Source organism: Ochlerotatus camptorhynchus, unplaced genomic scaffold (genome assembly GCF_037179485.1).
Source record: "Ochlerotatus camptorhynchus isolate MF236.1 unplaced genomic scaffold, CSIRO-AGI_Acam_v1.1 ptg000142l, whole genome shotgun sequence".
Lineage (NCBI taxonomy): Eukaryota > Metazoa > Arthropoda > Insecta > Diptera > Culicidae > Ochlerotatus > Ochlerotatus camptorhynchus.
In genome coordinates this window covers 385,934-447,702 of record NW_027040632.1, presented here as the reverse complement: position 1 = coordinate 447,702, position 61,769 = coordinate 385,934, and the positions used below count along the sequence as shown (strand labels likewise).

Genomic DNA, 61,769 nt, shown 5'->3' with positions numbered 1-61,769 from the left:
AGGCCTTATGATGTTATTATGTTAACGAACACTCGAACGAACACTGACTTTAATCTGGACAGCGAGGATGTTTTTAGCAACCCATTTTGACAATTCTAGATGAATTTACTTGCAACCACAAGTTCTAAGTACTCCAAATTGTCCAGGAGTTCAGCCTATCTCCGGAGAACTTTGAGATTTGGGCGTCATTGCTTTTGTAAACAAACATGCAATCGCTGATTTCTCGCGAATAAAAGAACAATCTCGTGAACAGACTATACCAAATGATAGAGGAACCATTCTTCTACCTGTTTGTGTTTCTAGTTTATGAGATTGAACTTTAATTTGCGATAAATCGTCGAATGAAGTGTTTGTTTCCAAAAGCAAATACGCCCTATGTTACGTATACGTTTGTTGGAAGCGAATCATTTCGAGTTCGGATTAAGTCGAACCAACTGTAATCGAAATATTTCACGCGTAAACACAAGTGAGAGAAGAACAGGGCTGTCATGACACACACCCGCTGGAAAACGTCGCACATACTAGGAATTTGCTTGGTGGATGAAATCCCTCACGCACATCAACAGCAGGAAGATTTCCGGTCAGCAGAAGGTAATTGTTCGTCGGTGAGTGAGTCGCTCGCACCGAGCGCAGTTAACCAAATACCAAATTGGCTGGTTGAAAGAAGCGCGTGGCGTTAAATTGTTCGGTGGAGAAGTGCGGTCTCTCGATTCTCTACGACGGGAGTGCCATTGCCAATCCGCATTTGATTCGTCGACATTTTGCACGTTTGCCCAGTGACATTTTGCACGGTGAGAAGAATTCCACCTGAACGGCGTCAGTGTGGTTGTCCAGCAACGTTCGTCCGGCACGGCGAAAACGCATCCCGGGAGGAAAGTTGCAGCAAATCGGAAAAGCAAACAATCCGGCGATCTGTGATCTGCTAATTACCGTTCAGACGTAGCACTAATACAGCAACTGCTCAGTGGCTGCTGTCTTCAAATTATAAGAGCCAATTGCTGACGCAGAGAAGCGAGGACCAGACCGGATTCAGAGCGAAAGAGGCCCTCCACGGAGGGTTCTTTTTTCTACCTTGGCTTGAACAAAGCACCAATACCAGGCGAGTGCTTTCAGGGTCTTAGTCCCGCGACGGTGGCGTGTCGTGCGAAACCCACTTTGGAGCTGTGTTTTGCGGATCGCGTGGGAAAAGCGTCTACAGGGTGTTAGTCCCGCGACAGTGTGAAACTAATGTTCTGCCCGACAACAACTCAGCAGCAAGAGACTCCTTGAACTGTGTCTCAGAGTCGGCGCACTACCGATAGTGTGGATTGTGTGGTGTTGTGTTCGATTTTCTTGGCACATACCCTTGATGACGATGGTGACTACGACGCCTGCAGACCAGCGAGCGCTCGCTGTGGTTCCGGAAAGATCGTTAAAGGCCGATCTTGTCGGCAAGATGGCGGTACCACCGCTTGGGGAAATTCCGGTACAATTCCGACAATGGCGGACGAAGCGAGGCTGACCGAACGTCGACTGTAGTGCGATGGCGGGTTGGTTTTACCGGGGCTGGTATAGCGGTTTGTGGAGATGGCTCCGATGCACAGGCGCTTCCTTCTGACGAAGCCGGTCGACGACGGCAAGGCCGCCCTCTGTCGAACCGGGAAGGGTGTTTAGGGCCTTCAGCCCGAGAACGATGTCCTTTACGGTTAGGTCAAGGTAACTAAATGTCACCTAGACCGTAGCGTGCAATGGCGGTCTCGCCAACCAGAAAACCATTTGATTGGTTGAAAAGAAAGGTCCTGAATCAGCTGAATTGGTGATTTACAGTTCACCTTGATTCACTACTCGCACTGTATTCTGTTAAAATGTATTCCACAGACACTTCTGGTCTACACGCTCGCCTGAGATAAAGTGAAAGATGGCCGTTCTCTAAGCATCGCAGAACCCTTCAGCTCATCACCCGTGACTCCGTGTCACCATTTTGCCGCGGCCATGCGTGCCTTATTCAGCAGTCGGCCGTTAAGCATGGCCGTATCGTCTGCCCAGTGGGTTTCACCGCAAGTGTTACACAAATTTATTTGAATGCTCGATCACATGGTGCATATTTAAAATATTGTATTGAACCTTTGTAACAGAAGGGTTACAAGTGGCGTGTCGTGCGAGACCCAATTGGAGCTGATTTGTGGATTGTGCCACTGGGTCTTAGTCCCGCGACATTGGCGTGTCGTGTGAGATCCACTTCGGAGCTGTTTCGGCGATAGGCCATCATCGGAGTCGTCGAGAATAGATCAAGGCAAGAGAACGGTGCGGTGCTGTGTGTCATGTGTACGGCAACGAAGATGGTGCCCCGCACCGAGAAGCAGAAGATATGTATGTGAGTAATATCGATAAGCTAGGAAATTAGTAGAGAAAAAGGAAGAGGGATAGGGAGCGGAAGGTGGCAGCAAGCGTGAATTAGGAGAAGGAATGTGGGAGATTGGGTGCGAATAAAACAATGCTAAACTAACATTCGGCCCGATTTTGTTTTGTTGGTGCACTTGCCCATTAGTGTTCTGTTTTGTGTGTCCTATGGTAGCTCAGCTCTGCCGACTGAGGAAATCTGCAACACTGGCGCCCAACCTGCAACACCTAATCTCGAAGTTCACCGGATTTGATCTAATTGGATCAACCAAGGCCTGTGCGATGTCCTCACCTACCCAAACATGTCCATAGAGTGTATGTGCATTTCCTGAAGTTCTGGTAAAATGAACTACCAGATCAACAAAGACATTGCCCTTACTTACGAAACAACTTCAAACAGGTTCATTGAGATTAGGCACATCATTTACGTTTCAATTCCATGTACATAAGGTGTTCTAGTTTCTCCAAATTGACCTCCTATTGGATTTACTGTATCACTCAAAGTCTGCACGTAGCCCCCACTGACGACACATGTCTAATCAATATATTTTGATGTACATGAGAAGCTCAAGGTTCTCCAAGTTATCCTAGAGTTGGGGACGACCCCGGCATAGTGGTTAACCTCTCACGCCAGAATCACTAGTTCAAATCTCATCCCGGACAAGTCACGAATTACCCTAGCGTGGTAAAGCAACTTTAATAAATGTGGTGTCGTTTCGTTTCCTGAACTCCTGGACAATTTGAAGAACCTAGTACATCTTATACACATGGAATTTGAAGTATAAATGAAGTGCATTATCTATATGAAACAACGCCAAACAATGATGGTTCGTTACTAAGGGTATAAGTCATGGTTGATCTGGTAGATCATTGTATCTGAACTCCAGGATAATTTGGACGTTGTAGAACATAAAAAAAATCTCCTCGTTTATTTTTAGGTATTTGTACTTAAATAGCCGTATTGTATTAAAACGCGTTGGTATTTCCAAAAAAATAGGTTAAAATTATACAAAGAACTTGTTGAAGTATAATAAGAATGATTTCCGAGAAATCGGCGATGGACGTGTTTGTTTACAAAAGCAATTACGCCGAAATCTCGAAAATGTCAATAATTGCCCATAACAAATAATTTTGGAAGGTTTAATGCACAAGAAATCGGAGAGTTAAAAATTCAAATATTTTTTTTTTGCTGTTTGGCCTGGAACTGTTCCCAGCAAAAGCTTAACTACTATCCATGAATGTTTTGCACTATGAAATGCTGCATTTAAACTAAAAATATGCTTTACTGCCGTTATAAACCACAATAAATCAGATTGAATTGAATTTTTTATCGATTTTCCAGGAAAAACTGATTGAATACTAGGAAAATTAACGAACATTTTACTCAGTCTAGGTCAGAGTGAAATATATCTCGACTTTCGTCATATTGAAGAAGTTTTTCCTGGAAAATCGAGAGTTTTTGCACTGTTGAGTCGAATTCGGCTCAGCAACTGAGCTACTCTCATTGGCCGTGTAGAACATTCTAGAGTTTTCCCAAATAACGATGGAGATGCCCTTATTTCCACACTAATCCATCATCATTCATGAGAGTATGACTCCCGACCCGACTTCTTCTTGAGACCAATACCATCGTAAAAGCTCTAAAATGCATCGTTTATGTGTTGGTGTGTATGTTGCCAATCGTCTCCCCGGGTGATGATGGTGATATGATGTTGGGCGAGGGGTGGAAAGAGAAGGGAGGAAGGCAGGAAGGAAAGTGCCACCCCATACCGGCCGCAAGCAAAACCTGGAAATATCCGGATGGTTCGGTTTCGGCTTGGTTTGTTTTGCTTTTTCGCTCATGTAGCACTTTCAAGGTCAACGCGCAGTTTTTCCGGTACCGCCTATCGTCACTTTCGCTTGCGTATTGTGTAATATTGTTGATTATTTTATACGGCCATTAGATTGATGGGAGGGGACCTGATTAGGGTTGATAAGGTCGACTGAACAAACTACACTAGGGGTTTTTTTTTTGCGCTGTCGATTGGATTTTGAAGCGTCTTGAACGTAAACAATCAAATATTGCGTCATTTTCTGCGGTAGATTATTGAATTTCGTCTCAATAGTCTCTGCCGGCTCCATGTTGCTTGAGCACGTAGAGATCCGGTCGCAATTTTCTTTGTTTGTGTTGAGAATGGAATAATCAAAACACAAGCTCATAATATCATAATACCGAAGAGGGGAAGGAACAAAAAGAGCGATCACACGACACACACATCCGTCCGTTCCAGCACGCTATTGATAGTGTGCGTTTTACAAACCAAACAACAATGTTAAAAAACTGCATACAATGTACGGAAGCTTCGCACACTGGCACAGGTTAGTTGCAAGTGTGTTGGTATCTAGGTGCTTCCCATGTTGGTGGTGTGCGTGTGGACGTCTCTTCCGGCGACGCAGCAGCAGCAGCATAATATCCTTTGCAGAGCCAGCCAGCTTCGATTTCGATTCAATCCATCGGCCACAGTCGAGCGAGTTGGACGTGTTTTTCGAATCAAGTCTTGTTGGGATTATATTCTTCTCTGCTGCGTGTTTTGAGTCGCGAGTAGTGTAGTGTTTGAGAGGAAAAGGGAGGCAGAAGTGCAGCTCTTCTTTTTTGCGTATCACTGTGTATATCTTCTTTCTTTATTGCTCTTGTGTATCGAAGTTGGTTACTTGGTGAGCGGGGAGTGTTTTGTTGCTTTTTTTTCGGTGATTGCTCGCACCAGGCAGCAGTGAAGGCGTGAAAGGAAGGGAACGAAGAAACGTGTGTGGTGGTATTACGCAGTATTTTTCCCTTGATCGGATTTCGAGAATCAGACGGTGGAACTTCTTTTTTTTTCGGTCAATTACTAGTTAACCGGTGGTCAGCGTGAAGTGGAATATTGAATTTTAATTAAAGACTAGCAAAGATAAGGAAAGTTTTCTGGAAAGACTACCGAGGGAGGATCAGCTGAGGAGTAGCGAAGCGTTTAGTGTTGCAGGAAAAGCTGTTCGGAACAATCGGCAGCCGGCCTTTGCTCTTCAAGGCCGGAGGACATTTTGTTTTTTCACCGGTGAATAGCTGAGGAATTTTCCGTTTTCGATAGCAAATGCGTGTAGTTTGATACGGCGTGAGGAAAACGGTGGATTATTCAACCGACCAGCCGTGCGCGACTCGGGGCCAGTATCCGAAAATAGATCAAGACTGTTGACGGTGAGAGAGCGAAAGTAGGAATCATCCGAAGTGTGTGCGTGAGACTTACGTGCCCAGCAAACGGACGAATCGAGGCGAGATGGAAATCGAAAAGCCACTGAACGGAGACCACTCGGTTCTGAATGGTATCCCGGAGAAGATCAATGGACACCATCATGAGGACTCGTTGAGTCCGGTCGGAAGTCCGCAGACCGTCCCTGTCGGATCGCCTGGCAGTGATGGCCTGATGAAGAAGCCGCTTCCCATACTGGACGAGCGGCTGAAGAAACGGGTCCGCAAGTTGTCCCGATCGAATAGTAAGGACGGTGTGCTGGGAGTCGCCGGAACTCCCAACTTTGTTGCCCCACACAGAAAATGGAAGAACAGTCGACGATCGCACAACGGCTATGGTCGTGGACTTCCAAAGAAGGGCGGAGCCGGTGGTAAGGGCGTCTGGGGCAAGCCTGGATCGGAAATTTATCAGGAAGCCGACGAGGAGGATCAGAACGATCCCAACTTCGATCTGGACGCGTACAACTGTCGCCACAATATCGAACTGAAGGAAGTCGTCCCGGAGATGACGGACGAAGAGTTCCAGAAGAAGGTCGAACCCATCTTCCTGGAGTATTACGAGCACGGGGACACGCACGAGGTGGCACAAAGTTTGGACGAGTTTATCACGCCCGAGCGGAGGCCAATGATTTCGAAGATAGCCGTCGAGATGGCCTTCGAGCACAAGCAGTCCCAGCGGGAGATGACCTCGGTGCTGCTGTCCGACCTGTACGGTCGCACCGTCACCAACAAGGATATTTGCAGCGGTAAGATGTAGCTTGGACTTGGAGAATTTAGGATTTCAACTGTCTTTTTGTTTCTTTAATTAATTGGGTCACTTCAGTGCATGTGTAGACGACACAATCTTACCTGTTGGCTATCTCATGCTCGTTCGTGGTTGATTAATTAGCCTCGCGAGAAAACCTTATCAGTCCATTGCAAGACGATCGGGTAACGCTTAGTTGACGATAAGGGTAGGGTTGTTTTGAAATTGTGCGACCAAAATAGCCGCACATGTGGAGGCTACCTTCCTGGCTGACTGCTGTCGTTTGACGATTTCGAGTGAAAAAAAAATGCACGGCACGAAACTTTGACAACGGTGGGTTTGTTTTGGTTCCCATTCGGGGCTCTCTCTTCAACGCTTGTGGAGAAGCGGGAATAAACGAGAGCTTTTGAGTTGAAATTAAGATATCTGAAGATTGGAAAACATCAACTGAAATTTGTAAAATTTCAATTGAAAGTTTCAAAGTTCAAGTGAAATTTAAAATTTTTGCGCTGAAACTTTTCTAATTTCAAATGAAAGTATAAGCATAGTTCCACGCCATGTTATGACGAATCGATTAGACACGACCTTCTTGAATCTTGCCAACATTTTCAAAATGGCTTATTCCTGAGTGGTGCGGAATCACTCGAAATGGTTGTCGAAAACAGATCCAACGATCAGGACCAACACCAAGGCTTACTAAATTGTAAAGTTGTAAAACAAGTGTATCTTAAAGGCTGGCAACATTTATTCATTCCAATACCATACCAATGAAAGATCAAAATAAACGGGTCTGAGGGAAAACAGCGAAAGCATATTCGATCGTTTGACTTGATATTGATCAGTTTCTTACTTGATAACCATTTTACAGCTTATTCCGACCCTTACAAAATATTGGCTCAATCAAACAATTGTAAACAAATACTGAGAAAGTCACGAACGAGTTCTCATTTTTGTTGTGGAAAAATGGTGCCAATTTGTGAGCGGTGTTGAGAGGATGTAAACAAAGGCAAGAAAATCAATAATTTTCAAGCAAAGTAACTTGAAAATTGAAAGTGATCGACTCCGCACCACTCAGGTAAATTCTAATTATTATTATTTAGCTTTATTAAGGAGGCTTTCAGCCTTGGGCTGGTTCGCCTCCAATACGGTAAGGTAAATTCTAATCGAAATTACGTCCGAGACAAAGTTGTAAGACAAAAATTGGTCCTTCTAAGATTTGTTTAAAAATATAAAATAGTGAAAAAAAGATAACAAAAGGTGACCCTTTCCAAAATGTTTTGAATGTTTTTCATTAAGAAGCTTATTAAAAATGCTTACTGATCTGATATTTTCTAAGAAAATTTAGTTTAAGGTTTAAAAAGTTACTTCAACTGAAAAATTAAAAATCGTAGAACAAGCACTTTTGATCAAATTTTTGAACTTTTTGTTAGTACGCTTTTTTGTGTTTTCACAGAAAATGATTTAAAATTTCTCAAACATTGTTTTCCGAGTGTAAATTACACAAAAAACGGTTTAACAAAAAGGTAAAAAATTTGACGAGAAGTTCTTGTTCTATGATTTTTGTCAATATTTAAGTGTCCATAACTTTAAACATTTCAAATGAATGCATTTTTCATGAGATTTAAAAAAATCAAAAATCTTATAATGACATTTTGAGATATGTAGGATTATAACATTTTTTTAATTTTTTCTTGAAATTACCAAAAAACTTTTTTTGTATATTTTTCCCAAAAAAGAAACATTATTTTTCTCTACAACATAGTCTCAGACGTCATGCTGATCAAAAGTATCGTTTCCGTGCTATTTTTTTTTTTAATTTTAAAGACGCCATCTTGGAAAAAAAATACAAGATCCAAAATGGCCAAATTTTAACATAAATGTGAATCATTGCCCATAGCAAACAATTATGCTAAGCTTCTTGCAAATCGGAGAAGGTCGAGTTTTTCCGATTCGTCATTTGGCGTGGAACTGCTCGAATGTTGAAATATTGCTTTCTGGGAATCTCGAAAGATTGCGAAAATCGCAACTGAGATTCTCAGTGAAACTCGCCAGAGATTCTCCCTGAATCTCGACTGAGTTTCTATCTGAATCTCAACAGAGATTTGCTGAATTTCTTGACGGATTCTCTAGTAGCGTTTCCTTAACCTCAATCTACCTGTGCACCAACTTTCAAAACACAAACAATTATCAAAATATTGCTTGCAGAACTTCGAGATTAGGGCGTAATTGCTTTTGTAAACAAACACGTCATTTGCCAATTTCTCGCGAATTAAAGCTCAATCTCAAAAACTAACAACACAAACAGGTAGAGGAATGATTCCTCTATCATTTGGTATAGTTTGTTTGCGAGATTGTTCTTTTATTCACGAGAAATCGGCGATTGACGTGTTTGTTTACAAAATCAATTACGTCCAAATCTCAAAGTTCTCCAGAGATATCGAGTAAATTAGAAGATTAAGTGAATTTTTCAACCGACTCGAGTATGAATATGGCATTAAATCTGGTTTTGAAAGTTGGTGCACAGGTTAAAAGTGAGGTTACGGGACGCCACTGAGATTCTCTAAATCTGAGACTGTGATTCTCTGTGAATTTCAAGTGAGATTATCTCTCAATATCTACTGAGGCTGTGATTATCTCTGAATTTCGAGTGAGATTATCTCTCAATATCGACTGAGCTTCTCTCTCACTCTCGACTGAAATTCTTGCTCATACTTTTTGACGGTGTGAGGCTGAGATTCTGTCTAAATCTCGACTGAGATTGTTTCCCAATATCGACTGAGATTCTCTCCCAATGACTAAGATTTTGTCTCTTGAAATCTGGCCTTCATAAGACCCCCTTCTACCAAAATCAAAATATCGACTGATATTTTGTCTCATAGCGAATTCGTTTTTTTTTATCGGGGTTGAAAGCAGTTCCAACCCAGTGAGTCGAACAATTCAGTGTGAACCTGAAACTCGGCTGAGGCTAAGATTCTCTTGAATTAGATCTATAAATCTCGAATTAGATCTCTAAATCTCGAATTAGATCTCTAAATCTCGAATGAGATTCTTTTTGAATCTAGACAGAGATTCTTTCTTAATCTCGCCATTGAGTCTCTTTTAAGAGATTCTCTCCCAACATCCACTGAGATTCTTTCTTTATCTCGACTGAGATTCTCTCCCAACATCGGCTGAGATTCTCTCTCACTTTTCTTTTCTTCTTCACAGATTCTTTCTCATAGCTAATTCGTTTTTTATCGGGGTTGAAACCAGTTCCAACACAGTGCGAAACGGAACTTTTTTGTCAGTTCGAACAAAAACAAACGAACAAACTGACGTTTTTCAAAAAACAGGCAGACCCAATCTTGATTCCCGATCCAGGTTGGAACTTAATAATAAACGAATTGGCTATCAATCTCGACTGAGATTCTCTCTGTACCTTGACCGAAATTCGCTGATTGACTGAGATTCTCTATGAATCTTGACTGAGATTCTCTCTCAATCTAGAATGAGATTCTTTCTCAATCTCGACTGAGATTCTCTTTCAATCTCGACTGAGTTCTCTCTTAATGTCGACTCAGATTGAGATTCACTATCAGAGATTCGCTAAACCTCAACAGAGATTCTCTCAACCTCGACTGAAATTGTTTTCCATCCCGATTGTGAGCCTCTCCCAATCTCAACAGAGATTCCCTCAATCTTAACCTAAATTCTCTAAATCTCTTATCGCTCAATCTCAACCGAGAGACTGAACTGTTCGCAATGTCTAATGACATTTCCTCAATCTGTGGAACCGCTTTGCCAATCTAACTCACGCTCTTCCTACCAGGTTTCGACGTGCTGCTGTACAACATGCCGGACCTCATCCTGGACACGCCGGAGGCCCCGCACATCCTCGGCAACTTCATCGCCCGTGCCGTCGCGGACGATTGTGTCCCACCAAAGTACGCTTACGACATAGATCGGGAAGAGTTGTCCCCGCAGGCGCGGGAAGCCCTAATCCGGGCCTGTTCGCTGCTGTCGCTGCACCAGGGCTGGGGCCATCTGGACGACGTCTGGGGCGTCGGCGGTGCACTGCGGCCGGTGCAGACCCTCACCCGGCAGATGGCCATACTGCTGAAGGAGTATCTCCTGTCGCGTGATCTCGAGGAAGCGCAACGCTCGATCAAGGAACTCGAGGTGGTGCACTTCCACCATGAGTTGGTTTACGAGGTACGATTGTCCGCAAGCGCCGTTTAAAATTCAGTCAAAACTAATCCAAGTTCTATCGTCCCTTGCCAGGCCATCGTTATGACACTCGAAGCGCTCAACGAGCAAACCGAGGAAGCGATCTGCGCTCTCTTGAAGTCGCTGGACGACACTTGTATCATCACTCCGGAGCAGATGGAGCAGGGCTTCCGCCGGGTGTACGAGGACATGACCGACATCGTGTTGGACATTCCGTTGGCCTACTCCATACTGGATAGGTTCGTGCAGCGCTGCCAGCGTGCCGGCTTCCTCAGCGATGTCGTCATCAAAGATTTGCCCTCGAGGTAAGTGCCATCTCTCTGTTGTTTTCGAATCTCCCCTTCCCAAATTGGAACATGCCCCGTAATATAGGTTAGGGTGATTTTGGGATGATGCAATCGAGTCCGACACCTGTTTATGCTTTGAAAAGTTAGACTTCCGCGAACGTCTCATATACTTTGGGAATGATCTTTCTACAACAACAACAACAAAAGGTCGCTACAAGCTATAAAATCAGCGCTGGGATGTTGTTTTGCTTTCAATGCGCTGCGCAAAACATTTAATAATGCTGCTTTTTTTATGAAACCGGTTATGGCACGCTGCGAGGGTTGTTTATAATAGACACGTTGGATGTAGGTACCGACATATTACAAAATTCTAATCGATAGAATGTGAATGCATTGCGTTGTTGTATAGTAGATTTAAAAATAGAACCGGGGAATTTGTGAGTATGATAGGTTAGCCGCCTGTAGTCAACGAACCGGTACTAAGCGGTGTGATTGCTACCAAGTTTCAACTAGAGTCAGTTGACGCATCTAATAAGCAACGAAATGGAAAGGAGCGTCGGTCGTCGTGGACAGACAATGCCGGTTCGATAAAAATGACGCTGATGCATCCGTCATAAAGTGCAGTTTGCTAGATGACATTGAACTTTTGTCGCTCCTAGTGTCGACGACTGCATGAAGTCAGGAAACGGTATGGAACAAAGAGACTGTTCGTGTGTGTTGGTCTGGGGGTGTGTACCTAATCTACCGGCTCCACACAACAAAGGCATTCTGACGGAATCTGCCTATGCAAATATTTCTATTGTAAACGCACGTGAGATGGATGCAGATGATAACGATTAGCATCGACTCGACTAGAGAGAGCCGGTTGCAGCAGCGTTCACGGTGTTGGTTTAGAAGCGATTCGGAATACTGAAGGCTGACAACATTTCAAGTCGTTTGTTTTCCTAAACTTTGAATATTTTCATTCTATTATATTTGTTATTAGATCACATAATTTTTCCGGAGATTGATTTAACCAAAGAACCCATTCAACATTTCTTCAGCAAGCAAATCTGATGATTTTCTTGAAGCCCGTAATGATTTGATCGCTAGAAGCCCTTGGAACTTTCGATGGAGACCCAAATTACCTTACTAGATCTCTCAAACTTCCACTAGAGGTCCTCCAAACTTCCTTTGTACTATTTCTGGGATTCTTCAATTCTACCTAAACATCATCTTAACCGAAGCTTAAAGGGGTAAGAGGGGCATAGTGAGTATCCTATGCCCCAGCTTGGTCTTCCAGCCGTTCGGAACAAATTGGTTGGTGGTAGGTTCAATATCATAATGATATTGAACCTACCACCAGTTGATTTGTTTCATGCAGCTGGAGATCCAGAGCCAAAGTGCGGAATGCTCACTATGCCCCTCCTGCCCCTACCTATTTTTTTAATCTTAAATCGCCTTTAAAATTCTTATACGGCCTTGACAAACTATCCAGATTTCACCCTCTTGGAAACTTCTTCCGGAGCACACTTCTAGACTGTTTCGGGATTAGGGCGTACGGATACACTTCCAGTCATACGTTTGGGTCACCAAAAAAAAAAGTTACAAATCAAGAACAACATGTGAAAAGGGCATATGCCCTTTTCTCGCTACCCATATGGCACCCACGCAAACCATCAACATCACCCGGTAGGAAAAACTTTCCCCTTCCCGATGATCATTTTTACATGTGGTTCTTGAAATGTGTTTTGCTCATATCTCTGTCATTTTACGTCAAATTTTCGTTCTCCTTATGTCATATGAAAAGTATTGAATGAAACATGCTTCGTACATACATGGTTTAATTTATTTTTGAGAGTTCACCTACACACTTAAATGTTTTCGCCGAGATTCCAAGAGCCGAGTAGTTCTGCAATTTATTTGGCTGAGATTCGGTAAAACAATTGCCGAGACTAAGCTAACACATAAAATTTTGCTGAGATCTCAGCTAACAGATAGACATTTTGCAGAGATATCAGCAGAAGTAAATGTCGAGGTAATCGGCTGTTGGAGATTTTACCGAGCTAGATTGAGTGTATAAAGTTTTTCGAATTGTACACTGAGTAATCATTACTGAAATGAAATTGGTGGAAGAACTCTTATTCTAGTTGAGAAACTGTGGTGGACAAATTTATAAAATATTTGAATCATGAAAATACGTATTCAAGTCATCGATTCAATAATTTGGGCTCACCCTCGAAACAAAACCTGAAAATGTTTTGGGTGACTCCAAACTTATGATCGCGGGAGTGTATAAGCTCAATCGCAAACAAACTATGTATATCAAATGGAAGAGGAATGATTTCTCTTCCAAACACAACATGGCGTCTAACTGACATTGACGCTGTTATACGAGCTTGTGCCTGCTCTCAACTTTGTGTTATTTGAAGCACTTCCAGAGCTCTTAAAGGGTGAAACGGTCAAAAATTGGTCAATCATGATTAAGTGCACACTGATTATGTTATTGTATACATTATTAAACTTTATTTCTTTTTGAAGTTCAAAGACTACAAAATACAGGAAAATTATTTGATTAGGCTTCCAATTTTCCAAATGCGAACTGTCGGGCTTCACGTTTCACACCTTCCATCAGATTTTGTACCGCTGTTGTATCAACCTTATTTGATGCTGAACGTCGATTTGCTTTGAACTGTTTCTCATTTCCAACTGTGCTCTGAGTTTCTTGAGGTTCCGCTTACCGATTGCCCAATATTTTTCAATTGGGTGCAGCTCCGGTGAGGGTTTTTGTCCTTGGGTACGACTTGCAAGTCGTTGGCGATATACGTTCCTGAGCCATTTTCCCGTAGTGACAGGAAGCGAGGTATGGCCAAAACAGCACGGAACAACTGTGTTTTAATCTTGGTTGACAATGCCAGTTGTCACGAAATACAAATCGCAAGTATTTTTTCGGGAACTTTGACGATTTTTTCTGCTTAAACGTATCTTGAACCTTTCCTTTTCCGGTAGCCGTGTAAACTCTGGACCTGAGAGCTGCTTGAAATCCGCCTTGACGTATATTTTATCGTTCATTATAACGCAATCAATCTGCGTGGGAATAGTTTGGATTTGGATACGCTGTTCCTCTTGCTTCGACGCCATTTTGACAACTGAATGGAAAATGGCAAAATCAAAATCGAGGCAACATTCCGTAAGCAACAGACCTACAAAATGAGGGGTGTTCAAGTTTTTTAAATGCACGATAAAAAAAATCGCCAAGTCGCCGAGTCGACCAATTTTTGACCGTTCCACCCTTTAATTGAGAGCTTTCTACACGCAAAGATCAGTTTACCTAGACGGTACAAAGAGATTACCGAAATTGGCCGTAAATATGGGTAAAATTTATTAACCCAAATATGGGTTCTTGTGAACCATAAATGATTTATTTTTATGCAAATTTGATTTAAATTTACCCATATTTGGGTTAAAAAATTTACCTATATCTAAGTTCATGCAGTTTTCGCCTGATTTGGGTAAAGTAAACCTATATTTGGGTTATCTGATCTTAGCGTGTATGTCAACCAATGCATGAATGCTATAAAATTAAATAAATAATTCTCGTATTATAGTACGCCAAGGAACCTTCTCAAGAATTACAAAAACATTTTAAAATCAACCAACGTTATCTTTCTTTTTATTCGCTTTTACTATTTGAACCGATGGGGGCGACTCTATCTAAAATGCAGGAAATTTTTTGCTTGGCTGTTGTGAGATACACTCGCGCTTAATAGATAGAAACACGATTGATTATGATTTTGAAGATTTCCTGTAAAAAGGTGGAGAGCGATGCGAGTAGATGGGTTTAGATGCAAGAGATGAAAAAAGATTTTTCGTAGATTGATTAGCTAGTGTGAGATTTTTCGACCATTTAAAATCGAGATTTAGATGTGTCGCATCCCTCGATTTGAACACAATAGTTCATTTATCAAAACAACATAAATCCTGAGACGTGAATTGTTTTCAGGGTTCTGAATCATGAATAACTTCTACATATTTTAAACATAGACCAACATGCACCAATTTTTTTTTATCAGTGTGCTGCAGCTGTGCCGACAGTGCCGAGAGTGTCATCAGACTGATTTCTCGCGTAACATTTGAATAGGGCCTATGCTCAAAATGTAAACAAACCGATTTTTGATACCATTCTGTAGCACTGGTAATTAGCTACCAGTCGTATAGGAATGTTCCGCATTATCGATAAAAATCATTAAAAATAACTTGATTTTTAAAACGGCCGATCCACGAAATTTTTCCTATCATTCATGCTAAAACGGCCTAACCTCGGGCCTAACATATATTTTTTTTCGTTCGATGAGTTTCCATTCATAAGCCTAGCGACGTAGAAGGGCCGATGATTGAAAAATTTCAAATCAAAGCTAGGCCCTACTGATTGAGGCAGGGCCGATGATTTATTTGACGTTAAGAAAAGGCTTAGCAAAGGGCCTACAATTTATGATGACAAGCACAACGGCTTAACAAAAAGGGCCTAACCATTTAAAGATTCACAAAAAGGCTTATTACTGTGATATTAAATTTTTATCGATTTTCATGTATTTTTGAAACGTTTCGCATGTTTTGGATGTTGTGTACTGAGATATAGTTACTATTGTAATTGTGAACAATATAAATGCCTAAAATACTTCAATTTATTTATATAGGAATTAAATACTGGCGGAAAAATTTACAATTCATTTTCTGGATTGTTTACATTTTGGTTTGTTTTGAAGAAACAAAACAACAAGCAGTGGAATCATATCCCAGATCCTAACTTTCGTGACTCTCGGTTTGTTGCTCCCAAATTCTATCGGAATCAATCGGAGCTTCGAACGAGAACGTTCTCCGGGGGAGGCACTTCCAATTTCCGCCAGGACAATAACTTCTACTGGATTGGAGTATGATTAGGACTCGGATGAACCAAGCGAACGTGCATCATCAGACGAAACTGGTTCAGGTGCTCTTCAGATTCTGATGAACGCTTCCGGGAGGAGTCTCTCCCGAAAGTCATCGACTCAGTCAAAGATGCGTCGCCAGCGTTCTAGTGGGAGTTTCAACCGGAATCAGACTTGGGTGGGGTTTAATATTTCCACACTGTGTGATAGTCCAACGATCGGACACATGGAGAGAAGTATGTCTCTGGCGAAAAGCAGTGCCGGCCAGAGAACACTCGTAAAAGCTGATTCGCTGTCGATGGTAGGCAAGCAAGCACCGGTGAAGATTCTATCTCCGAACATGGTCCGAGTGATCATCGAAAGCAAATTCATCGATGTCAGTTACGATGAGGAACGAATCAAGGAAGTGAATGTCGGTTGGCTGATCAACGAAGTGGTGAAGCGTTACGGAATCAAACATGGTAAACGACCACTGATAAAACTACTGGTGGCCTTTGTATGGACACCGATCCCTTTACGACCTTCTATGCGACTCGGATTCCATAATCATTTCGTACCTCATAGAGTTCGAAAAGTTGCGTTCGGATCAGTTCTACGAGGATTATTGCAAACATCGCGATGTTGAATGCTTATCGAACTGCTTCAATCGCTGGGCATCATGGAAAACACCGGTCATTTTATACATCGCCGGGACTTCTTCTCCTATCCTATCCACCTTCAAGCCCAACTACTGACCAATCAACATCTTACAATTCCACTTAACCTCCTTCGGTTGTGATTTTAGCTCCGAATCTCCCGCCCAAAATCGATCTACCAACGTCTTCAACGTTCCCTTCACTTCCTCCTTCAGGGTCTCGTTCTCCCCACTAACAAACTCACTAATCACATTCCGAATCGACATTATGACCAGTAGCAGTCCCTTCATAGTCATCTTTTCAATCAGCTTCCGGAACGATGCCACCCCCTGCCCAACTTCGATCAAACTGTTCTGAAACACCAGATCCTTGAACAGGTCGATCGTCTTGAGTGGAGGTTCTCCGATCTCGAAGTCTTCCGGTAGCGACTCCAGCATCATCCGGAAGAATTCCAGTATGACACCAGTTGTACTTGGCAACGGTCATTGCCTTGATGACCTCGCTCATCCTAAAATTTTGTAAATATGTGCGCTGTGAGGAATCCATGGCAGAACTTCGCCGGAAATTCACGGTTGAAGTTATGAAATTAAAAATTGGATTGTGTCAACAGCAATGACTAACATTTTGACACATGCACAGAGCAGGGGCAGATATAGTACAGTGTTGTCAGTAACTTTAAATATCATGAAAATGTCTAACCATGGGTGCCAATGAAAGTGGCCAGGTGTGTCCATCTGTATTTTTGGCACACTATTCTGACCAATCGCTTAACATATACACATTTTTTAAACCCTGGGCTCCTCAGCTTATGCTTATGGACTTGATGAATTTTGATGAGAATGACGATGATGAATTTGATGAGAAATTTCAAGGAACTCTAGGGATGATTTCAAGGGAATTCAGAGGAGAATTCTAAGGGAAGTTAGTTCTGTTGAACTCCAGATGAAACGTAAGAAGAGTTCCAATGAAGTTCTGAGTATAATCTCAAGGGACTCCTGAGTAGGATTCAAAGTAAATACGGGTATACCTCGATATAACGTAACTGTCACTTTTGACTTCCTTAGTTGATTTCTAGCTAACAATCATTAAAACAAGCAAAGTAATAACACCATCAGAGTTATGAGACAATCCTTCATCTATTGGTCATGCCAATTTGAATAATTGAATTGTTATTTGTGAGATATCGACGATGGAAGTTAAAAGTGACAGTTACGTTATATCGAGGTATACCTGTATTGAACAGAATTCTGAGGAGGATTCGAAGAGAATTCCAAGAGGGTTCTGTCACAAACGAAGTGACAGACGGAGCGGCTCGAAAACTTTGGTGACTAACCTGCTATTGCAATTTTTCAGTGTACCACATGGCAACACCACTACTACTGGATTGTACCACATGGCAACACTACTACTAGATTGAACTAGCATTTTCACCGAATGTACTAGAATGTTTTGGTTCTATCTCTTTCACTCTACTCAAAACTGAAATGCATAAAAAAATGACAAAATGATACACTCACACATTAAAAAATTCAGACATGTAACGGAAAATCCCAAACACGGACGCAACGATAGAGCGCAAATCGAACACACGACACATTGCGCATGCTCAGGCTCGGTTGACCGCTCACCATTTAACCAATGAAAGGAAGGGAGGAGAAAAGCAGCTTCGTCATTTGCTTTCGAGCAACGGACGGATAAGCGTCGGACACGACGTATGAGTGAAACAGCACGCATCGCATCAATACGAAGACGACGACGACGACGAAACACCCAACAAGGCTTCCCGTAATAGGCAACACCGGTCGGCATCGACTTGCAACTGGTGTGGCCACCATTTGAAAAACGGAAAGAGTTAAGAATTAATGGATCAACATATTGGTTCCGTCCACTAGCGGTCCAACGTCAAGTCTCTGTTCGTGCCCCTAGGCACAGATTCTTCTACTTTTTACTATATTTAATAAGATTAACATCATTGAGGCTTCATCCTCTCCAGATTTAAAACAAGAATAAAACAAAGAGGGAATTCCGAAGATGATTTCAGGAGATAGGGGAAATGGATGTAATGTCGGCCTAAATGCCCCTAATTTGGACCCATACATAAATTCAGCAATGGACTAAATTTTCAATAGTGACCAAAAATATCCTTTAGTACCGTCCCAATGACACGTTCATCTAGATAAAATTGATAAATAGAAGATTTTTTGCGATGGGCCCAATCTTAGATCCATAGGCCAACAGTAGAGCCATTTCCCCTACTTAGTGAATACTGCGTAGAGTTTATTTCAGGAGAATTCTTTGGGAATTCCTAGATAATACAGTGAACCCAATTAAGAATTTTAAGGGAGCACTACAAAGTGAATCAAAGAGCCTTCTGGAGATAATTTATAGAGTATTAAGGAGCAAATTGTAATGGGATACCAGAGAGAGAGAGAGAGTTCTAAGACGAACTCTGGGAAAATTTTGAGATGATTCTATTTGAATTATTGAGAAAATCCTAAAGAAATCCTGTGAAGAACACAAATAGTATCAAGATGATTCAAACATATCATTGTTTCGAGATCACAGAAGAAAAATCAAGGTATAAAAAATTTAAAAACTTGAGGCTTTTAAATTTTGTGTTTATTGTATCTCATGCTTAGAAGTTTTCTTGATTCTGGATTTAAAAAAAAATTAAATCTTAAAAATTAAGGCACCTAGTATTTTTTTGAAATTCTAGGCTAAGCTTTCAAGATTCAAAACGAACAGAAATACATATTCGAATAGCATATTTTTTTAGCGTATTTTAACGTATCAGGCTTCATTGACAACCTGGAAATGTTTCCGTTGAAGTCCTGGAAAAACCTGAAAAACTCGGGGAATTTTATTTAGCATGATGAGTAGACACCCTGTTTACGCCAAGGGGTAAGTCACTCCGCAGACCAATCTTGGGTCATCTTTTTTGGCAGTGTGCCACAAGTGTGCCGATTGTTTGTAAAATACACATCCCGGCAACCCGGTATTTCTGACACCTTGAATGTTTTGGTTTGAAATTGCAAGGATAAATCGGATTGAGGATGACGTGGGAAGTAGCGGATGTGCTAAATTTTGGTGTTTTGTGTTCCATAGGGCAATAAAAGTAATGTGTTTTAGTGTTTTATAATGCCCTCAAAGGCAGACCAGAAACCTAGCCTTTCGGCTGGAAAGAGTTGGAACCGGTGGGGAGCATTGTTGGAGACCGACTATAGAGGACGATGAATAGACTTCTTTAGTTTGTTTTGTGTGAGTTTGCAGCATTATTTGAATTAAGCGTACTTATGGGATCTGATTAACTGCCTCTTTCTCTTGAGCCCATTAGAACATACATTTAGATCGTATTTAGATCTATAAGTGAACTGCTGGTCTAAGTTCCTCTGGTATGGATTTTCCTGAATATACAGTCAAACAGCACGTAATGATGTGAACAACTTCAAATGACAGTTGTCCAGCAGTGCTCCCATTTTATTTACAACAATTAATTGTCTACGAGATTGTGCCAAAGGTATGCCAAAGGTGTGCCGATGGATGTGCCCAAGCTCTGCCGAATCTAATTTCGGCACAATGTGGTTTACGATCAATTGTTTTCTGAGGACGCCGTTCAGAAACTCATCATAACTTTTTTTCAACAGGTCTATTTCGCCGCGGGAGAACCGGGAGTTAAGAACAACCGAGAAATAACCGGAAATTTGATCGCGTTGTTAAAATAATGTGTTTACCCATTAACAAAGCTTGAGTAATTTAGCATCTGGACGCACTGTTTATTTTACTGCAGTGCTCCTAGCGGTCAGATCTGAAATGTTTTGACAGCAGTTGGTTTTGAAATGTTTCCTCTTTCAGTGCTGAAAAGTTTGTCACGATTCATTTTGTTTAAAAGAAGTCATACTTGATGGAAGCCGCGAACCGAAAATTAATTTTGGACACCCACTTAGAAAATCCGACGTACGTGGTCAATTTAAGGGGGATCTCCGGTTCAATTGACCTAAACTTTGGATTTTTTCCAGGGAACTGGTAAGAGTTAGAGACCTGAGTTTTTTGTCAAATCTTTATTCATTCTTGCTCTACAACTGGGAATTTTTTCAAGTTTAAAAATCCAAAATGGCGTCCAATATGGCGGCTTCCCGGCGGGTACTTCCCAAAACTGCGAGCAGCCTAGAGGTCGAAAAATCGTCACCTAGAAAGAAAATCGGCTCAGTTTCTTGAAGAGTATAGTTCAGAGAATGGAATGAACTAGAATCTTTGAAAAATCTCAAAATGGCGGTAACTAGGTAAATGACTTTTTTTCAAATGCCCGCCATTTTGTCAAGTTTTGAGATTTTCCAAACATTCTAGTTCTTTCAATTCTCTGAACTATACTCTTCAAGAAGCTGAGCCGATTTTCTTTCTAGGTGACGATTTGCGACCTCTAGGCTGCTCGCAGTTTTGGGAAGTACCCGCCGGGCAGCCGCCATATTGGACGCCATTTTGGATTTTTGGACTTGAAAAAATTCCCAGTTGTAGAGCAAGAATGAATAAAGATTTGACAAAAAACTCAGGTCTCTAGCTCTTACCAGTTCCCTGGAAAAAAATCCAAAGTTTAGGTCAATTGAACCGGAAATCCCCCTTAAAAAATCGCGAAGTCGTTGAAATTGGCTAGACCGAACCAAGGATTGAAAGCTGCATTTGAAGGTGTTGAGAACGGTTGGGGCAACCAAAGCAACCAAACAGAACACTGAAGCAGAATCTAGTGGCCAAAAGACGTGCCCGGAAGTTGTACAATGAGGTTCTTACAAAGTACGAAGGAGGCATCCTCATGGACGACGAAACGTATGTGAAGATGGATTATGGGCGGGTGATGTCCCTGGCAAGCTCAAATTCGTTTTTGCCGATACGCAAGAAAGCTTATTATCTCGGTTTTCGTGACAAACAAGACTATGGATTCCAAAAGGTATTCTTCCGTACATTAAGGCTCATAATGGACCTGTAAAGTTTTGGCTTGATTAGGCAAGCTGCCACATACAGTGGAGCAGTTCTACAGTGGTTCAATAGTTCAAATTCTTGATTATTTTTTCAAGTGACTGAATTTTGAAATGTTTTGATCTTTTCAGGATTGTAATCATTTGTCCAAATCAGAGATCTCCATTTTTTTTTCGGATTTCCAGGACATGAAAATTGGAATTCTTTAGATAGAATCTTAATAAATAAATTCTACACAGCATGTATGATGTATGAAATAATGATGTAATAGCAAAAAGCAGATACAATATTACATCAATGGATGTAATTTTGTTCGAATAATGAAAATCGGATCTGACGTTAAGGCCGAATTCAAGCTGAACAGAGTCGGCACCAAGGTGGTGCTCCGTACGAAAGCGGAGTATGACTTGGTCTTCGGCCACCTGAGGGCTTTCAAGGCGGAATTCTACACCCATTCCCGGTGAGAAACCATTCAAGGTCGTCATCAGGGGCCTACCGAACTTCGACCCGCAGTTTATCGAGGCTGAAATCAGGAACCGGTGCAAGCTGGCCCCAAGTGCCAGTCTATCGGATGATGAGGAGGGACGATAATGTTAAGGCGTACCCGGATTGCCTTTTCCTGGTACACTTCCAGAAGGGAACGGTGACGCTCAATGCGCTGAAAGCCATCTGCTCCATCAATTCCATCATCGTCCGCTGGGAGCCATATCGAGGCGGCCATCGCCATGTGACTCAGTGCCATCGGTGTCTGAACTTGGACACGGTACCCGAAACTGCATCATTAAGCCACGCTCCGGCAATTATTGCGCTCAAGACCATACCACCTCCGAATGTGCTGCGGATGAAGCTGTGGTGTCCAAATGTGCCAAGTGTAATGGTGCTCACCAAGGATCCGACAAGCAGTGCCCTAAACGCGAGGATTTGAAGCGCATCTGTAAATAGGTGTCCACCAACAATCAACCAGGACGAAGGAAGGATAAGGCACCGGCTTTCAGGATGAAGGACTTTCCCCTCTTCATGGACAAGCGAATTCACGAATGCAATCTGCTCCCCCTCAAGAAACATCTGGATCTTCTGCTGGACAAAGCTCTCCATCCCCCCTGGATTCTGGAGATAACCAACAGCTCAAACAAATCGACAGTGAGCATGCATAAGGACGTAAACGCGATGATCGATTCTCTTCATCGATTTTCTCGCTTGGATTAACATTTCTCGTGTCACTTTTCAAATAGACCAATCTACATTGATCGATTCTCTTCATCGAGTTGGAGGCGAACCAGCCCAAGGCTGAAAGCCTCCTTAATAAAGCTAAATAATAATAATAATAATCTCTTCATCGACAAAATCTCTTTCGTTAATAACTTTGCTGAATTCATATTGCGTGCTAGTTTTCCTATATAGCCTGTTAAAAGAAAGTATTACTAAGCGCATTGGACAATAAGAACAGCTGACCATGTTATTGGAGCTGAGTTATTAACTAAAGAGAAAGTCGATGAAGAGAATCGACCAATGTAGATTGGTCTATTTGAAAGGTGACGCGAGATTTCACACGCAACACGAGAAAAGGGCCTATCATTGTTGATCGATTCTCGGCATCGATTTTCTCTTTCGCGAATAACCCGACTGCAAATGAATTTTCCATTGACTGTAAGCTAACCTAATCTTCTGTCGAACTGTGCTGGGAGCTTAGCGAGAAATTCGTTTATGTAGCCATGTTAAACCAAACAATTCGATGCAGATAATCGATCAACGAGGATAGGCCCTTTACAAATGTTACGCGAGAATTTCTCGGTGCGTTTGTTGTTGCTTTTGGTGACCAATACAACCTGTTACAGCACTGTATTGGACAAATTTAAGAAAATTGCGTCCCTTAGCTGTAGCAATTTAAAGGCGAAGGTAATCGATAATCTCATTTACGCCCTTATGTATGCTCACTGTCGAAATAATCCCGATCTGTTTTTGGCGGATGAATTGATGGAAATCTTCGTCAACATGATCGGTGCTCTTCGTAAGTGTCGTAATAAGCCCGAACAGATCCTTGTAAAAATCGTATGACACGATTCATTCGGGTATTCCATTTTACCATATTAAGCTGTTTGTATGAAACCGGGAAAACCATGATGGGCATCCGGAAAAAGAACCCTGGAAAAACACAGGAATTTAATTTCTAAAATCCACTGACGAAGGCGAATTAACTTATCAGATTTATTGCAAATGGTCAAAGGACGTAAACAAGTTTCAATTTTGTCGACCAGTATAATCGGTTTGATTAGTCAGTGAGTTTGGATTGGTTACTCGATCGATTCAGTCACCTGAGTGAATCTTTCTGTAATCCATATCAAAATTATAAGTCGAACAGAATATCAACCAACCAATCAATCAACGTTTTAGCAGCTGAAAGCAATCGTTCGGAAATGTGTCTTTTTGAAAGTTGAAGGGACATCAAATTGCTAACTAGGTATACAAAATACTGTAGTTTTGCTCGATTTAAAAAGAAGATAATTTTCAAAATTAACTTTCAATCTAGATGGCCATACGTGCAATCAAAGTAGCCTAAATATAGCACACTTAACACAAGTTGCATATTTTTTCTTCAAATTCTTACTACGAAAAAACTACATTTTCCGCCTAATCAAATTTGATTCTACGCAGTCTAGAATGTTCGCTCCCTTCCAGACCGTTGCAATTTGCTACACAGAGTAAATTTCTCTGCCGGTTACGTTGTGGTGTGTTGTTGTTTTCTCTCTTCTTAATATATTCCAACCCACCGAAGCACAGCGAAACGGATCGACCAACCGGTTGATGGTAATGGTACCAACCAACACAATATCGCCGAAGCAAAGCTGCTGATGTGCCGAGTTTCTGTATATTTATTGCGTGGTGGATGTTGTTATCTTCAATATATTTTTTTTTATTTTCTTCACATTCTGCATCATCAAGGCACAGAATAATAATGATGTTGAAGAAAAGAAAAAAACAACCTCCTCCTCGCACAACTACACCGGATTGCGTCGAAATCTGAAGCTGACTTGACGGGGGAATCAAAATAAAAGTCGAACCAAAATAGACTAATCTCGAAAAATGGCGAGGCAAACAACACAGCCATCATGCTGTTTGTAAATATCATAAAACGTTAATTGAAGCGAGAAGAGTCTTACGTGAGGCTCATAAACTGATAAACAAGAAGTCCTCTTGTGATAACCAGTTATCAGCTGCCCACATGTGTCACCTATATAACTTTTTTTTTATCAGTGCAACAAAACAAAAACCAGTCCCAGCCAGTTTCGAATCGATGACCTGAAAGTAGACCAAAGTAGGCGCGGTGAAACACGATGCGATCGAACTGCCGTCGCAAGGTCTACTTGATCCGCCCTTATTTAAGCTTCCTGTAACTACTGGAAGGAACCGAAAATGGGTTACATTTCAACTCAAAAGACAAACCACGTGTTTCGTGGTTGAACCGTAAATTTTCAATTCAAAAAGTTATTTCAGAATTCGAAACGAGCAAAATATTTTCATCATACGTGGGAACATGTTTGCGCAGGCCCTTGCTTGTCCTGCTCGTATATATTGTTGTTTTTTTTTTCAGTATCAGCAGACACGCAAAACGGGATGTTCGATAATAATATTTTGATTCTGCAAACGGCCTGCCTTCAGTGGTGTGAAGGCATTTTTTCAACAACACTTGAAACTGTGTTGGTCTTTTCTGGTTTTCGAACCCGCGACATAAACACCTGCGCAAATATGCCACGCACATTGCTGCGATCGTAGTTGTCTGTATTTGTGTGTGTGTGCGTGCGTGCGTGTTGGTGTGATGGATAATTTTCACGACTGCCACCACGATGGCGAATGTAGGCGAAAAGCCGGCAAAATACTAATAACTGTGTAACTACACGGAAAATAATATAAACATAGTAGGCATGCGAATGCGAAGAAAATGCGTTTTATTTGTGGAACCATATAAGAAGCTAGTGTTGCAAAGGAGTCAGAAAAACAAAAACAAGTCCCGGACGGACGGGCCCCCCTTTGCCTTTCCCAGTGCCGAACAAAAACCAACACCACTTCTGTTCTCTATCTAGTCGTGAAGACGAAGATGAAGATGGAGCGACGGGGGCGACCTCCTCTCTCTGTCTCTGCGCAATAGCACCACCGACCGACCGGTCTGTTCCTTTCCCCATCTGGCAATGGAGAAACCCTCACGTAGGCCATCTTTTATTTTGATACGAAAATATGAACACCGAAAAAAAAAAATCATAATACCAAAACACGTGGTGGTTGGCCCTGGGTGTTCATCTATGCTTTGTTTGATTTGGTGTAAAATTTTCCACTACGTCACACTGCTCCGCGCCAACCGCTGCGTTTACCGTATATGCTCCGTCAGCCATAGTACACGAACGATCGGACCGACTCAAATTTGAGTCGAGTCGACACACTTTCCCGGAAAAACTTCTCGAATATGAAGAAAATCTATGACAATTGCATTCAATCTAGGAGTATGCTAATAAACTGAGTGGAATCTCTATCGCTTTTACTCACATTCGAGAAGTTTCTCCTGACGAAAATGAGTCGATCTGATCGTCCGTGTAGAGTAGAAGGCCCTGCGTGAGGAACCCCGAAATCGACTCAGCGACTACTATGATCATAGTAGAGATCTATTTTTACGTTACATTATTTAGGGGTTGTGCGTTGGATGTATTTTCTGCTTACGTGACGATTGGTGCGTAGGCCGTGGATCGACCAACCCCTTCCCTCCATCAACATAAAATAATAGGGTAAGGTGGGGCAATGAGGGTCAGCTAGTACGTTTATGATTTTATTTGTTTGTCAATATCAACAGGTTCAATGTGATATTTTGATTCTTCCAACCAGAATTGGGGCTACATTGAGCTTGATTGATGTTGATAAACAACAGTATAAATTAATCAAGTAGTTGACCAATTTTGCCCCATCTTACCCTTTACATTTGCTGCGCATCATATCTTTGTGCGTACGGTGCTGCAAGCCCCTCTCCTCCGTTTTGTGATGTTTACATTGTTGTTGTTACTCACAACGACGACGAGAGAGCGGTGCGTTTCAAGGTCAAAACCGCACCCCAAAATAAGAGGAAAAGCCGTTCAATAATGGATCTGAGGCTTGGTTTTTTTTAGGGCGGAGGGTGGAGGGGTGTTTACTAGCAATGTGTAGATTTTTTTTTGTTTCGGCAATAATTGGAATGACAAGGACCGGGGACGAGGGGAAAGCGACGAGCGACGTCGGACGTTTATGAGTCAACGGCAAATTAGGTTTGTTTTCGAACTGCGAGAGAGCAAAACTGGCTGAAACTGGTTTGGGAATGGTTCGATGTTTCCGGTTCAGGTTGCTTTTTGGCATTAGATGTTTTTTTTTGTCGCTGGTTACATCAGCTTGACCATCACCGCCACAGCCAGTCACAGAGTGTTTAGTTGGTAACTGACAACCTATTGTCGATTGCTAGCGATGGTACTGTTATGATGAGGCTGAAGCTGTCTAGAGAAGTGTATTATTTGTTCGACGTTCGTGACCTTCACAATTAAACGTTCTTTTCATGATGTAGATCTGCTTACGATTTATTGAGTCGTTAATTTAGCGTTATTTACACAATTGAGACCTTGTAAATTACCAGTCTTATCCCTTAAGAATGTTAAAAAAAATAATCGAACATTGCCTTTTGTATTCGATTGATTTTATAGGAAGAAGAGACCTTTAACATCTTCTTCTCTTTTCAGAAAGTCAGTAATGACGGTTTTTAGACTAGCTGCTCCCAACGACCAATCATTTATAAATAACAGTATTGCCTTTTTCACGACTGCTTGGATTTCTGTGTTAATCGTGCACTGCCCTTTTTCCAATTTCGCACTGTCAAAGTGACAGATTTGTGACGTTTCGTTCGACTGAGGAATTTGTTTGTGTTCAAACAATTTTTGGTAAACCTGTGTAGTATAAATGCATGTGCTCTCGTAAAATTTATTTGATATTTATTCCCAAACAGGATTTTTTGTAGTGGAGTCCGGCATGGCCAATATCATAGCAGAAGTGAAGAACCGGCGAGCTTCGACTAACACAGTCTATCATGCGTTGAACTCAACTCGCCAAAATTTACAAGAAATATAAAACTACGATTTATAACTGGATATAGTGATACGAGGATGATGGATATTTTAACCGAACAGCACAAAAATTTGGTGCCGAAAAACGTCGTTGGATAGTTCAGATCATGATAAACCGACTACTTTCCTGGATGAAGCAGCTAAACATTTTCTGAAACACTTCCATACAACCATCTCCGTGTTATAGATTTGCAGAATCCTTCATCACAAGGGAATGACGTGGAAAGCTATTGAACGCAGAGCTATACAGATAAAAGAGGATGATGTTCTCAGATATTATCATGAATTGTCAGCATTCGAGTGGGACTGCCACAATCTTCTCTACCTACATGAAGTTAGCTTTGATAATAAAGCCATGCTGCGAACGAAAAGTTTTGGTGCTCGAGGGAAACGACTCCTTTTCAAAGGTGAGTTCGTCAGAAAACCTCGGGAATCCCTACTGTGCTTCGCTGGACAGGAAGGTATGGCGGAAGTTGGCCACACAGAAGGAACGTTCACGAGATCGAAATTTTTTGATTGCTGTAAGCGATTTGCACTCACCAGTGGACACGTACAACATCATCCAGGATTCCATACCGTGTGGATCCTAGACGGAGCTCGGATCCACTGCGATCCCAACTTTGAGTACTATTTCAGGACACTGGGTATTCATCTGCTTTTTTCTACCTGCTTACTGTCCTCACATGAACCCGATCGAAGTGCTGTTTGGATTGTGCAAAAAGCGTCTCCAGCGAGAGTACGATGAAAACGGCAAAACAAATCTGAAGTTCACGGTAGCAAAAATTATGAAACATTTTTCAAACTACAATATGAACAATTTGTTAAAAAAATGTGGCTAACTCAAAGGTGGAAAATTTGATCCCACGTCAAACGACTGTTAATTAAAAGTGAACTACAAGAAGTGGAGCGCATACCAGCGAAAGCATAAATCGGATTGTACGGAATAAGAATAGTCAAAGCCTCGCTTCATGTGGTCTTATTTATGTTATTTTCGGATATTGCACAACAAATTCAAATTCTTGGACACATTTTCCTACCATTTAACTTTAGATGTGGTCAACCTCCTCGGCTTCCTTAACGCTAGATGCAATGCATCTAAGGCTGATTCAGCAGAACTGATGAACGATTCTCCAATTTGACTTCTCAAAACCAAGTTTTCGATGTGTCTTTCCAACACAGAAAGTTTCAAAGCTTGTTGTTCATGTGCTTCCTTTAGCTCTGTAAACGCATCCATTACTTTCCTAACCTCCGACTGATAGCCATCGTTTACGTTATGAGCTACACGATATTCTCGTCTGATTCGTCGCATTTGTTCATTTTCCCCACACCCATTTAAAATGTCGCAATTCAACGGAACGTACGGTACGAGTTTTGCACGTCTCATCCATTTATTGGATTCCGAAGCATCGTGTTTAAACCTTTGATTTAAGGATTTACGAAGTATCGCACGCTTCCTCTGAAACTACATTATGTGAGGCTGAATCACATGTACCAGCGAGTCAGTCGTGAATGCTTTTCAAGTTTACAACGAGGCATCCAACGCAAACTTAAGCTACACCCGAAATCCTTTTGGAACTACGTGTTTTGTGAACGAGCAACGCAGGGAATCCGGCCTCCCATCGTCTATGTCTGCCACCGTTCAGGATATATGCCACCCTTTTCCGACAAAGTTTGCCAGTGTATTCACTAATGAGATACTAACTGACGACCATATTAACCTGGCTGCCAGGAACGTTCCAGTAAATGATCAAACGCTGGCTGCAATTGATGTTAATGCTGAGATGATTTCTCTGCTCAAGTCATCCTTCAATCCTGGACCTGATGGAGTTCCATCTGTATTTTTGAAGAGACATATTGCTAGCTTGTTAATTCCGCTTCATCGCCTGTTCCGCATGTCTCTCCCCAGTGGCATATTTCCATCCTGCTGGAAATTCGTGCACATGTTTCCCGTCCACAAAAAACGAAGGAAACGAGCTGTGGATAACTATAGAAGAATTTGGAGGCGAACCAGCCCCAGGCTGAAAGCCTCCCTAATAAAGATAAATCAATCAATCTATAGAAGAATTACATCGTTAAGTGCCGTTTCGAAGCTAATCGAGCTAGTGATCAACATGGGTTTACTGCTGCTCTACAACCACCAATCTGCTGTGTCTCACATCGTATATAACCGAAAGCATGTCGGATCGGGTTCAAACGGACGTTATTTATTCAGACCTATCCATAAGCATTCGATAAGTAGATCCATGCTAGTGCATTGCGATTGCTAAACTCGGCAGGCTCGGTGTATGCGGTAATCTTCTGAGTTGGTTTCGATCATATCTTACCGGTCGCCAACTAAAGGTTGCCATAGGAGATTGCAGATCATCTAGCTTCTTCGCCACATCAGGTATACCTCAGGAAAGCCACATGGGACAGTTGATTTTTAATCATATGCAGATGACCTCAAAATCTTCCTACAAATCCGTTCCATTGCTGACTGTCACTTTCTTCACCGTCAGCTGAATGTATTTGCTAGTTGGTGTAGTTTAAACAGAATGGTAGTGAACCCAGCTAAATGCTTCGCTATGACGTTCTCACGAAAACAACAACCGATAATATTTAGCTATGACCTGCTTGGCTCGACAATCGAACGTGTGAATCAGGTGAAAGACTTGAGTGTGATCTTGGATTCGCAGCTATCCTTCAAGCAACACATTGCGATGAGGCGTCAAGAACTTTAGGGTTCATTTTTAGGATAGCTAAAATCTCTCTATTGTTCACTTGTTCGAGCGACGCTTGAGTATTGTTCAGCGGTTTGGAACCCAAACTACAACAACGGTGCCGAGAGAATAGATTCTGTTCAACGCCGCTTTCTTCGGTTTGCGTTGCGTAGATTGCATTGGAATCGATTACCCAGTACGAAAGCCGATGTCAACTTATCGACCTGGAACTTCTCCGGACTAGAAGAGAGACAAGCAGAGCCATAACCGTGGTCGATATTCTGCAAGGCAGGACAGATTGCAGGGCTATCCTGAGGCATATTGACCTGAATGTTCAACCCTGTGCCTCTACGTCGCACAAATTATGGAGCTTACGGTGCGATTTGTGGACTGCAGAGAATATTCATCGATGACATTCTCCACGTTAAGGACGGCCATCTCCCTTCGCACTTAAAACATCCCTATCATCACTTCTGATGTTTGGAGTTCTTTCTTTTTTTTTTGTTTTTTTTTTACAACGACATTAGTAAGCTCCTTTTTGAATGTTATATTAACACAGTATTTCTCGGCTTACATATTAACACATTATTTCTTAGCTTGACACCACTTTACGACATGTACTTCAGTAAGTACACTTAACTCACTGATTACTAAAACTGAACTCCCCTTTAGCAAAAATGAATTGAACTATTTATATTCTTAAACTCTACACATAATTATTAACTCTACAAGATATCTAGATCAGTGTGGTATATAAGGTCAACCAATCAGTGCGAAGCACATAGGTTGAGCCATCTGCTAAATCTGCATAATGTCTAGGGCAAAGTCCCATCATAACAAGGTCAGTGGAAAGGGAAAAGAATTGCATGTCCCACTTATAGTTTAATACTCTGTGAAAAGGATTGGGTCAAGCAGTTGCGAAGTGACATTGCGCAATGCTTGTAATCTGATATCTGTGTTTTGATGATGTTGCGTTAAGCGCCTGGGTAAAAGTGTCGAATTGCAATGTTGTGCCACTTGAAGAGTGCAACGCACTTGAAGTGTAAATAATTATTTGGGGTTAAACGACCTCTTCTGATAATTTGTAATTCCTATTACACACTGCCTCGAACCTTGGAAGTCGAAGACCACATGCTCAGGCGTTTCATCGACGCTGCGTGTCCGAACCGATGCTGGTACTTCCTGAAGCAGCCGTGGCCAGTCAGGAACTGCGTTAGGTGGAAGTTGACTTCTCTGTGTATTCGTCTATTATGTATTATGTATTATGTATTAGTCTATGTGTCCATCTAACGATCTCCACCGTGTTCCACTCCTGTTGTCACTTTGCCAAAGTCCACTTTCACCACGTTCCGCTCTCTTCTGCCGGTTTCACTCCGACTATAGCACTCGCTGTCCTCCGGCAGGATAATGCCGATAGGTATCATTCCGGCGATAGCGCATACTGCTTCCGACGAGATGGTTCTGTATGCACTCACGACTCGCATGGCCATGAGCTGGAACGTACTACAAACTCAGTTTCTTTTGGTTCAGCTTCGTTCCCAGTGATGAAAACCAGGCTGGACCTCCATACCTCAGTATCGACGACGACACAGAAGACGCCTCTTGTTATTGCTGGGTTCGGCATGATTCTAGCTATCTCGAAATCTTCTCAAAGGCATATTCGACGTGGTTGTTGAAGCCGGCCATCGATCATCACCTCCAGGTATTTAAACATGCGCTTCGCGGAAATGGCGTGCTCCCGGACGCTTTGCAATTACTGACCAATAGCACTTCCGTTTTGTGGTGGGCTATCTGCAGCTTCAATCCTTGCATCCAGTTACCAATCATGACAATCGCCTCGGTCGCCAACACTTCCATCTCTTCCCGCGTCTCGCCTGTAACCGTCAAGACGACATCGTCCGTAAAGCCAACGATCTCAACTCCTTTGGGCAGCGTCAAGTTTAAGCAAGCAATCATGTACTTCGCGCTGTTTCCGCTGCATCGCCGATCTGAGAAAGAATCAAAATGAACAAAAAATTTCAAATCCATCCTATTTATACGCAGAAATTATTGCAATATGATCCTCCCATTTCCTATTGCATGCATATGCTGAATCAATGTTAATGTTAGTGTTTTGGCATCTGAAATTGAAGTCCGTGTTAGAGATTCGCTAGAGATGCAGCTCGACGCAGCAGTCTTCAGAAGAACAATTGACACTTCTCAACAAGGAATTAGGATATGCGATCTCATCAAAACCTGACGTGGAAGAGGCCATCGTTGTCGTGGAGACTGCAATCACTCACACACTTCCTATTCAATTACACGAGACTTCCAGGAATATTATTTCAGAGACAATACAAAACGGAAAGGGACATTCACTTAGTAAAACCGAAAAAGAGGAAATTCGAATTCTCAAAGAACTAAAAACAAAGCCGGTATTCTATACAAAAGCGGACAAAGGTAATGCAGTAGTGATGTTGGACAAAGAGGACTATGACAACCGGATGACGCAAAAAATTACTAATGGTCCATACAGACAGTTGAGGATTGACCCCCTCCCATCTATGGTTAAACATGTGGATAAAACTTTGAAAGAGTGCAAGGCGTTTATTGGCAACACTACGAATCAATTGAAAGTTTCAAACCCTATTCTACCTAGGATTAAAGGTTTACCAAAGATTCACAAACCAGGAAACGAAATTAGGGAGATTATCTCGGCTGAAGGATCCCCCACTCATAAGCTTGCCAAATGGCTAGTAAAGGAATTTCAAAATAGGCCTAAACCCTTTTCCACTCGCTCAGTTAACAGCACACAGGAATTCGCAAGTTAACTTCAGGCATCAGGAGAGATTCGGGAAGATTTTGATGTCAAAGCACTTTTTCCGAGTGTACCAGTAAAGGAAGCCATCAGCCTTTTAGAGGACTGGCTTCTGAAGCAACGTGAGGATTCTACTTGGAAAAGCAAAGTTCGGTCATATCTCAAGGCTTACTCGTCTTTGTATGGAGGAAAATTATTTCTTTTTGAGAGGAAATTTTTATAAACAAACTAAAGGCGCTCCTATGGGCAATTGGGTTCTTTATTTTGAAAAATATATCGGTTTTTATATATCATCTGAAAGAGCTTCGTTTTCTGAGCACAGCGATATTTTTTTCGAACCTACACACTTTCATCTCGATTTTTAAATCAAGATTTAAAGCAAAATAATAACTTCACTGTTTGACACTGAATTAACAAACTGAAAACTCGCTCCCATACAAAGTGACACCGAGGAGCGCTAATAAGGTGATTTTTGCAAATGTAATCGTTCTTATTTAAAATAGTTCCAGTGTACCAAAATTGATAAAATTTTGGGTTTGGGTTCCATTTTTAATGCAAATTACGAATAATGCATTTACCTCAATACCCTTAAAGAACCCAATTGAATTGAAAATACTCTGGAGGATAGGAATTTGTTGCCCAAGTGTTGGTATAGGTACGTGGATAAGACTGGCAGTAACTGAGGGTTTAAACCGGGTAGCGGTAAATTTCGACAAAAACATTACCAAACCATTGATTTCGAAGTTTTGGCCTAGATTTAGTAGTCAGCAGCAGGACAAATCAGCTGAAGTCACTGTTAGGATCAAAAAAAGATTCAAGGGAGAAAAGCCCGAGTCTACAAAATCTCTTGTCCAGATTGCAATAAAATCTACATTGGTCAGACGAAAAAGACTTTGGAAACAAGGTTTAAGGAACACATCGCAGAGGTAAAAAAGGCTAACAAAGAGATGGATAAAGGACTTCATTATGAATTTAAATCCAAGGTTGCAGAACATATCGTTACAAAGGGGCACAATTTGACAAAGGATAACATTAATATTCTGCTAGACTAGACGTAGCAGAAAGTTTAGAAATATTTAAACATAATCCATCAACATTGCTTAATAGAGATCAAGGAAACGGATACTCGAGAGTCTTTAGCATGCTACCTAAAACCACACATCGTAGCATGCATCTACCTGTTGGAGACTAAATTCAGGTACTTGGTTAGGTAAATTGTTACATGGCAGTGGAACCTATTGATTAGTATATAACTCGTAGATAAAAGATGGATTCTTCAGTGGTGTTCAGTACTTGGCACTGATGAAGTCTGCAAGTAGTAGACGAAATACGAAATACTTTTAAGATGCTCATAGAACTCCAGAGATGTTCATAGAACCTTCGAGCAGTTCATAGAACTTTTAAGAATTTTATAGAACTTCCGAGAAGTCCATAAATCGTCCAAGCAGTTCATAGTACTTCCAAAATGTTCATAGACCTTCAAAAATATCATAGAACGTACGAAATGTTCATATAGCTTTCGAGGAGTTCATAGAACTTCCGAGAATTTGATAAAGCTTCCGAGCAGCTCATAGAATCTCCGAGCAGTTCATAGAACTTTTGAGGATGTTCATAGAACTCCAGAGATGTTCACTGAATTTCCGAGATGTGCATGGAACTTCTGAGATGTTCATAGAACTTCCGAGCAAGGCCGGAGACGAACCAGCCCAGGGCTGAAAATCTCCTTAATAAAGATACATAAAAAAAACTTCCGAGCAGTTCATGGATCTTCCAAGCAGTTCGTAGGACTTCCGAGATCTTCATAGACTTCCAAAACTCTCATATTAATTTCCGAGATGGTCAAAGAGCTTCCGAGAAGTTTATAGAACTTTCAAGCAGATCATAGGGCTTCCGAGCAGTTTATAGAACCTCAGAGCAGTTCATAGAACTTTTAAGATGTTCATAGAACTCCAGAGATATTACTGAACTTCCGAGATGTGCATGGATCTTCTGAGAGTTCAGAGAACTTTCGAGATGTTCATGATTTCATAATTTTCAAGCAGTATAGAACTTCCCAGATGTTCGTAAAGCTTCCGAGTTGTTCATAAAACTTCCGAGCAGTTCATAGAACTTCCGAGATGTTCGTAGAACTTTCGAGATGTATTATTATTATCTTTGTTAAAGACACATCTCTCATTGAACTTCCGAGCGCTTCATAATAGAACTTCCGAGCAGTTAATAGAAATTTCGAGATGTCCCTAGAACTTCCGACCAGTTCATAGAATTTCCGTGTAGTTCACAGGACTTTAGAGAAATTCAAAGAATTTTAGAGATGTTTGTAGAACTCCCGAGATAATCATAGAACCTCCGAACAGTTCACAGAGCTTCCGAGATGTTCATAGAACTTCCGAGATGTTCATTGAACTTCAGAGATTCTCATAGAACTTCCGAGCAGTCCATAGATCTTCCAAGCAGTTCATAAGACTCCGAGATGTTCAAACACATCCAAAGCTCTCATATAACTTCCGAGATGTTCATTGAGATTCCGAGAATTTTATAGAACTTTCGAGCAGCTTCTGAACAGTTCATAAAATTTCCGATATGTTCATAGAACTTCCGAGACCTTCATAGAACTTCCGAGATGCTCATAGAACTTTCGAGATGTTCGTAGAACTTTCGAGATGTTCGTAGAACTTCCGAGATGCTCATAGAACTTCCGAGATGTTCGTAAAACTTCCGAGTAGTTCATAGAACTTCCGAGCAGTTCATAGAACTTCCGAGATGTTCGAAGAACTTTTGAGAAGTATTATTAGTATTGTTGTCGTGCAGACTTTCGAGAAATTCATAGAATCTTAGAGATGTTTGTAGAACTTCCGAGATAATCATAGAACTTCCGAGATGTTCATAGAACTTCCGAGATGTTCAAAGAACGTCAAAGGATTCTCATAGAACTTCCGAGAAGTTTATTGAACATCCCAGATTTAATAGAACTTCCGAGCAGTATATAGAGCTTCCGAACGGTTCATAGAACTTCCGAAGTTTTCATAAATTTTTTAAAATGTTCATAGATTTCCAGAGATGTTTCAAGATGTGCATGGAACTTCAGAGATTCTCATAGAACTTCCGAGCAGTCCATAGATCTTCCAAGCAGTTCATAGGACGTCCGAGATGTTCATAGACATCCAAAACTCTCATATAACTTCCGCGATACTCATTGAGATTCCGAGAATTTTACAGAACTTTCGAGCAGTTCTGAAGCAGATTCTGAACAGTTCATAGAACTTCAGAGGAGTTCATAGAACTTTTAACATGTTCATATTCATATGTCAAAAGATAAGCAATTATAACGGAATTTAAAGGAAATAAACCAACACACTCAAAGCTCTTCATTAAGGGATTCCGTTAAGAGGTTCGACAAATTTAAAAGATAAATATTCCATTTTTTGTTCAAACCCGTTCTGAAAAGAGAGGTAAAGCGCGCGTTGTGCTTAGTTTAGTAGGGCGGAAATTAGATCAAACACCCTATCAGAAGCAAAGGCTGCCGATGTACATAGAAAATCCGTCGACTACGGTGACTGCTGACAGCACTGGTAACGATTATTTATGGGTAATTTGTTTACCCATTAAATGGGTTAACCTATTTTACTTAAAAATGGGTGAAATTGTACCCATTAATGGGTACTGTTCAGTTCAGGGGCCTGACTGGCGGTCATGATTTTGATGCCATCATCTGCTCTTGTCTTTCTGCTTACAACACGATATTCCGTCTCTTTCCACCATGTATACGTCAGGCGGGCCGTATTTAAATAAGGCCCGTGATGTTGCCTACTGTCAAACGTATAGGATTCATATAGGGTTGCCAGCCCCTTGGTTCAGTTACAGAGTGAGCCAATGCTGATAATAATTTAGTTTTGTTTACCGAATTTCGGAAATTTTCCGAGATATGCACAGCTTGGCAATCTGGTTGCTAAGTCTCGGAAAATCCTTCACTGTTATACGTTTGCTGAGATCTCAGTAAAATTGCCGAGCACTCGGCTGTTCAAATTTCAGCAAAATACCGCCGAGATGGGGAAAACGAAAATGTGTCGATAAATTGCATTACTGCTACCATACTCACTCTCCTGTTGCAGCTTATAGCAGAAATTCTTCCACGTTGCCATATTTTTATTTTATTTATTTAGTTCTCAGCCACCGGCATGTCGAACGACCGGCGAACAACCGGCATTTCTACACGATCGATGGCGTAATATGTGTCGTTTTTAGGTTGATTTGCGAAGGAGAGAATACCAAAGTGTGCCAGTACGACACATAGACACGTAAATATTGTTTATTTATCTGTTTAGCAAAAGCCGGCTTATTATCAACTTTTCCATGTCTATTGTTGTTCTGATAATCCAACGCAACTACCAACACGTTGACAATGTGATAATGGCAGAGGTCAAGGAGGGTAATTACAGGTGGGCTGGAACTCACGGTCCGCTAGTGTTGGTAAGTTATTTGCCGTTAATGCTCATGAAAAGTTCACTATTTTGCTTACGCAAGTGATCAATATTTTAAGTGAATTTCACGAATAAACACGAGGAGCATTTCTTGATAGGAAAACATGGCCATAGTTCATTTTAGTAAACAAACAAACACTTCTTCTTTGTGTGTCACCTTTGTATTAACCACCTAGGGCAGAGGTCCTCTCTCAGCGGACAAGAATACGATGAAACCGGTTCCGGAGATTCGCTAATACTATTTGACCGGATTTTTATACTTGTTGATGTTTTGATACTTCGAAATCGAGAATGCAAGGAAGAAGCAAAGAAAAATTAGCAGCAGCATTTTAGTTTGTGACGCACAACCGACGAAAGGCACGGCTTAAAATAAATTGCATAATACCAACCATACAAATCCGCATGAATAAATCAAAGTTTGCCATGACGACGATGATGTGGTTGCTGCGATCTACGATGCGCGAAGTCTGCATTTGTTGTTGTTTACTGTTTTTTTTTCTTTTCGTTATTGACGATTCCTCTTTGAAGCCGGTTTGTTTTTCTCCATTTTTTTGGCCGTTTTCGCGTTTCTTATTTTTGGCTGCTGTTTACTTGGACAGAGTTTATGGCAGTCGACTCTGTTTGAATCAAGATCAAACAAGCTGTTATTGTTGTTTGCGCGGAACAACTTTTTTGCTTTTCACGTTTTCTAGTCATGTTGAGAATAATTTGTCATTGGAATCATTATAGTCACTTGAGTTTTTTTTGGGTCGTACCTATCGTGCTTTGATATCAAATAGCTTTTTTGTCTTATATGTAGAGCCTTTTTACAACTGCGTCCATCACTAAGGAATATTGTTGTCAAACTTCAAAGGGTTCTAATATCCCTTATCCAAATATTGACATTCTTTGATTGAACAGTGCTCCACAGCTACAGAGTATATGTTCAGCAGTTTCGTTTTCAAATTGACAAAACCGACATTCGCTAGACGTAATTTTTCCTATTTTATATAAGTGATATCTGCTAGGGCAGTGACCAGTCATCAGACCAGTTATTACCCGAAGATCTCTTTGTCTAAGATTAAGCATCTGTGGCGTTCCAGTTGGATTCTACTATGGACGTTTCCGAGCTTTTTAGTTCCATCCTTATAGTGCACTCAGAGACTCCACAAAATGGTACCGGACCGATGAAGTTCGATGCAGAAACTCGTCTTGCTAGACTGTCGGAATTTTCATTTCCTTCAATGCCACAATGGTCGGGCAACCAGTATAATATGACTTCGTTCTTTTCGGCCAATTGTTTTAAGGAAAGAATACATTCGATAGACATGTGAACGGCCTAAGTGCATTAAGAGCAGCTTGGCTATCCAGGGCCAAAGACCCCAGCTCCAGTATCTTCACAGTAGTTGACAAACTGCACAACCGAAGAAGGAGGGACTTCATCAACGTCTCCTGGAAAATAAGCTGAACCAATGCATACCTCCGTTTTTCCTCGGGTCGTAGGTACCTCCATCTTGATTGCCAATAAATTCAGTAATTGGGACAAATTTCAGCCTCTTAAGCTGGGTTTAAACAGGGCAAGTCAATTGATCAAGTCAGTTGAATTCAACTGACTTGAACGCGAATTGAACGTGTAAACCATGCCATTCAACTGACTTGATCAACTCACTTGAATTGAAAAAAGTTGAACCAGGCTCAACTTTGCAAGCCAATTGAATTCAACTGAGTTGATCATTTGACTTGCCTAGTCTAAACCCAGCATTATTTACTAAAATTGCTGTCCTTCGTTTGGACTGACTCTCGTCACACAATAATCTGCAATGATGTGAAGAGCAACCCAGTACCCTACCATTATTCACCCAGGGCTCCTAGATCAGATCCAAGTCCAATTTTTCTTAGGTAAATCTTCTGCTGAGACGTCTGGGCCATCAGTAGGGTTTCCTTGTTCTGCATTTTTACCAGATTGAGCAGGGCGTTTCTTTTTGATCTGAATCTGCCCATATCTGTAATTCAGTACAAACTTTCTGTCCCCCAATTTTCGCAAAGAAGAATCGTCCACTGTAAGAGCAAGTTCAACGTGATCACCCTTTACGTGGCGGTGAAGAATCCTCCTTGCATCAGTAAACAGATTTTCATTCTGACCTTCAATCAGAGATAGAATCATGGCATTGCCATACCTGACACTCAAGGAAGGGAAGCGAGAAGCATTCATCCACTTCAACTAGATCGGATCCTTCCCAAAGAATTAAGGATGACCCAATCTGCTGCCGTCTTTGTTCCATGTGAGCACTAAATACCCAGACTTGTACCGACGACAGCAGGTAAATTTGGGTTTGACCTGTTCCCTACGATGTTGTACAACTTTCAGCAAGAGGGCTTCTTGAGCCACTTCTTGTGCCGTGACATTTCAACCGCAGGGTAGTTTTTAGGCATGATCCCTAATCTAACTCTACTAGCAATGTCACTGTATGTTGGTGCTGGAAGGGCTTCTCGTCCTCGTCCAAGCACTGTTTTCGGATTGTCTGAGTGCATAGGGTCTTTAGAATCCCTAACATTTTTCTCCATATTCCGAAGAGTTATTGAAGTTATGTTTGAATTATACATAATGTTAAAATTTACCTTACGAGGGAGGTGGGCATGTACCAACCCTGTTCTCCTCCTTTCCTTCTTCAGAGATTCGACCATCACATATTTTCTTCGACGCAGGCTTTTCCTCGCTGCTGTTGGAACGGTCGTGATCAACCATTTTTTAGCTTCTTTGGAGTGCTGGCTAGCGGAAGTTTTGCCCGTGCACGGGTTGCAGCATAGTCCATCCCGTCTTTTCTGGCTCCGTTCCTCCAGGTTTCAAACTGGTATTTTTTTCATCGCAATTTACCACTCGATGAACCGATGAATAGCTTTACGCATATCCTACTCTCGCAAGTATGTTAGACCACAGACAAACAGACGTAACTCTTCATTGTGTATCTCGCATTTAACGGTTGATTTGAATATTATCAGTTCCGCGAACTACTCGCCGCAGCGCTGGAATCGGATCAATTTGACGTTTCTATACATTCTATAGAAGTTTTATGCAATATTATTTGCGAGTTAGCGAGCAAGCTTGTTTTCCGCGAGAAACCCGAGAGATGTCGTTACTGAGGTTATATGTTTTGAGATACTATGTTTTCAAGAAAAACTTTTTCAAAGAGTTACGTCTGTTTGTCTGTGGTTAGACCTTCGTCTTAATTTTAATAGCTGACTTGGAGACAATTTTTCAAGCTTCTGGGACTTAGGCGTAACAATATTGATTAATCGATTTCCTTTATTTGGGAGATTTTCAGCCGTAGGTTGGTTCATCTCCGCTATTTAAGAAGTTTGCTGTTTTCGAATTTCTGGACGCTATGTGGAGTCACATCAGTCGTCTTAGAAGAGCAAGCTGTAGAAATAAATCCGGAAAACGCACGTAGCTTGAATGTCATCCCCGGACAAGTCACGAATGACCTATAATAATAATAATAATAAATAATAAAAAGGCAGCTTTAACGCTTTCAAAGTCTAAAGTGTCAAACATCAGGGTGGCCACTGTACCGGGAATTATATTGAAACCTTGCAATATTTTACTGTGCCTATTCAGGGTGACTGGTAACTCGTGGTACTCCTTAAACAGGATGATAGAGCATTTAAATCTAAGCAAAAAAAGGTTTTACACTATACCTCAATTCTTGCTTATAACGAAAAAAAAAATCAGATTTTAATGTTTGTGACCACTCTACCTTTGAAAACCCCTAGCACCACTGTCACTTAAATCGGTCAAACATTTTTTGACGTAGGACTACGTCTGTGATTATGGGGGCACGCACACATTGTGAAAACCGCAAATGGAACATGTAACGAAATTATGAAAGATTCTGAACGTTAATAACTCAGCTGCCCCTGGTCCAATTTCAATAACTTCATCACCAATCGATCAGAAATATTTCTACGCATCGATAGCAGCTATTGAAAAAGTGGTAAATGTCAAGCATTGTCCAAAAGCGTCGAAAGCACTAACAAATCCACCAGATACGTACATGCATATGCTGCTTCCCCCAACACAGTCATCAGAGAGTCGTTGGTAGACGAAACAAGTCGAATAGGGAGGATGCAATTGCGTAACATTTTGCACACACATCGCCATATTCAGAACCACACACACTGCTCTCCAGCGTTGTAATCTTGTAACCAAACTTGGAAGCTGGGGTGCAAGTAATTTTAATCGATTCTCTTCATCGACTTTCTGTTTCGTTAATAACTCGACGGCAAACACATTCACTGATACGTTGATTGTTCTGGATGATAGAAGAGCGTAGCAGAAATAGTGCGAAATAGGTTAGTGAAGCCATGGTCATCAAAAGACTTTCACCCCTCTGCTTCTAAGCCCCTTAACTCAGTCGTCGTCACAGAAATGAAAACTAGCATCGCACCGCTTTTGGTTCTTGGGTTACACTTGCTGGTTGCAATTCCACTGTTCGACATTTTCGAAGAACCACCAAAAAAACATGAAATTTCAAAATAGGATGCCTAAAAGTCCAATTATTCGATTAACGATTAATCGTACAGATCCCTTCTTATTTCTACTCGTTTGGTTTAGCGCAGTATAGAACATAAATAATAGTCTTAATTTGTCTGAACAGGCATATAGAAGAACCATGACGTGAAACAGGATCATAAATTCGCCGAAAAAAGTGTTAGGCGTCTTTCTGCTAAATGCCAAGATTTACCAACTTGATGAGAGAAGGAGTTTAACGAGAAAAACTAAAAAGAGGAGGAGCTTTAGCTGGACACATACATACATTTATTTGTAAAAAAAAACACATTTAAGATAAGACATAATCAACAATAGTACGCCACAATACTCGGTTTGCGGCTGTCGCTCTCCATCCTCGGTCATGCCCAATGCTCGCTAGATCACGCTCTACCTGGTCCGCCAGGTATCGTGCTCTCTGCGCTCCACGCCTTCTTGTGCCAACCGGATCAGTAGCGAACACCAACTTTGCAGGGTTGTTGTCCGGCATTCTTGCAACATGCCCTGCCCACCACATCCTTCAGGCTTTGGCCACCTTCTGGATGCTGGGTTCGCCGTAGAGTGCAGCGAGCTCGTGGTTCATTCTTCGCCGCCACTCACCGTTCTCCTGCACACCGCCGAAGATCGTCCTTAGCACACGTCGCTCGAAAACTCCGAGTGCTTGCAGGTCCTCCTCGAGCATAGTCCATGTCTCGTATCCATAAAGGACCACCGGTCTTATTAGCGTTCTGTACATGGTACATTTGGTGCGGGGATGAATCTTTTTTGAACGTAGTTTCTTCTGGTGCCCGTAGTAGGCACGACAATCAGTACAGACCCAAGGTAAACGAATTCCTCCACTACCTCGAAAGTATCCCCGTCTATCGTGACATTAATTCCTAGACGAATCCAGTCATGTTCGGTTCCGCCTACTAGCATGTACTTTGTTTTTGACGCACCCACCACCAGTTCAACCTTTGCTGCTTCGTGTTCCAGGCGGGTGTATAGTTCTGCCACCGTTCCAAATGTTCTTGCGATAATGTCCATGTCGTCCGCAAAGCACACAAATTGACCAGATTTCGTGAAAATCGTACCCCGGCTCGTCGCATTACACCTTCTAGAGCGATGTTGAAGAGTAGGCATGAGAGTCCGTTACCTTGTCGCAGTCCCCGGCGAGATTCTAATGAACAGGATAGTTCACCCGAAACATTTACGCAGTTTTGCTCAGGAAAGCCGTTCTCGTCCATGGTTTTCCATAGCTCTGTGCGGTCAATACTGTCGTATGCCGCTTTAAAGTCGATGAACAAATGATGCGTTGGGACCTGGTATTCACGGTATTTCTGGCGGATTTGCCGTACGGTGAAGATCTGGCCCGTTATCGATCGGCCGTCGATGAAGCCGGCTTGATAACATCCCACGAACTCGGTCATTTTAGGTGATAGACGACGGAAGATGATCTGGGATAGCACTTTGTAGGCGGCATTCAAAATGGTGATCGCTCTGAAGTTCTCACATTTCAAATGGTCGCCTTTCTTGTGAATGGGGCAGATTACCCCCTCCTTCCCCTCCTCCGGTAGCTGTTCTGTTTCCCAGATCCTTACCAGCTGCTTTGTTGTTTTCGAGCTGCTGAATGGCATCCTTAACATCCCTCAGCGTGGGAGTTGTGTCAGTTCCGTCCTCTGCTGCACTGACGTAGTCGTTTCCTCCATTGCGCTGGTCTCCCGTGCCTACGTTCTCTTCGCCATTCAGGTGCGCATCGAAGTGCTGCTTCCACCTTTCAATCACCTCACGTTCGTCCGTCAAGAGGCTCCCGTTCTTATCCTTGCAAATTTCGGCTCGCGGTACGAAGCCGTTGCGGGATGCGTTGAGCTTCTGGTAGAACTTCTGTGTTTCTTGGGAACGGCACAGCAGTTCCATTTCCTCGCACTCCGCTTCTTCCAGGCGGCGTTTTCTCTCCCGAAAGATGCGGGTCTGCTGTTTCCGCTTCTGTTTATACCGTTCCACGTTCTGTCGGGTTCCATGCTGCAGCATTACCGCCCACGCTGCGTTCTTCTCCAAAATCGCTCTGCACTCCTCGTCGAACCATTCATTCGGTCGACTTCTTTCCACGTACCCGATGGTGCTCTCGGCTGCGTCGGTGATGGCTGCTTTTACTGTACTCCAGCAGTCGTCTAGGGGGGGGCACATCGAGCTCGCCCTTCTCTGGCAACGCTGCCTCGAGATTCTGCGCGTATGCTAAGGCGACATCCGGTTGCTTCAGTCGCTCTAGGTTGTACCGTGGCGGGCGTCGGTACCGTACATTGTTGATGACGGAAAGTTTTGGGCGCAGTTTGACCATCATCAGGTAGTGAGCAGAGTCGATGTTAGCGCCACGATAGGTCCTGGCGTCGATAATGTCGGAGAAGTGCCGTCCATCAATCAGAACGTGGTCGATTTGCGATTCCGTCTGCTGTGGTGATGTCCAGGTGTAAGGTGTTGGAAAAAGGTGCTACGTATGGTCATGTTCTTGGAGGCGGCGAAATCGATGAGTCGTAGGCCGTTCCCGTACGTCAACTGGTGGGCGCTGAACTTTCCAATTGTCGGTCTGAATTCCTACTCCTCGCCTACCTGAGCGTTTAGGTCTCCTATGAAGATCTTAACGTCGTGGCTTGGGCAGCGATCGTACTCGCGGTCGAGCTGCGCGTAAAATGCGTCCTTGTCATCATCAGTGCTTCCGGAGTGAGGGGTGATTATGCTAAAGTTGAAGAATCGGCCCTCGTGCTTCTGCACGCTTTAGCTGGGTGGACACTGATAATATTCTACCGGCTCAACACTGTTTCTATACAACGCATAATTTAGTGTAGAAAGGCACAGCAGGTGAAGTGTATGATAAAATACCCAAAATGGGTGGGGCGTGATTTTCCAGATTTCGAAAAGTTATTATTTTCTCATGTCCGATTAACAAACGACAAAACCGTAAAAAGAGGAGGAACTTCAGCTGATATGCCCTTAATTGTTGCTTTCGTCCTTACAGTACCTGGGCGAAGCTCCTCCCATTTGGTGGTGTCGTTAGCATCTAGTGTTGCATTCGATCTCCCACATTTTTTAATATTTTAAATTATAACTTCAACATAAGATTGCAAAACATAAAAATTTCTACTAAGTAAGCTTTTTTGCTATCTGCTACCCCCGCCAAGTTATAAGGGCATGAACTCAAGAAGTTTTTCGCGATTCCCATGAATAAGGGGTATAATACCACAAACGAAGTGACAGACGACTAACTGGCAAAGAAATCAATTAAAATAATGTGGTCCACTGTGATAGAATTTTCTTAGAACTCGGGAAATTATTTTATGTTTTTCAATCTTATGCCAAAGTTATGCTTAACAATACTTTGAAAATGTGGGTTTTTAAGACACCATCGATTTAAAAACAATGTTTCACCGATTTAGGTGACAGTTGTGAGCTGCTCAGTGGATAGCGTATGCTTCTAGCTGATTTTAGAGTTGTTCAAATTTAGCGTGATCACAAACATTAAAATCAGAATATCTCTGTTATAAGCAAGAATTGAGGCAAAGTGCTTGGTTTGAGGTCCTCTATCACCCTTTTTAGGGAGAACCAAGAGCTACCAGTCACCTTGTATTAATCGAGTTCTGTTAACAAACATTCTAAATCTGATATCTTGAATATTTCTCTTAAAATCTTGAAGATTTCTTCAAGGCCGAAATGATTTACTTTTCCTAAGTCTGAGATCTGAAAAATAATTAGCAATGTCACATAGTCTTGTAAACTTTTAATGCTACTATTTTTTTAGAAATTTTCCCATTTCTGGGATATTGAATGCCCGTCCCAAATATCTTACTGTTAAACTTTTATGAATTTTCTAGCTCCATAATTTAAACAGTTTTCTTAGACCACGGTCTTGAAATGTGTTTTCAATCGACGTCTCAGAATCTTAAGAATTGTTAACCCTTAATGCCTTGATCATTAATTTCTGTGCAAGGAATCTTGCAAAATTTTCAATATTTGAATTTACTAAATTGTTTCTTAGGAATCCATCCCTGAATGTATTTGCAAATATATCCCTGATTTCTCAGAATTCAGAATTACTTTTATGGTTCTGGCCGATATTCCCTAAAACTAGTGTGGGGGAGAGGTAGCTCATCGATTCTTCCGGTTCGCCTCCTAGCATCGTGCTATAAGGTACCAGGCGATAACCAGGGTAGTTGATCGATAGCTCGATGACGTAATTTCGTTGGCGTCTGCAATGGTAAATTCTCATAGCAGGCGTTGACGATGGGACGTTGTCGAGTTGTTGAATAGCAACTATCGTGGTAACTCGCCGACTATATCACAAGAAATTGCGAGTAGCTGAGTGGAATGGAGATAAGTTAAGCATTGGGTACAGGACCAAGTCTCCCCTGGGTGGTGCCAAAATATGAGCGCAATAGAATTATCAAGTTGCCATAAGGCACGGAATGAGACTATTGCATGGCTGGGTAGTCAAAGTCTTCCATTCGTTAGTCATTTCAGGGTGGGCGTTGGCCAGATTTGGATTTTTCAGATGTAATCCTGGATAGGACCCTGTCATTGAACGTCGCGTGAAAGTGTAACTTAATGAAGGCCTAAGTACTTTTCGTAGTTTTTAGTTTTCGGATTTGAAAGATCGTCGGTTACAGTGGCCTGCTTACTGAGCAGAAAAACGCGGTCCCAGGTCCTTGCATATCAAAGAGATTTATGGTAAAATCGCTTGTGTATCGTGTATTTTGCGAAACTCGTTGTTGGCGTTGGTTCCGGGTTTGAATGGATACACAAATTTGAGCAACGGTATTATATGATATGAGGGGCTCGGTGGCCTTAGAGCAACCGTTTTTGCTTACTGAGCAGAACATCATGAGTCTAATCTCAGGCCCATCCACATTCAATATCCGTCAATCGTTGTATTTGTTAATATGACTACATGGTAATAACAGCAACTCGGTGATTAAAAAGGTGCTTGTCTGCCTAGTGGCAAACGTTTTTGCTTACTGAGCAGAAGACCGTGGGTTTAGTCCCAAGCTCCTTCGCGTTATATGATCGTTAGGACATCAATTCAGCTTATCGTTTACCAAAACGAACCCTGCTGCAAACCCAACCCTCTTATCCAACATCCCAGTGATTCCTCGTGGAAGTGCAGAGGTGTTCTCGGCTTCCATCAAAGCGAGTGTCATGTCAACACAATCATTCCCATTTCTTTCTTGACCTGTGTTCGGGCGCGGCCGGCGCTGGTATTGCCTAATTTAAGATCACCAGTTTTTACACATTGAGGATGATTGCTAGTCCCAAGCATCGTCTATTGGTTCTCTGTGTAATTACAGCTGATCTGGCAGTAACAGAGTAGCAACCGTGGGCGGTCAATCAAGCTCAAGCTCTGGCCGATATTCCCTAAAACTAATTCTCCATAACAATATCGGATTTATGTGCAGAATACTTCTGGAACTTCTTGCAGAAATCTCTTGAAATTCACTCTTCATAATTCTCGCCAGAATTTGTTTAATAGGCATCTCTTCATAATTTTCGTTAGAATTCGCTTGGAATATTCCTCGGAAATCTCTTGGAAATCTCCATTTAGAAAGTCCTCTGCCTTTTCTTGCCTCCAAATCCATCTAATCTCACCTTGCTCCATCCTTTTTTCAGGAAATCTTTAAAATCTTCACAAATCTTCTTTACGCGTGCATCTCACTCAGTGCTGTAAATTCTCAAAATCAATTGAACATTTTTGATGAAAATGAGAAAAGCAGCTATCCGCTATCAAAGGGACCTCCGTCGAATGGGTGATAGCCCTTCGTTTGTGTAAAAAAAACTTACGTTGTCTGTACCCTGGGGTCAATTTGACCCCAAAAAAATGCCCATGAAGTGGCATACTTTGATGTAAGACATGTTTATATCACAAGATCCCAACCAAATAGGATGTTGCTTCCTTCTGCAAAGATGTTCAGGGATACAAGGTCTTCAACAGAATTGATTTACTAGCTGACAGCTGACGCTAAAACCAAAATGATCAGTTGTGCACATTATATAACGCTGTCTACAGATCCTGCTCATATGGAGGGTTCCCGTTTTCAGCAAAGTTGTTCAAATCGATAAGACCTATCCTAAGGAAAATAATTGAGTTCAAAATTCACTCACCAGGCAGCGCTAGTGTGACATTAATTTTGAATTGTTTGCCATAACTTAACATCTTGTCGACAATCTTTGACAAGGTTTGAAGAACTTTTGATACTGCGTTCCTCCTGCTTAGGTCTCTTGTATTGATATATGCTTTTTCCGACATAGCAAAACAACATTTAGGCTCATGTTTTGCAGTGGGACTCTTTGTTTTTATATAAATTCTTGATTCCATGAGATTTTGGAGATCTAGATCATCGACATGTTAGTGTAAATCTCACTTCATATTTTTTGCACAAGGTGGACGTATTGTAGAGCAATTCTGCTGAACAAATTTATGATTATCTCTAATGGTCACTCGTCTTTCGACGCTTGGGAAAATGCAATTGTTAAAGCCGTATAAGAGCTACCTCATGTTACCCGAAAATCATTCATAAGTCACACTTATGAAATTCAGATGTGTTGTTCATAAGTCGAGCCTTATGAAATTCTTAAGTCTATTTACATCAGTGTAGGAAAAGAATTTGAGCAAGGTTCTCTCTGTTTATACTCTTTAGTATGACGCGCTTGACATAGACGACCCACAGCGACTCACGAAGAGCTACTGATTCCGATCAATAGCGATGCGGCTTCTTACTCCTTCTATGGATGCTCATGTGGGCTGTAGCTCGCTGCTTGCAGGCAACCTTTCGTTGTGTACTGGAGAACAATGTTCAACGCCACTGCTACTGCTGCTAATGCCGACGACCGGACACCACCACACACGGTGATTGGAACTGAATCCGATCAGCGATTGAGGGCATCCTTGATAGGTAGCTGCTTGTGGAGAGCTTTTCGAATTCAACTTTGAAATCTGTGTTAGGGAAATCGCTTTTCGCAGGCAATCGGTGATAATTTTAACTATTATAGCAACAGTTGCACTTTCTGCATTTTTCAATAGTAACATTTTGATATATGATAAAGTATTAAATTGAACAGATGCGTGGAAATATTTCTGATCGATTGGTGATAGAATTATTGAAATTGGTCCAGGGGCAGCTGAGTTATTAACGTTCAAAATCTTTCATAATTTTGTTACATGTTCCATTTTCGGTTTTCACAAAGTGTACCCCCATATAGAAATCACAGACGTAGTACTACGTCAAAACAAATCTATATTTCAATCAGTTCGATCGATATATGTAACTGTAAAAATCGTAATTGTCTTTGTGATCTTCATAAAGAAAACAGCAAGCATCCTGATTGACCCGTAACAAAAAAATCAGTGATGCTCTTTTCATAAAATACCTATCAAACTTTGTTTTTAAATATATTTTTTAGAAATATCAAAATATGAATTCAACCGAAATTAAAAATTAACATATCAAAATATGTTATCAACATATCATTTTGATAGTATTTTGATATCCGACTTTGCTCGGGTATCGTTTTGCTATGGAATGGCTGCATATTGGGAAATTTCCAATCCGATCATGCGGGGACTCCCAAGTAACATTGCAGGTTTTATCGCGGTTTTATAGCATTCGACAAGTCTAAATCATGATCTTCAGAACCCTCATAAAACCGAAATTGTTACTTGGGCTGTAAAGACAACCACCCCTATTCTGTATTACGTTTCGAACGAAATACAGAATAGGGGTGAACAAAAACCACTTGGCGTGTTCCATCGATCCCTGCGGTCTTGATGAGAGACCAACCATTATGATTATTGTATAAAATGTGATTTACATCGACTCTATTTAACCACCATTCTCCTTCGTTCTTGTCCATTCCAGAGGCCGCAAGCGGTTCGTCTCCGAGGGTGACGGTGGCCGCGTCAAGCCGGTCAACTTGCTTGCCCGTGATTTCTAAGAGACGAGTTCAGCCGGAGAAGGAGCAGTAAAAGTAACATCAACATAAACAACAACGCTGCATTTGCATGGAGGTGCGAGCGCGCGTAAATGGTGAATGGACAAACGCGCGCCAGCGCGTCCTCTTTTGTTGAAACACAAGGCAGCAATCTATTTTGTTTACACGTATGGAAAAAAAAAGTATATTGGAGCCGACACCTCTAAACTACAAATGATGAAAAATGCTAACATTGCCGCCAAACAGAGAAGAGAAACGATACACCTAAAACCATTTTCACAAAGGGCCGTCGTCCGCTCGACGACCGCTAGAATTGCAAGTTTTCCCAGACGAAATCAACCTAAAATCTAATTATAGTAATCTACACACACACACATGCATCTTTCTAAGGACTTTCAACCAAGCATCCTACACACTATTGTATTTTGATCAAGAGACCGAGTGAGATTTAAACAACTCAAACTATCTACCTGTCGAGAAGGAGAGGGCGTCCACGTCGAGACCAACTTTGGAAGCTAACGGAAGATAAGCGGAAAAGTTCTCCGATGCAGATGCACTCTTTTTTTTGTTTTTTTTTTTGTCTAGCAGTTAAGGCCACATCGTCACTTTTTTTCTTTCTTAAAGTCGAGACAACTGACCGATTTACCGATCATATTTGCTACTATTGCTACTACCACCAACACGGAAAAGGCAGAAAGAAGAAAGGAAGAATTATTCAAGGAACAGGAACAGCCAAAGCATTTGCAGGAGAAGAAACGATTGGGAAAAAGTGGAAGCGAGAATAAGAAGAAGAAAAACGGTAGCAGATTCTCAAGCAAACACAACAAGGTAAATTTATTAGAAAATTAAGCTTACATTTACAACATACAAAACAAACTTATAATATGCAAACACAAATATTCAAAAACATATAACAAAAGAAAATTAACCATTAAATCGAAGATGAACTCAATTCACTCGATATTTGTTTTACACCAGCTAATTTGGAATATAAATGTAATCACTAAAAAAAAAAGGTGGAAAACTAAATTTCCCATCAAAGTAGGCCATTTAGATTGAAAGTAGGCTGAAAACCCCCAGTAGGCGGAATTCACACTTAACACAATTTTAGGGCATTTTAGACACCAACATATTTGTCTGTTCGCAATTTTTTTTTTTCTTTTCATTTCGGTTTTTATTTTTGCTAGAACGAAATCAGATCAAGTGTAAAGTAATTGTGTTCTTAACATTCGGTACATGAACAACTTTTAACCTTTAGATCGTAAATACGGAACCAAGTTCCGTCGAGTCCTCTGTTTTTGTATTTCTGGGTGTTAGATCAGTATGTAGACAAAGCAATCCTGCAAGTTGCATTTTTCTCACACTGCTTTGAATATTGGCGCGCGTGGGTGTTCCAAGTTGATTTGACACAAGCGGTGGTCCTTCTAGAACGCTGAATTACACTTTGTTTGGATATTTGGAATCGTATGGACTGAGAGGTCGTTGAATTTGATAATACATACATACATGGATAAAAAATGCTACCTGAACTTATTACTACTTTGTTTGATAAAGCGGAGGAAAAATACCCAGGACAAAATGAGATGTTTGTCTTGGTTCCAATACTACGGTCCTAGCTATTAGTATGTCTCTTGGATAGCCACCTGAAACCTCTCCCTCGCCCCCCTATCCAGTGTGTTGAAGCGAAGGTGAAATCATAAGCTGTAGCGAGAGAAAGGAGAGGAAGGAAAAAAAGAGGACATGGAATCGATCGTGTATGTTATTTCTTAAAAAAAAAACACTGGAAAACAAATGCATATAACATTTAGAATTATACTGTATCGTACTGAGAGTAAAATCTGAAAACAAAAAAAAAATCAGTGAAATAATAAAGATGGTCCCTATGAAGGGGTACCGGAGGATTAAAAAAAAAACGTGCAAAAATTAAAAGGCCGACGTCTTTTGCCACTACCCCGTTGGTGGATATCACATTCTTTTCCACCCTATCTTAGTTCTCCGGGATTGATGAAGAAGTTGGAACTTACCATTCAAATCGAGGGAATTTATCATCATATAGGAGAACAAACCTTCGAACAGAAGCTATAAACTTCGATAAAAGTTGCATAGACAATCCTTTATCTCGGAGCTGGTAGCAGGTCACTTTTAAGTCTTCCTAAAAATAGTCACTTAAGTCACTTTTTCACATCCAATATACTGTCGCTCTACACATAAAAGGCCCGCAATATCTAAAAAAAACTTAATTCAAAATATGATCAGAGAAGAATTTTATGAAAAATATAATTCCCGTAAACTCCCAAGGATAGCATCTCATGAACCTTTCTAATACCGCTTCTTGATTCTAAATTCGTTCTACGAGTTTCAATTCCGTCCTAACGCATTGAAACGCCATTAGATTTTCTACGTCCTACGGATAAACGTAGAAAAAGGGGATTCGCTAGGAGCGCTTCTTTTGTTTTGAGAACAATGAGCGTAAACATTCATACAATGCGCTCTTACAGGATTTATGTTGTAGCTAATGAACTAATGCATCGGAACAAACCTTTTATTGATTTGTGCATGGTGAAATCACTGATATTATTGATCTTTTCTGATCGATAGAACGGAAATGGGCGATTACGACGAAGTAGCGCTCTACCCTATTAAAGGTTTTTTTGGATCATAGAAAGCGAGAAGGTTGGCCTTCAAGAGGTTTTCTTTACTCTCTCTGAAAGCCTTGTCACATTCATTGGTGCAATCAAAGGGAACATCTTTCCTCAAAAGGTTGTACAAACATTTTAGCTTCCTGGAAGCATTTGGCACAAATTTGTTGTAATAGTTGATTAAACCGAGATACGCTTTTAACTCTGTTACATTGTCAGGAGATTTTGCTTTTTCAATAGTTGAGATTTTGTCTGGTGAAGGCAACAATCCGTCACCTGTAATCAAATGTCCCAGATATTGTAGAGAGGTAACGAAAAATTTACATTTTTTTAAATTAACATGAATATTTGCATTGGAGAGTCTTTCAAGAACTTTCTCCAACTTGTCCAAGCATTCTTTGAGCGTCTTGTCAGCTATGAGCACGTCATCAAGGTAACAACAAACCCCATTCAGTCCTTGAGGACCTGGTCCATCACTTGCTGGAAGACAGCTGCACTAGAACTAGCGCCTTGGGGCAATCGATTATAAGAGTAGAGTCCTTTAATTGTATTTATGATTACATACTTTTTTGAACGTTGATACAATTTCAACTGTGTATATGCACCAGCTAAGCCGAGAGAGCAGAAAACTTTACAACCCGCCAAAGAAGCAAAAATATCCTCTGCTAGAGGAAGAAGATAAGTATTTGGGATCAATATTTTGTTTAACGATACTTTGCAGTCAATTACCATTCTAACTTCTCCATCCTTTTTCATTACAGCTATGACCGGAGAAGCCCATTCACTAGCCTGAATGGGAGTGATCACCCCCTGATTCTCCAGCATGTTCAAATGTTCCATAAACTTATCCTTAATTTTGAATGGCACTTGATACGCTTTTCTGAAAATCGGTTGTTCTGATTTCAAAGTTAGCTCCGCTTCAAAACCTATAATTGGCTCTGTAAAGTCTTTATTGAACACCTTCAGTGGCGTAAACCTCGTGCACTGCACAGTCTCGAATTTTCAAAAAGTAAAATTTATATTTCATAAAAGTTAAGAGGCAAAAATTTAATACTCGATTAAAACCATTTTTGTCCGCCCTATTTATTGGTTCCATATGGATAGTAACTGAATTATCCACCACATCACTGGATAGTAGCTGAATTGTTTACCACATCGCTGCTCAACCTCCGTTTTACCCGCCACTGAAAGAAAAGTACGTAAAAACAGAAGCGAGGCATACCGATCTTGTTTTCACGTACGGGCACGCTAGGATTTTACCACGTGCAGACAACACTCTTTTTGGGCTTCTATGGCGAATGAGCGACACAAAACAAGCAAGAAAAATATGCCTTCGTTCTACCAAAGCCACCGCATGCTTATTTCTCCCAGTCTGAGCACTTCTGCTTGTGCACCAGAAACGCTCGTATTTACAACCAGATCAGTTGTATATGTATTGAAGTCCCGTAAGCATAATTGCCGCTGTGTTAGTGTTTATTTTGTGCACTTCTATCTTTGCACAGATTAAATTGGCACGTATAGGCAATGTCGCATTTGAGTTTCTCTCTGAATTGATTGAATCTTGGTGAGCCGTCATTCGTTGTATACCTACCTACACGCACACATCGAATTTTTAAATTTTTAAATTTTCTCACTACGATGTCTGCATTTTATTCAGTAGCCTCAGCGCATTGATGGAATATTGTTCATAGCATAGTGCAAAATTAAATAGGAATCATGGAACAGGATATTGTTGATGACCTCCTGAAAAGACCGTTTGCCAGATGATCCATGGAGGAAAAAAATGCTTATTGCGAGAATGGACGTCCCTCGACCAAAGTTGGACAACTTGAAAACGACATGTAAAAGAAATAGTAAAATCATAACGCGGAACTTTGCCGAAAATAGACAAGTGGAAATTGTTGGTTGTGTCATGCTCGAGGAAATTGCGCGGCAAGTGGAGCATTTCGAGGAAATCGCAATTGGCGTCAACTCTACGCTACTGCTTAGGAAACGGTGAGTAACGATGACAAATATCATAAACATGAGACTTAAAAAGAAAATCAATGTTTCTATGCAAGAGTAAGCAAAACTTGTAGCAGAACTGTTTCCCATCATCATTTCGTTTATTTTTGATGCAGGTACTTCCGTTGAAAGATTTGTATCCCATTTTTTTTATTATGCATCAAAATTGGCTTCTACTGTTACAGACAAAATATATATAAAATAGGTGCACAACTAGTGAATTTTCTCACGTGACGCCACTGAACACCTTATAATATTTTTGCTTTATCGTACTTAAAACCTGTTCCGAATTTCCAGCGATATCCAAACTGTTTACTGAAGTTTGTATGAATTGGTCCTTCCAGTTAGGGTAGAACACCTTCATCCAATCTCTACCCAAAAGCGGTGTAAAATCCCTAGATGTTTTTAGAACAATCAGTTTCCTTTCAGTGCTAAGTCCATTCAAAACGACTTCAACTAAAATTTCTCCAACTACAGCGATTTTTTAACCATTAACTACCACGAGCGTTTTGTCACATTTAGAAACCGGAATCGCAGAAAAAGCTTGCTGGTACTGGATTTCGCTGATAACCGCTACTGCTGAACCAGTGTCTACTTCCATAGATAGTTTAATGCCCTGAACCACAACATCGACTAAACATGCTTCTGATACTCTGTTAATGCGACCAATCATCATGCAACTGATTTCAGAATCTTCTTCACTGGATTCGTTAACACGAATTCTGTTAAATTTATCAGTAACTGAAGTTTCTACTATCTCCTCTTTCTCTACGAAATTAACGGATTTTCCCGGTTGTTGTTCTGCAGAAAGTAGCAATTTTTGCGGATATGTCCCTTACGTTTACAGTAATTACACACTGCACTAGTATGAATGTTCTTGACTCGATTCTCATGAAAATCTTGGCGGTAATCCCTAGCCCACTCACGATCACGATTTCTATTACGATCGTAACTCCTACTACGTTCATTGCTCCTACTGCGATCACGACTCCAGCTGCGATTGCGAGGTCTCTCACTATCTCTCCTACGATCATAATCGTTGGGTCTTCTGCCCAATCGCTGCCTAACCGATAGAACCTTGCTTGACTCACCAAAATCATCCATGTGTTCAGCCCTATTTTCTGCCTTTTCACTGCTGATGATTGTTTTTTCCACCGTCTCTAATTTTACATCATCATCCATAAGTAATTTTTTCCTCAATTCTTTATCACGCAGGCCAATAATTAAACGATCACGAATAGCTTCGTCCTTAAATTCCCGAAAGTTACAATTTTCTGCAAGAAGTTTAACCGCGAGCACAAAATTCTCAGCTGCATTAGGTTTTTGTAAACGATTGTAAAATTCGTAGCGATTCATTAAAGCCGGCTCCACTTTATCTAAACGTGCTTTTAATTTTTTTATCATCTCATCATACGGTATTGTGCTTGCTTCTTTTTTTGGAAAAATTAACTTAACCTCTTCGAAAACTTCATCTCCACTCACAGAAATAAACCAGGACTGTTTAGTTTCGTCCGACACTTTATTCAGCTTACACAAAATTTCAAATCGCTCCACATAATTTGTAAAAGATTTATGCCGTTGGTACTGGTCAATCGACCCAATCATACCAGGCGTACTCATTTCGATGCCTCTACTGTAGCTAGCAAAATAAAAGAAAACAAATCAAAACTCTACTCACGGTTGCTGCAGATTGGTCTCACCGAGTAGTTAGCCACGAAGTCTCGATATTTTATTCGTCTCCAAAACGATTGTCGCTTCCAGCATGTACCTCTTTCCTCAAACGTGCAACTGAAGCTCCAACGACGACGATCGTCTACTTCTGTTAAAATTAAATCAACGCTCCAACTCCAGGCTCACGATAATCCAAATGCCCTGTTCAATTTCTAATTAGAATCACTGCTGTTAGTGCTGTAGTCAATCACCGGTTGCTGCGATGTGCTTCTCACAACCGGCAGGTTGAAATGTGAGTAGTGAGTAAGATTTTCACTCCAAAAGTTCTCACTTCGTAAAACAAACCCCACACGCTTCAAGCAAACCCCACACGTATCAATATATTGACGCGAAGGGGAATTATTGACATTAATATTGATGATGTGAATACAGAAATATTGTCAATACCGATGTATTGACGTCAATATTGAATGTATTGACAATACGATTATTGTCAATAAAAGCAATCGTGTACGGTCCACATCACGTTCTTCTTGATATTTTGAGCAGTTCTTGCCGCTCATACGGAAGTATTTTTTTTTGACTTGGTACACCGAGCGCAATGCAGAGAAGATCGTGAGAACAAAGCGCGTTGTTCTGACTACAATCTGTGAAATAAAAGAAATGAAAAACAAAATGGTGTTACAACCACGCTATGATTATCTGATAAATCCAACTATTTCTCAATGTTAATATATATATATTCGTAGCGAATTTCGCCTTTTAAATGACTCAACAAGCTTTCTAATTGCTTCTTTTATCAAAACAATTATCAAGTAAAACCCGTCTGCCGATTTACAAGTCGCTTGAATTGCTAGGCTCAAGGAAACTCTACAAGTACTTACGCTGACTCACACTGGAAGTACCTTCCGTTTGAGCTACCTGTACTTTTCACTATAACTTTTTACCAATTTCCCGTCGTCGCCACTGTTATGAACGGTAACTGATCACTACTATGTGATTTGTTTAATTATTAAGGATTAACTAGTGTTAATCAATCTTTCTTCTTATCTTAAATAAAAGCTCAACGATGTAGATTGGATTCAACTCCGTCTCTTTCAACGGCTCATGCTAGACTAGCCTAGCTCTTTATTCTGGACTCTCATCTCGAGTCTCTTTTTGTATCTTGATTGATTACACTCTAAATCATTAATTACTCTGAACAGGGTAGATACTACACTTTGATATACGAAGCGCTTTTAGTGCTGCTTGACTGTCAGAAAAAATACAGATATTTGCACATCTATATTTTCTCCTTAGGCACACTTTCACATTCAAGTATGGCCACGATTTCCGCTTGAAACACAGTTGGACAATGTCCCATCGCTACTGAAATATTTGTCCCAAGGCCAAAGATTCCTGCACCTGTTTGTGTTCCAATTTTTGAGCCTCCTGTAAAAAAATATGATTGAGTCTTGACGAATGCTAGGACCACCAACTTCCCAATCCGAACGCAACATTTCACATACGTTGAAGGGAGTGTCATAATTGTCCTCTGGTTTCATCCAGTCTCCATTCATACTCATCGCTGGTCCTCTTTGGAAGTATTGTAAAATGCTTAGGTGATCAACCAGATCACCAGGCATGACTTTTCTAGACCTTTTGAGCCTTAGAGCACTTCTTTCCGCTTCTAGTTGCACGTATTCATGCAAGGGCAGTAGATTGAGAATTGCATCTAACGCTTTTGATGGGGTGCTGCGCATCGCACCCGTTATAGCAATACATGCTAGACGTTGTAGTTTTGCCAGCTTCCTCTGTGCGGTAGCCTCTTTCGTTTTTGGCTACCACACTAACGAAGCATAAGTTACTTTTGGACGGATTACTGATGTGTAAATCCACATTGTCATTGTTGGTTTCAAACCCCATTTTCTACCAACAGTTTTGGAGCATAACCACAGGGCACTGGTTGCTTTGTTGATCACAGAATCTATCTGAGCATTCCAATTCAACTTGGCATCCAATATAACTCCTAAGTATTTGACTTGTTCACTAAGATGGATATGTTCACTAAGATGGATCTGTTCTCCTCCAAGCTTGAAGTCCTTTAGGTTGAACTTCCTCTTTCTAGTCTACTTTTGACGGATTTATGTTTAAGCCCTCCTTAATACACCAAGATTCGGTAAACTTTAGAGCTTGTTGCATTCTTTCTGAAATGATAGCGTCAAACTTTCCTCTAACTACGATGACTGTATCATCCGCAAAGCCCACCACTTCGAAACCTTTCGCCTTTAGGCTTCTTAGAAGATTCATCTACAACTAAAGACCACATTAGTGGTGAGAGGACTCCTCCTTGAGGACAGCCTTTCGTTGCCTTTACTGTTATAGATGAGCTCCCCAGCTCAGAAGTGACTTTTTTTTCTTTTTGCAAGCATAGTATGAATCCAGTTGACGATGTGCGTGTCGAAGTTCCTTTTCTTCATGGCGTCAACCATAGAAGAAGAATAGGATGCGTTGTCAAAAGCTCCTTAAATATCCAAGAAAAAAACAAAGTGCGATTTCTTTAACTGAAAGTGATTGTTCGATTTTAGTTACCAGTAGTATGGAGAGCAGTAACTGTAGATTTTCCAGATTGATACGCAAACTGAAAATTAGATATTGGATGCGTTAACATGTAAGTTGAATTGATGAAGTCATTCAACACCTTTTCCATAGTCTTCAGTAAAATTGATGAGAGACTAATGGGCCTAAATGCTTTTGGCTGCGTTTTATCACGCCTCCCGTTTTTCGGTATGAATATAACTCTTACCAATCTCCATTTTGATGGAATGTAGTTTAATCTTAAACTCGCCTTATACATCTTAGTTAGAGACGGAATCAGCATTGCTTCAGCGTTTTGAAGTAGTGCCGGGAATATGCCATCCACACCCGCAGATTTAAAAGGCTGAAAAGATCTCACAGCATTCTCCACTCTGGCAATTGTGAAAATTTCATCAGCTATATCTGGTATGAAGTTTTCTGTTCTCTGAGACACTGGCTAGGTCTCTATAGAACACATTTCACCAACAGGATCAAAATTATCTAATTCCACACATAATACCGAACCTGGAAAATGTGTTTCCATCATTAAATTTAAAGTTTCAGAGGGAGATTTGGTAAAACCTCCATCATGACATTTAAGATTACCAAGTTCAATCGTATGGTCTTTCGCAAGAGTATTCTGTAATCTCGCGACTATAGGAGTACTGTTTATATTGTCACACATTTGTATCCAAGACGGCCTCTTAGATTTCCGTATTTCATTATTATATTCAGATAGGGTTTTCTTAAGTGGACCCTACACGACAGTTTGTATTGACAATAATCGTATTGTCAATACATTTTATATTGACAATATTTCTGTATTCACATCTTCAATATTATTGTCAATACGTGTAAGTATTGACAATATTTCTTACCGTGTGTGGTTCGCTTTATAGTGAGTCCAATCAGAAGTGATTTTCGCCTTATTGAACATCTTACGTGAAACTTTCCGAAGGCGTTCCAATTTCAAATTCCACTACGGCACATCCCTGTTAGAAGACGATCGTTTGATAGGACAGCTACTGTTGTAGCTACAGTTCTACCGTATACGTTTGTTTGCATGATAATGTTAATGTTTGCACCATTGAGCAATGTCAAAATTAAAAAAATTCTCAAAAATTTCGTTTTCGTGTTTTTTTTATTTATTCAAAGAGGGGTGTTTCTCAGAGTCTTAAACTATGTTAATCATCGATCGAGTTTCCACTTGCTGCAATAACGGCCTCCACACGCTTCCGGAATGCACGGCAGGTTCTAATAATGTAGTCTGGATCCATTTCTCTCCAGGTACGGGTCAATGTTTGTCTGAGGCTTGCTGTACTCGGGTGGCGTTTAGAACAGGCCTTGGCCTTCATGACGCGCCATATTGAGTAATCCAGCGGATTAAGATCGAGGCTAGATGGTGGTCACATATCCTTTGCCCAGAACGGAAGATGTTCCTGCAACCACTTCTGAGTGCGGTTCGAGGTGAGGCACGGAGCCCCATCCTGTTGAAATACAACATTTGGCTTCGGACCGTACTGTTCTTTGATTCACGCAAGAACATACTTACTTAAAATCCCGATGTAGACCTCCGTGTTGACCTTGTCGCCTTCTGGAATGAACACCGGGTCCATTTTTTTGCCATCGAAAGCCACCAATCCAAACACCATAACGCTAGCAGGATGCTTGGTTAGATACACGTTCTTGTGCTCGTCGGCCACGTCTTTTACCGGAAGAGAACTAATATACCGGTCGGTTCTGGAATTTGATACGGGATCGTCGGTGAACAGGATTACCGGATTTTTTCGCTTAAGGAAGTTCAAGATTTTCTTGCATCGTTCGACTCGTAACTCCCGGATGCGGTTGGTAATCATGTGAGTTTTTTTCCGTGCCCTCTGTCGTGAGCTGGCATTCGAAGTTAATAACACTCTGACTTGCGATTGTAGAATAATGTATATTTCAGTTTCAGTTAGTTTTATTAATTAACCAATTGCGCAGATAGAACTCAATATTGTTTATGCTGAATCTTTCCCAAGTCCTATGTTGACATGTTGCTTCCTGTTGTTTACGAATTGACCCGGTACCATGTGGCAAAAGTCACACGCAATCGATTATGCTTATTGCAAGTATGCTTAGCTATGCAAACAATCATTTCATTCATTGCGCCGTCTGCGTGCGTTGTTGATCGTCTTGCGCTTGACCTAGTAAACATGTTCATTGCATTTGGGATCTCTTAGGAATGTTTATTTGAGACCCAGTGGAAATGCTTGGTATACAATAATGTCATTTTGATTTACAAGTTTGTTTCTCGTTTATGTTGCGCATCGACACTTTTAACGGAAATGATTGCGTCTTAATCAAACTGTTTTTCAATTGGTTTGCGCATCCACCACAGTCGTGACCGGACCAAGGTTTCCAGCCTCGGCCACGGCTACACGAATTAGCAATGCAGCTCCCACGGGTGCGGCTACTTCTATTGCTGCTGCTGCTGTTTCTGTGGCTGCTGGTAGCCGGTCACCTCTAAAATTCGTTACAAGAATGACTTCAACGAGACTTTTTTTTTACTTTAAATGATCTATATTTCTTGAATTTGTGTGGTTTACATGTATTGCTTATCAAGAGCCACAGACGCGTCTTTTCAACTTTAGTTCCTTTGAAATTTCAATTATTATTAATTACAGTTCCTAGTCCTATCAGGCCTGTTTTAAGAATGACCACCTTGGTGGGATTGGTTTGTTTTAAATTTGAAAAAGGAGACTACTTATAACTATTATTTACAACTATAACTAACCTACAACTACTATATACACCTACTCTACTATATACAAATTGCTTATCAAAGCATGTTCTGACAAATTACATTTTTGTGCAAATTTAGTCTTAATTTCGTTAATTCTGGAATCTATTTTGGCAATGCCTGCCTCTTCGTGTAAATTTGTTATTCTAGTGTC

At 41.2% G+C, this 61,769-nt stretch overlaps 1 protein-coding gene and 1 pseudogene across 1 annotated transcript; one reads left to right on the top strand and one right to left on the bottom strand.

Annotated features, from left to right (window-relative positions):
- The first annotated feature begins 4,900 nt into the window (after window positions 1–4,900).
- On the top strand, window positions 4,901–51,473 carry Pdcd4 (Programmed cell death 4). Its single transcript, XM_065221462.1, has 4 exons — window positions 4,901–6,387; window positions 10,195–10,577; window positions 10,647–10,897; window positions 49,894–51,473. The coding sequence occupies exons 1-4, from the start codon at window positions 5,670–5,672 to the stop codon at window positions 49,967–49,969; spliced, it is 1,428 nt and encodes a 475-aa protein (XP_065077534.1). The 5' UTR covers window positions 4,901–5,669; the 3' UTR covers window positions 49,970–51,473.
- A 158-nt stretch (window positions 51,474–51,631) lies between these two features.
- Window positions 51,632–55,210, bottom strand: LOC135700788 (uncharacterized protein K02A2.6-like; annotated as a pseudogene).
- Window positions 55,211–61,769: the final 6,559 nt, after the last annotated feature.

Bases quoted from the DNA above. Each gene is read 5' to 3' on its own strand.
- Pdcd4 (XM_065221462.1), top strand. From the start codon at position 5,670: ATGGAAATCGAAAAGCCACTGAACGGAGACCACTCGGTTCTGAATGGT. The intron at 6,388-10,194 runs GTAAGATGTAGC...TCTTCCTACCAG, and splicing joins CAACAAGGATATTTGCAGCG to GTTTCGACGTGCTGCTGTAC. The intron at 10,578-10,646 runs GTACGATTGTCC...GTCCCTTGCCAG, and splicing joins ACCATGAGTTGGTTTACGAG to GCCATCGTTATGACACTCGA.